Source organism: Ceratotherium simum, chromosome 2 (genome assembly GCF_057802395.1).
Source record: "Ceratotherium simum simum isolate JZ-2026a chromosome 2, ASM5780239v1, whole genome shotgun sequence".
NCBI lineage: Eukaryota > Metazoa > Chordata > Mammalia > Perissodactyla > Rhinocerotidae > Ceratotherium > Ceratotherium simum.
The window spans coordinates 39,369,040-39,427,412 of NC_141901.1; the positions used below are offsets into that span (position 1 = coordinate 39,369,040).

Genomic DNA, 58,373 nt, shown 5'->3' on the forward strand with positions numbered 1-58,373 from the left:
TTGCTGAGAGGTGGGATGGAGCTTCGGGGTCTGTGAGGTGGTGGACACAGGAGTGGGTCCTGCTCAGCCTCCAGGTTATGCCATGCTCTGGAAAGTGGCCGTGTGTGGACTGACAGGTGATTTCTTAGAGCTGTAGTAGTAGCTAGGGCTTAGCTGTCTTAGGGAATTGCCACTGAGTGTGTCCAAGGAGATCAGCTTTTCTTCCGCTGCTAGGGAGAGCTCTGGTAGCAGCTGCACGGGGGCCTCAGCTTCCACAGCCGTGCCCAGGATGCAGCCTTCAGGGACAGCCTTGTCATTCTTAGCTTCCACCTTCGACTTAAAGAAACTCTCCAGCAGCTTCAGATCACCTTTGCTGCCTCACCTCCCTATGCCTTGTCCTTCCAGAGAGACCCATATTCCTAACACATGTGACTCCATAATCAGTGCCGGGGCTTCCTGTAACACCGACCCCACAGCCAGAACCTCCTCTGCCTCAAGCCTGCTGCTCTCCCATGTCCACCACCTTGGGACAAGGGCTGGGGAGCGGTGGGGACAGGAAGAGCTTTCACTTGGAAGGCCTTGGCCAGACTGATGGGGGGTCCACCTCCTGGGTGTTACTCTTGGGAGAGGCAGCTGCCACCCTGGAGTCACTACTTTCTGCACTCACAGCTGCTACAGGACTTGGGCCCTCATCCGGCTTCTGCACACCAGAAAGTTTCCCTCAGCAGACAGAATCTCCCACCGCAGACAACACACTGAACTGGGACAGGGCTACCCGGACTCCTCTTCCTCAAGACATTAGTGATCCTAAGACACCTGGAATCTTGTGGATGCATAACGGAGGGAGTTGGAACTTGGAGAGGGTTAGTGTGGACTTCTGTCCCTTCCAGGTATTGATAGGTGAGCACTGTGTCCTGAGATCAGCTGAGTCACGTGTGTCACGACTAGTTTGGAGAGACCAGTCCCATGCAGCAAATCTTATCCATCTTCTCTCAGTCCACCTGCCATAGACCCACATCAGGGTGTCCACCCTTCCCTCCAGGGCATGCTCCACAGGGCAGCATGATGAAAACTCTAGTGAAACTGCCTCCTGGACTGGATGAGAGCAGAAAGGAATGGGATACAGGCAGGAGCAGATGGAAAGAGGAGCCTTGAGTTTGGGAGGAGGCTGACCTAGATGGCCCAATGTACAAACAGGCACTATGCTGATTCCACTGATGTAGGTCTTGAAGGTGACCCCTTTGGGCCACCTCGAGGGGAACTGAAGGAACTGGGATGCTTCCACCTGGAGAAGCCTTTCCTGATTCTACCAGCCAGAAGTGACCTCTCCCTCCTCTGAAGTTTTTTGTATCTTTTTTTCTACTAAAGCTTTCTGGTATTCAGCCTTGTAACAAGGTAGCTCATATTGGATCTCTCCCCACCAATGTGAATGTGACTCTCTAGGGCTTGGTCCCCATCTTACTCCTTCATGAGTCCCCAAGGGCCTTGTTCCTAGGAGGTAGTTGGCTGAGTGCATTAATTAATAAATAGGAAGAACCTATCTGGCAGGGTGTTGGCCTTGAAGCCACGGTATGAGCGATCCTCTGCCCCAGTGAGGGCGAGGAATGAATTTAACTTAAGCAAGAGGGAGACAGACCAGAGACAAGGAAGAACTTACTGATTGGGTAAGCTGGGTACACTGTCGGGCAGTGGCAAATCCAGGTAAATCCTGCACCTGCTTGAAAGCAGGGGATCATTTTTCCTTTCAAGGTGAGAGCAGATTGGCTTCTGCAGTACTTCCGGTGGTCCAGGTTTGGGCTGGCATAAAGAACAGAGTTAAGACAGAAGTCTTCTCAAGTTGTCTAAGGATGACCAGAGGCCCAAGGTTAGTGGCCATGGGGCAGCTCAGGGCTCAGGAGGAAATGAGGCAGTTCATCTGTCAAACTCCGCAGCACGGAGCAACTGAGCGAGCCTGGGATTGTTGAGGGCACTGCTCCCAAGAAGGAAAGAAACATGACTAGTACTTCCTGTGGACAGAGGCTGCGCTGAGTGCTTAGGACACTTTCTCTCATTTCACCCGTACAGCAGCGCTATGAGGTAAGCACTGTGAGCCCGTTTTGCAGGAGAGGAAACTATGGCTTAGCAAGTTCAGTGAATTAACCCAAGGTCAACATGACTATGTTTGAAATTTGAACAGAGGTCTATTTCAATTTTACTATACCGATTGTCTTCCTAGAATCATCCTGGTCTTCCTAGGATAGACTGGGTGAATTCAATTTAAAAAGGAAGAATTTCACAGTTGTTATCAATGAGAAGACATTCATGGTTTCTGTTTCCAATGCTCTAGGCATCTGCAGCACTGGGTTCAAGAGTTCTGGAGCACATGGTTCTGGAGCTCAGGATTCTGGAACTCACGTTCCTCTGAAGAGGATCCAAGGAGGTTCTGTGTTGTTTCATGTGATCAAGGAGCCAGGAGCCGAGCTAGAGGAGATCTCATGGGGCTTTGGCTCTGAATCAAACTACACTCTTATGCTGCAAGTCCATAGTGGGCCAGGAGAGGCTCCAACCTGGGCCAGCCTCCAGGACAAGTACAGGCAGAGAGTCCATGTGCCCAACATGACGTCCCTGAGGATTGAGAACTTGACTTGTGAGGACAGTGGGCAGTACCAGGATTGAGCTTAGCTTGAGGAATAGAATTTAACCAGGTTTTCCACCTCACTGTTGATGGTGACAGCTGTGGACAGATTTTTGGGACCCCCCTCTCCCTGGTCTAATGGGCTAATCTAGCAAGCAGACTGCATAGGCTTTAAGTCAGTACAATAAGAATCCATGCTGTACTGGGAAGCAGCCATGCAGGCCATCTTCACTCTGTGTCCAAATGACCTGCAACTGTTACTGAGCAATGGAATCACTCTGCTCGCTACGATCTGAGCCAATTAATCACAATGAGTTAGGGATAGAGAAAGGAAGTTTTAATTTGATTAGTTGGCATAATCAGGAAGATGGCAGATTAATGTCTCAAAAATAAATCTTCACAAATGACAGGGTCTTGTGGGCGTTACACAGGGAAAATGGGCAGTGAGGAGGGGGTCCAGCGATGCTGGTCTCCAGGTGTGTTGGGCTCCAGACATCACATTGTTCCCTTCTTCTGTCAGCTGTGATGGATACATTGTAGGCGAGTTTCCTGCCTGCGGTCAGCCTATTTCTGGAGAGAAACTCATAGAACAAAGTTTTAATTTATCAAGGTATATGGGACTACATGCATAATTGGAGGCCATAAATCAGGAGAGCATGTGATTTTTTTAGTGTACGTGCAGAGCAGCGAGTAGTCACACAGAGGAGGGGCTGGGGCCACGTAGTGTAACAAGACGGTCTCACTTATGCTCACTTATACAACCCCTCATCTCATGACTGAAGATGCCAGGGGGAGAAACCAGCAACAGGAAAAGATAAAGGGTACCTATCTCTTACATCCGCAGCTGCCTTTCTTGGAGATTGAGGAAACAAATAACGACCCCGGTCTTTGCTTTCCTCCACACATAGATAACATCAGCATCTCTGAACTTGTTTGATATAACCAAAGAATTCTTGCTTACGTTACTCTTAATGCATAATCTAGAGAAAAACCAGTTGTACCCTAATCCCTTTTTTGACATATATGAAATCTACTTGTAAGTTTTTTCCTCTTCCTTGCACGTACAGTGTTTTGTGAAAGAAATATATGCTGCACTTAAACTCACACCCCTCGGAGCAGTTCCTCAGAATACTCTGTTGGACTGTTTCCTGGGATTCGAATTCCTCACCTTGATTATTAAATAGACTCATTTAATAAACCTTTACCTGGACTCTTTATTTCAGTTGACACAGCTACCTGTCACACTACCTATCCACTCCACACCCCTCCCCACGCTGGCCTCCCCAGCTCACACATGACTAGGTTCCAGGGACGAGGGCACCTCAGCTGGCTTCTACAGTCGCTGCTGCCCTTCCTTTCCTTCCTCATTGCACTGTGATGAGCTTAGGCCAACAGAGTCTTTTCTCTCTGTGTCTGTTTCTCTCTCTGTCTCTGTCTCAGTCTCTATCTCTGTCTCTGTCTCTCTGTGTTTCTTTCTCTCTCTCTGACTCTCTGTCTCTGTCTGTCTCTCTGACTCTCTCTCTCTCTCACACACACACATGCACACACGCACACACACACACATCACATTATGGCTTGCTGCAATATCCTATTTTGCTATTTTTCCTGCCAGAAGCTACATATTTCCTGTTCTTCCTCTTTGCATTTCTTCTATATCAAATCCTAATCTCTCAAGGCACATGTTTGGCTCCAGCTTACTAGGTAAAAGCCATGTATTCAATGCATTCAGAAAACCCAAGGAGAAAAAGTCTATCAATAATTTTCAAAATATTGCCTCATTAATGTTTCAAAATAAAGAAAAATGAAAAACTACTTAAAGCTTTCAAATTACATCAACCTTTAACAATTGTATTTAGACTAGTCTCCAAGTAAGAACCTCATTACCAAAGAAATGTTTGTTCACTGAAGAAATAACATGGTGACCATTTCTTAAGCACCCACTGTGAACATTATATAAAATATGTTATATTTACTCTTTATATATTTTTTTAAAAACTCCACAATTCAAGTTATTTTTATAGTCAAGAATAAGTTCAAAGTCAGGCAGCTCACATAGAGCCAAGAACCAGACTCAGATCTTTCCAACTCTAAAATCAAGTGTTTTCCACTGCAAACTAAAAGTACCAAACATTTTTAAAAGGGAGGAAAAATCACCCATTAACATTGTCAAAAGCTCAGAAATAACTGAAGTAAAACCAGTGAATCACCAAAGTAATAGTTAGTAAAAGTTTATTGTGCACACACCAAAAAGACAGTTCCTGAACCAGGAGCACTTAAACCAAAACATGGAAGGAGGCTCAGCAGTATGTTGTTATAAAGCAGCTTCTACAGTGAGAAAGTAGTGACTGTTGATTCTTCAGAGAGATTGCTCATAATAATAGAATTTTCTTAAATGATAGAGAATTGGTCAGTGGTTAGCTCATATCAACTTTGGGAGAGAGTTGCAATTTTGCGTGTGATTCCCAGAAGCATAAACAAGAAATGACCAAAGTCAAGTTAGTCTTACTAAATAAGCTAAATTAAGCAACTGATTGTGTCACTCAGGGAATTTTCAAGGCTGGTCTCCATTTGTTTTTGACATTAGCAACGTTATCTAACACAGAGTAGAACAGAAATTGCGGCAGTGGCGGAAATGTTCTATATCTGTGCTGTCCATTTTGGTAGCCAGTAGCCACACGTGCACTTTAAATATGATTAATATGAATGAGGAACTGAATTTTTTGTTTTATTTAATTTTAATGAATTTAAAAGTAAATAGCCACTGATTCATTCCACTCACATCACTGAATATAACTGATATCTATAGAACCCCGTTCCTCTCTAAGGCCAACCCTGGAGCTCAGGATCTTTCTATATGGCGGAAAGGATACAGAAGCCACAAGAATAGGAGAAGAAGAATGGCCAAACCCATACATTTGCCTTTGAACCCCCAAGTAAACTGCAGCAGCTAGAAAACATACCCTGCAATCCACCCAAACTAACAGCCCCTCCTTTGGGGTGGGACGGGGGTGGGAAATGGAGCACAGAGCTTCACCTCTCTGCAGTTAGGTAGTCAAGCTGTTGTCATAAATGGGACAAACTTCTACACATTTTTTGCTTTTAACTTTTTTTCTAGCTTTCTTTGCTGATAAGAAATTGTAAGTTTTCTGTGCTCATATCTATTGAATCCTTATCTTTATTATTTTTGGCTTTAGAGACATGTTTAAAAAGCTATCGCCCATTCCACTATTATAAAAATATTAACTTATTTTCTTCTACCACTTTTATTATTTTATTTTTCCATATGAATTTTTACCTTAATGGTTCTTAACCAGAACTGCGCTGACAATACCCATTCAAGTGCCTCATCCCCGGAAATTCTTACTCAGCACATTGAGATGGAGCCTGAGCCGTGTGTTTGGAAATCACTCCCTAAGGGATTCTCTGATCAATTATAGATAAGAGCTCTCATCCAGCTGAAATATATGTTGGCATAAGTTTTAACTTATAAGGTTATAATTTTATTTTTTTCCAAAACATTTAGTCCTTTACCCCACCACCATTTACTGAATGATTCATCCATGTACCAATACCTTCCTAACTTATATCTCCAGTCCAGACATCTTTTGAGCTCTAGGTCTAGAGATGCTTGAGCTCTAAATGTTTAAACCCAACTGGTGACTTGACAGCTCCCTTTGCATTTCTCAAGGGCAATTCAATATGTTCAAGATTGAGTAGCTAAGCTTGGTCTTCCTCCAGTATTCCCCACTCTGGTGAATGATGCCACCATCCAACTGACACTTTCTTCTCCCTCTACTCCATAGCCAATATATCAGTAAGTAATCTCAATTTTACTTTCAAAATATCTCTTAAGTCATCCACTTTCCTCCATCTCTACTGCCACCATCCTAGCTCAATCTATTGACTCTCACCATCTTCTCATTAGCAGCAGCAGTCAACTAAGTTGGGTTTCCCACACAGTCTTGGGCCCCCTCTGATGTATCTTCTATACTGAAGCCAGGATGATCTTTTTAAAAAGCATATATTATCATGTCATCACTTCTTAGTGATACCATGTTGCATCCTTAACATGTACTGCAATGCTGTGCAGAGTCTCTCCTGCTCTCCACCCCACGCTCATTTCTCTCTGTCCTCTGCCATGCTCCTAGATTTCCATCAAAATGCCTGTTTTTCAGTTTCTCAAACATATCATGTTTCCTCACACGGCAGGGCCTTTGCACATGTTGTTTCCTCTCCGTGGAAAACTCTTCCTGCTCCCCTTTTACTAATTAATTTTATTCACCCTTTTAAATTTCAGACCATCCATATCACAGAGATCCTTCCCTAATCTGCATCCTTAAGTAAAAGTCCCATACTAGAAACTCTCAAAGAGTTTCTAAATGCTCTATTTCTTCAGAGCATTTATCTGTTTGTAATTATATATTTATTAGAGTTATTTTAACTTAAATGAAATGAGATTCTCAAGCTCTTTGTCTAAATAAGAACCTCAGTGGAGTTATGGGTTTCTTTCTCATCACGTTTGTGGGAAAAGAAAGAAGTAACAATGATCATCTTCTAGGTTACAAGGAAAATTCACAAGTGCCTATTTCTTTCAGAAAACAGAGAAGTCAATTTAAATATTATTAGAGGGTTAAAAAATTTAAGTAAGAAATCTAGCCAGAAGTACAGATTATTTTGTAGAGATTAAAGGTTATTTTCACAGGTCATAGCAACAACTACTGAAGCCCAGGTGTCTTATAAATCATTGTCTTGAAACCCTGGTTTCTTCTGTCTTGTTGCTATGGTCCAAAATGGTAACTTGAGCTCTGCCCATCACGTCATAATTTAATCAGCAGGAAGGAAGAAGAGACAGGGAAGGACAGACCTCTTTCTTTAAAGACACTTTCCAGAAATAGCTCACTAACTTCCACTAACACTTCAACTAATATCACTTCCTTCTATTCCTGAAATTCTATGAGTTTTAGTCATAAATAGAAATTGAATTGATTGAATGCTTTGTCTAGATCTATTGAGATTGTGATTCTTCTCCTATAACTTGATAATGTGGGGTTGTTCACAAACACATTGTTCCAATGTTAAACCATCCTTTCATTCCAAGAATAAGTCCAATTTGGTATGGAGCTGGGTTTTCTTTTCTAAACATTGCTAGATTTGGTCTGCTAGTATTTTCTGTAGGAATTTTATATTTATGCCCATAGTAAGATTGAGCTGTAATTTTCCTTTCTTTCACTTTTCTGTACTATTGGATTTTGTATGAAGTTTAAACATAATTCATTAAAATGAATTGCAGCATGTTCCTGCTTTTTCTGTTCTCCACAATAGTTTGTACAATATATACTTTATCTGTTGCTTGAACATTTGGTAGAAGTGAGCCTGACTGACTCTTCCACCTCCTTCAACTCTTTGTGAAAATGTCACCTTCTCAATGAGGCCCACCCTGGCTACCCTATTTAAAGAGTAGCATGCCAGTCTGCACCCCACCCCAGAACTCCTGAACCTCCTTACCTTGCTCTACTTTTTATTTTTTCCATAGCAGCTTGAACTTTTTAACACACTGTGTAATTATGTCTTTTTTTGTGTTAATGTTTGTGTATCTCCCACTCTCCTCAACTAGACTATAGGCTCCAGGAGAGCAAGTTCTATCTGTTTTATACAAAGATGTATCCCAAGACCCTAGAAGAACACCTAACCTGGGTGCATTCATCAGGACAGTTAATACCACCTGTTGTAACGAACAGCCCTAGAATCTCATGATTTTATACAACAAAAACTTATTTCTCAATCACATCCCTGTCTCCTACAAATTAGCATGTCTCCCTAGCAGCTTACTTTCCATCATGTGGCTCTACCATACTGGAGTCCTTTTTTTTTTTTTTTTTTTTGTGAGGCAGATCAGCCCTGAGCTAACATCCTATGCCAATCCTCCTCTTTTTTGCTAAGAAGGACTGGCCCTGGGCTAACATCCATGCCCATCTTCCTCTACTTTATATGATACGCCACCACAGCATGGCTTCACAAGCAGTGCGTCGGTGCACGCCCGGCGTCCAAACCTGCGAACCCTCGGGCTGCAGAAGCGGAGCACATGCACTTAACAGCTACACCACCGGACCGGCCCCCATACTGGAGACCTTTGCTTTAAGCCACTGGGACAGGGAAGGGCACATAGTTCTTAACTGTCTCAGCCCAGAATTAAGAAATCACATTCCATTGATCAAAACTCGATCACATGATCCAGCCTAACTGCAGGGCAGTCTAGGAAAAGACAAAGGAAATAATTTGATGAACATTACCTGTATCCTTTAGAGATTCAACTAATATCTGTTGAATGAATTAAATTAATTTACTTCTACAACTGTCAGCATCTTAGGTTTTGTTCTCCCTGGTGTAGACTTGTAACTTTTGTTGCAATTTTTTTTTTAACAATAGTACTTTGTTGTTTTATATTTCTTCTTGAGACTGTTTTAGTAGCTTATATTTTTCTAGGAAATTACCCATTTAACCTACATGTTCAGTATAATATTGTCACTTTTTTCTTCATCTCTGCTGCCTCTATAGCTGTGTTCTCTTTTATATACAAATTATATTGGTTGTGGGCCTTCTCTTTCTTTTTTTATGGTCATTCTTACCAGAGTATTGTCTACTATTTTTGTCTTTTCAATATATCAGCATTTGGCTTTTTTTTAAATTGAAATATAATTGACATATAGCATTGTGTAAGTTTAAGATATAAAACATGTTGATTTGATATATTTATATATTGCAATAAGATTACCACCATAGTGTTAGCCAGTATCTCTACCAAATCACTTAAGTATCATTTCTTTTTTGTTGTGGGAAAAAATAAGGTCTAGTCTCTTAGCAACTGTGAAGTTAATAATACAGTATTGTTGTCCATAATAAGTATGCTGTGCATAGATCTCCAGGAATTATTTACTGCTTGCAGTTTCTTCCCTAAACAACATCTCCCCAATTCCCCCACCCTGCCCCCAGCATTTGGCTTTGTTGATCATCTCTACTGTATCTTTAGTTCAATTGCATTATTTTTTGCTTTTGTCCTATATTTGATTCCTTTTACATGCTCTGAGTTTATTCTTCTTTCTCATTTTAAGAATTGGAAAATTTGCTTATTGATTTTTTTAGGTTTTGTTATATTCTAATATAATATTATAAATCTAAAAAATTTTTCGAAATATTATTTTAGTTGTAGCCCACAAATGTACATATATACACTATTTTTATTGTTATTAGGAAGTGTGTTTTATAATTTCCAAAAACGTGGGCTTATTTAGTGATTGTTTATTGATTTCTACATAATTTGTATTAAAGTTAGAAGAGGAAGATATTAATGTTTAATATTCCTTTAAATTTGAATTTAAATTTTAAAAATTCTTCAATATTCATTTAAATGTTCTTTGTGACCTAATATGTAGTCAGGTTTTGTAAACCACGATTCCACACACTGTGGGGAAGGAAATGATGTTCTTCACCAGGTAAACTGAGGGCACTGGCTTCCAAGACCCACGTTATGGGCGACATTGTGTTTCTGCAAAATTCATATATTCAAGTCCTAACCCCCAGTATCTCAGAATGTAACTATATTTGGACATAGGGCCTTTAAAGACGTGATTAAGTTAAAATGAGACCATTAGGGTGGGCCCCAAGCCAATTTGACTGGTGTCCTTATAAGAAAATTAAATTTGGAGAAAAAACAGACACCTTGAATTCATGTAAACAGAGGAAAGGCCATGTGAGGACACAGTGAGAGGCGGCCTTCTGAAAGCCAAAAGGCGAGGCCTCGGGAGAAACCAAACCTCCTGACCCTTTGATGTTGGCCTGCCAACCTCTAGACCAGTGAGAAATGAATTTCTCTCGGTTAGTCAGCAGACCTGTGGAATTTTGTTATGGCAGATTAACAAACTACTACAACCCATCTTAAGAACAAGACAGAGAGAACAGAGGGCCAGGCTGGATCCCAAAGACAAGGCTTGAAGAGGAGGATGCCCTCCCTCTTTGGAGGGCTGAGGAAGTAACCACAGGGACTGCCAGGGGTCTTCTCTCTGAAGGTGCCCTAAATAGGCTCACCAGCTGACAGTCCCCGTCAAGACACAGAAACAGGACAGCACAGGATGAAGAGAGAGAGCAGAGGCCTTGAAGTAGCCACAGGAGAGTCCTATCTGGGTGGATGCATGAATCCCAGAATGTCATAGCTGGGAGGGGCCTTAAAGGGGATCTGCCCAGGCCCCTCCTTTCACAGAGGATGAGGTTCCCTGGTGGGTGACCTTGTCCTGGGTCACACAGGGCAGAGGCAGACCTGGAGCCTGGGAATCCTCTCTTCCCACCCAGTGCTTCTCCCCTGCAAGGAGCTGCCCATCAGCTCTCCTACCCTTTCCCTGCCCTCCCCAGGGTTTCCTCCCTCCCAGCACTGTTGTCCGATCACCAGGATCTGAGCAGGTCCTGGAGTCTCATCCTTCAACTTCCCTCTTCTGGGAAAGGGGAAGCAAGTACTCAGAGGGATTAGAGGAGCAGGGACGTCTGGCTAGGGGAGGGTTAAACAGCAGCCCAGCCAGACTCCCCACTTTCTAGAGAGAAGGGAACCAGGGAGGGAGGAGGCTCAGCCCTCAGGCTGCGGGGGAGGATCCACCCCAGAACCTGGATGGTGAGCACCAGCTGTGAGGAAGATGGAAGATGATGCAGAGCAAGAGCTCTCTGCTATACAAAAGATCAAATTCTGAAGAAGAAGAAAATAAAGTCAGGGGAGAATGTGGTTGTAAGCAAAGTGAGTTAAACATATATTTAAATAATACAAAATTTAAAACTCTCATATATTTTGTCCATACATTAAAATTTTATCCATTTTTCTGACCCTTCCCCATCACCACACTGGGAAACCGACAGTAGTAGTTCCCTCTTAACTCATGGATCAAACCCAGCTCTATTTCTTTGCACTGTCTCCTCTGTCTCTGTCTGGAGCCCACAACGGCAGGGACACTTTCTTGTCCAGCCCCTGCCAGCAGACACAGGGACACATTCAGTAAATGCTGTTATTGCTGTGATGAGAGGGTCCCCACAAGAGAAGGACCACTCCTCACTGGCAGCTTCCTGCATCTCTGGAAATTGTAGTGTGAATTGAGCCCATTCAATTCCACCGTCCCTTCTGCCCTTCTCTTTCTGAAGAGATGTCCAGGAAAGGGTTAAGGATTTTAAGAAAGATAAGGACAAACACTTTAGTACCACCCACACCATCACTCCTTCACCCACTCCTCCCCAAAGTGTAGAGCAATTTAGAGGTGATATTCCTTCCAATGATCCCTCTTCCACTTCACTCAGGCTGCCCAAACTCAACTGAGAGGTGTCCATCTCATCCAGTAGTGAGGAGGTTGGGCCTAATGGCAGCCAATTCCACTCTTTCCCAGATCCTGTGTAACCTGGAGACAGTCACTTTCCTTCTCTGGACGCAGATTGCCTCATCTCTAAAGTGAGAAATTCTAACAGCTTTCTTTCTTTCTCTCTTTCCTTCTTTCTTCTTTCCTTCCTTCCTTTCCTTCTTTCCTTCTTTCCTTGAAATCTGCTTTGTGGCCTAGTTTGTAGCCAAGTTTTATCAATGTTCCATGTGTACTTGAAAATAATATGCATTCTCTAATAATTGAGTATCAAGTTTGGTATTTACTCATTCAATCAAATTATCAATTGTGTTGTTCAAATCTCTCTCCTTACTAATTCTTATCTGTATGCTTTATCAGTTATCAAGAAACTTGTATTAACATTGTCACCCAGGGAAGTCCCTAAAACATTTTCCATGTCTAATGCTTCATTTTAAGTTGCGCTTGCTTATAGAAACAAAGGCAGAACAATGTCAGGTGGCCAAACTGCAGAACCGGTCCGAACCAGAAAGGTCCAAAATGGCGTTGGGGCACTGTGCACAAAGGGAAATGTGTGCAAAAGGTGCTGTGTGCAAGAAGGGAAGATCTGTGCATGACGCAGAGTCCCCTGCCCCTTCACATCCCATGAAAACGCTGGTGCCCTCCCCTTCAGGGAACGGTGTTTTAAAGCACAAACTCTGCCTCTTCCATTCATTAATCAATGAATAAAGTTTCTGCTCTACTATTCTGAACCAGGTCTCATTCTATTGTCACAAGCAACCCAGGGCAAAAGGGCCCACATGTGCGTCACCAGTCCTTTGGGGCTCGGTAACAATATCTCCTACTGTGACAATTTGTCTTTTTCTCCATGCGATTCTGTCGATTTTGCATCATGTATAGTGAGGTTATGCTATTGAAAGCATTTTCATCTATTGCCAGTATATTTAGAATTGTTATATAACCCTCTGTCTCCATCATAATGTCTCTCATAAACACTGTATAGCTGGACTGAGTTTTCTACGCAATCTATGCGTGTCCGTGTCTAATTGCGAGGTGTTTCTCCATTTAAGGTACTGTGACTACTGATGTGTACGGCATCATTTCTATCAAATTATTGTATCCTTCTTTTTCTTTTGTTTTGTCTATGCTTCTCTTCTTATTTCATGTAATTAGGTGTAAATTTTTTGCTCCATTTTTTCCTCCACTTTTGTGGAAATTATACACTGTTTCTATTCAATTAAAGATTGGCTTAATTTTATTTATTTATTTATTTATTTATTTATTTATTTATTTATTTATTTATTTTGTGAAGAAGATCAGCCTTGAGCTAACATCCATGCTAATCCTCCTCTTTTTGCTGAGGAAGACCAGCTCTGAGCTAACGTCTATTGCCAATCCCCCTCCTTTTTTTTCTCCCCCAAAGCCCCAGTAGATAGTTGTATGTCATAGTTGCACATCCTTCTTGTTGCTGTATGTGGGACGCCAGCTCAGCATGGCTGGACAAGTGCTGCGTCAGTGCGCTCCCGGGATCCGAATCCGGGCCACCAGTAGCGGAGCGCGTGCCCTTAACCGCTAAGCCACGGGGCTGGCCCCAAGATTTGACTTAATTTTTAACATACATATACAATTCAAACTCTAAACCAATATCTCTACTCATTTCATTAAATGAAAACAAACTTGGAGCACTTTCCTTCTTCTCATCTCCCTCTTTTCTTAAATATTATTGTTATCCAATATTTTTATTATGCATTTTCTCTACCACATTTATAAATTCTTAGGATTTTTATGCAATCTGTGTTCAGATTTACTGCCTGTTTACCATTTGTCTGCTCACCATTCCTTTTTATTTTCAAACTGTCCTTCTAGATCATTTTTCTTATTCATGAAGTGGTCCTTTAGTGATTGGCTATTGGTGGCAAATGTTCTCAGTTTCTGTCTGCCTGGAGATGTCTTTATTTTGCCCTTTATCTCGAATGATAGTTCATTTGAGCATACAATTCAAAGTTGACAATTATTTTCTCAGAAAACCTTGAGGATATTATACATCATACATTACAGCTGTGCTGTCATTGCCCTGTCATTCCTCTGTAGACGATTGGTCTTTTCTACTTCTGGCTATCATAAAATTATCTCATTGTCTATGGTGTGTGCTAAAGCTCTAACACATTTTGTTTAGGTGGAAAATTGCCCCCATCACAGGCAAAGCCAGTGCCAAATGAGGATCTGAGAGAATCAGACTAAGCAATCAATTAAATGAGGAGAAAATGAACACAGAGGATGATATGATTGATGTTTCCAATGAAAACGATGTATATACGAAAGGACAGAGAGAACCTTAGGGAAACTGGGGCAGCCCATGTCAAGAGTAAGGTGCCTGGGGTTAACCAACACCCTGCTTCCACCACTGAGGCTGGAGCACCTGCTGCCCCTGTGAGTTGGAGGTGGCAGGATCCCACTGTGGCCCTTAGTGTAACAGTCAGTCAAGGAGGCCACTCCAGACAGGCACAGACTCCCAAGGTTGTAACTCCCCGGTCTGACTCAGACAGACACTTCCTTGCAGCAAATCTGCAGATAAGCTTGAAATACTATCTGATTATGGATATGTATTTACCATCAATACGTATTTAGGGTTACTAATGTCTTTTACTACTTGTTTGCTCAAAATCTCTACTTCTTCCCACTCATTTCTGCCTGTTCTTTCTCCAAAATGATTTGGTTTTGTACCATAGGCTTGATTCCATCTCTGATCTCCTTGAACCGTTAGTGCACACACGTGCCCTGGGCAGTGGAAGGCTCCCCTCAGGTCCGTTCAGTGTTCACCTTGCTGGGACCTAGGGCTTCACCCATTTTTAAGGTAGTTTCTGGACTCAGAGTTCTAACGCATAGTGAGAATTCACACCCACACCCTGCACACTGCAGGTGTGGATTCCAGTTTCTCACAGATTCCTCTCATGGTCCAGAGCAGGTGGCAGCCCCCGAGCTGACGTCCCAGGACAGAAGACAGGAACTCTTTCAGCCTGTATTCACCTGAGCCCCTTCTTGCAGCATCCCTACAGGCACAAAGCCGCACACAGACTTGTCCCCACTGAGGGACATATAACATGGGCCTCTGAGGTTTGTGTCTGGTCCTAATAAGCCATTGGGACATGAGAACTTCCAATCCCACTTCTCCCTTTAGCACCCTTTTAGTTCCCTCTGGTTTCTGTAACTGGAGTTTCCAGATCTGAGATACATTATTAAACATTTTTATTATATTTTTATCAAGTGTTATTGTGTGGTCAGAGTGTGAGGAGGGGCTCAGAGTCAGTTCAAGGGCCTTCTTGTCTGGAGATTTCCAAGTGTTTTTTCCATACCCGTGATCCCTGTTGCCCGCAAACCTCCACACTTGGGGCGGAGGCAGCTGTTGCTTTATGCAGAGGCTAGAAGCCCACTGAGAATGTGGAAGTCTGTGTCCATCTTTTCACTTCCAAAATAGGCAAGAGCCCTACTTTATTGACTGAAAAAAAGAGATTTATGTGATCCAAAACCAAAGATTGTAGATGCAGAGAATAGACTTCTTTCTACAAGTCACAAACTAAAAACGTACCAAGTGAGACATGAGAGTGATTTTATATATGTTTCTAGAATTAAGTAAGCATTAAAGAAATGCATTAAGGATGAGACTGGGGCCAGCCCCATGGCTTAGTGGTTAAGGGCGTGCGCTCCGCTACTGGTGGCCCGGGTTCGGATCCCGGGCGCGCACCAACGCACCGCTTCTCTGGCCACACTGAGGCCATGTCCCACATACAGCAACTAGAAGAATGTGCAACTATGACATACAACTATCTACTGGGGCTGTGGGGAAAAAAAAGGAGGAGGATTGGCAATAGATGTTAGCTCAGAGCCGGTCTTCCTCAGCAAAAAGAGGATTAGCACAGATGTTAGCTCAAGGCTGATCTTCCTCACGAAAAAAAAAAAAGTAAACCTTTGTTGTTTGAAAAAAAAACGATGAGACTCTGATTAACCATTGAGAAGGATGTGATATGCTATTCCCTAGGAGCTCAACAGCAGGGGGCTGCAGGGCAGGGTGGGAGCAAGCCAGGAAATAGGAACTCCAGATAGGATGAGCAGGAAAACAAAAAAGAGGGAGCCTGGGTCTCACTTATCACTCCCTGGGGGAGTGTCTCCTCCCAGGGAGCCCTGTTGAGTAGAAATCTGGGCATGGTGTGTTTCTACAGAAAAAGGGCCTCTAGAGGGGCTACAAGTTCCCTCAGCCTGGGCTCCTGGGCTCCCTGTTGGGGAGATTCAGAAGTTCTCATGAGCCCCTGGCGGGGAGACACAGTGCTGAGAGGGACCACGGGCCAGAAGGTGACCTGAGGTCAGAATAAGGAAAGTCCTAGTGCAGAGACCTCATCACGGGAGGCTGTGTGACAGGGACCAAGGACGTCAGCAGCATCACCTGCCCTGCCCAAGACAAGCAGGAAGAGCCACATCAGCAGCAGATGCAGCAGAAGCAGAGAATGAGCCCCGGAGACCAGAGCAGAGTTCCCTGGCAAAGGCTCACAAGGATTACAGAGAGCAACAAAAAGACGGAGATCCCTCACCACCTCCACAAGCACAGGGAGGGAGAGAGCAGCAGTCAAGGGGATGGAGGTGGGAGGCTCAGGAAAGGCCTTCCTTGACTGGTCCTGCTGTGGAAGTCAGGCAGTTGGTTTCTCTGGGCATGATAGTGTTTAGGCTGATTCTCTCTCTCACGGGGCATTTTCATAGGATCCCTGGATACCCTTCCTCTGGCATGCTGGGGATCTCTCACCTACCTTGTCATAGGTAATGCACAGGATGGCCACTTATGTGTTTCTCTTTGGCCTCTGGACTTGGCTGGTCCATTTCCACACAGACTCTCTCTGTTGTGGTTCTATTGTTTCTCCAGATGGACCTCTTTTCAAACTTCTTTTAAGCTCCTACCTCTAGTTGATGAAAGACATGTTCTTTTGACTCACCAATGTCGATGCAATTTCTTACTAATTAGCAGCCAGTACTTTACTAAAGGCTGTCTCAGCAGCATCTCTCCCCTTGGGCTTATCAGGTGTAAAGCAGCCACCTGTCCAGTGCATCCCCAAGCTGCAGGGGACACAGCTCCAGCTCTCTGAATGGTCTCATTGAAGCCCCTCTCACCGTGTTTGAGGTGAGGGTCAAGCACCCATCCAGCTGGGGCAGGGGGGACTCACAGCAGCACAGTTCTCTCCAAAGATATTATCTTCCCCCTTACCTCCAAATCCTAACATTTTTATGTCTGCAGTTTGGGTGAGGGAGGGTTAACAGTCTCAAACCAGTTTCCAGAACCTTCTTTGAAAGGTCTCCATATGGAAGATATTTGCCCAAGAAGTTTGATTATAGCTTCCACGTGCTCTGGGGGTTGTAAAGGATGTGATCATGTGTGTGGAGGGCAAGCAGGTGTGATTTCAGTTATGTGATGAGGGCTGGGGGTGTGAGTGGTCGAGAGAGTTCATAGCACTGGCTACTTTCCCTTCTCTAAAATGAGATTCTATATCACTTTCTTGTTATATGACTTTGAACAAACTGTTACATCTCTGTAAGCCTCAGTTGCTTTAGCTGTGAAATGCCCTGCATTCTCAGCAGGGGACTCTGAAATGAAATGAGGTAATGGAAGAATGATGTGCTCCACAAATGCAACTATAATTATTTTGTCCCTTCATGCCCCAGAATCAGTGCTCATTCCCCACATCCTGTTGAGTCACCATCCATCACACTGGGCTGGTGCAATGTCACCCTGGAGTGCAAGGCCGTGGGAGCCACAGAGGACCTGAACATGACCTGGGAGAGCAAGGGCCTCCTCAGGGAGCTGGGGCAGAAAGGGACACCAGGACCAGCCCCCAACACCTGGACCCTGGCTGTGAGACTCCACCTTAAGCCAGCCCAACATCAGCCTCACTTGTATGGTCAGCAACAATGTGGACCAGAAAACTGCCACCAACGACATTAGGGAGGTTTGTTGAGATCAAGAAATTGCCCAGCACGGTGAATGTGTCCAGCTCCTGAGACACTCGTATCCCAGAGATAGGGGGTTGGTGCTCACCATCCCCAGGAAATGTGATATCCAACATCTCCAGCCCTTGGGACAATACCAGAGGAGATGAATCAGAGACAGTAAAGTTTGGCATGTGACCCAGGAAACTATGAGGGATGGTGGAATCAGGGCTTTTAGGAAGAGCAAAGAACAGCTATGCCAGGCACTGATGTTTCTCTCTGCTCTGTTCTGAATCCCACTTGAAGGACCATCCAGGGGACAAGGAATCATATTTGTAATAAGTGACCTCAAGATGGGAACTTGAAGATAAAGATAGACAGGTTTTGACTCAACATTAAAGGACAGTCATCCAAAAATTGAATAGAGGCTCTGAGACACAGTGAGGTCCCTGTCACTGGTGGAATGTAACTGATACCAGCTCAACACAAGGTTGATATGAGGGAGGCCATTGTAGAAAAGAAACCCTATGGTAACTTTGAACGACCTCTGACAAACTAACCCAGCTGGATATGCACCCTTCAGGAGATCTAACTGCTCTGTAGATTTTACGACCCTTGCTTGTGCATGTACCTCCCAGCTGCGATAAGATGATAACTTTGTTCTTTTGAGTTCCTTAGGAATGTGATGACCCCCAAACAGAGAGTCTATGTTGATAGCCATCATCAATGAAAACTGAAAGATCTGGTGTGGCCACTCCCAGTCTGTAACACCAGAGGGTCAACATCCCTAACCCCCTCCACTATAACCCACCAGCCTATATAACTGCTGTAAGATTGTGTGCCCCCTTAAGATGGTTCTTTTAGACACTAGGCAGCCATCTTCCCTCTTGCTAGCAACCTGTAATAAACTGCCTTTTCTTTCCTATCACCTTGCCTCTTCACTATTTTTTCCTTTTTTTTTTTTCTTTTTGGTGAGAAAGATCAGCCCTGAGCTAACATCCATGCCAATCCTCCTCTTTTTGCTGAGGAAGACCAGCCCTGAGCTAACATCTATTGCCAATCTTCCTCCTTTTTTTCTCTTTTTCTCCCCAAAGCCCCAGTAGATAGTTGTATGTTGTAGTTGCACATCCTGCTAGTTGCTGTATGTGGGATGCCGCCTTAACATGGCCATACAAGTGGTGCGTCAGTGCGCGCCTGGTACCTGAACCCGGGCCGCCAGTAGCAGAGCGCGCGCACTTAACCACTAAGCTACGGGGCCGGCTGCATTGCCTCTTCACTATTGACACATCTTGTGGTGGGCAGACTACTCCCACCTTGGGTGGTAACATAACCACAGGCAAAGTTACTTGGTGGGTTGTTGTACAGTGCAGGATGGAATAGGACTCCACAGTAAGTTCACTTCCAACATGGACATTCTTAGATTCTAGGAAACTCTCTGTGGCAAAATCACATAGGATTATTCCAAACCCCAAAGTCCCAGTTTCCCCAGAACCATCAGGTGGGGAGAGTGCCTTCACTGAGCCAGCCCACTGCAGGGAGCGGGGCCAGTCCAGGATCCATCACCCAGAAGCCTCTCACTCTCTGCACCATTCCTGAGCCAACAGAGACTAGAACTCAATTCTTATCCCCAGTACTGTGACGATCCTGGCAAAAGGCCTTTGCTCCTCAAGTTCCTTGGGAAGCTGGGAGTTCAGCTCACAAGAAGGGTTTCCAGCAGAAGAAGGGAAGTTAGAGGAGCCCAAGCAGCCTAGACAACTGGCTTGGGACCTTATTTTTTTCTTGTGCTTTGAGAAGTTTCTAAATCATAAAAGGATGCTTTCTATGTTCTTCCAAGTTTTAAACATATTCATTAGCATAAAAACTTGTTACTTTTTAAGGTTTGAAGGAATCCACCTATAATGGGTTGTGGATCTTATGCCCTTAAGGATAAAATACTTATATAAGTTTTAGAATATATTCTGTGTTGATTTTTTGAGGTTTATACACACATGTAAATCAATTTTAGCAATTCATATTTTCTATAAATTCTCCATTTGATGAAGATTTTTAAATTGAATAGATGTTAATTATGTACTACATTCTCCTAGAGTTTTTTCTACATGTGGTTGTTGTTTTGCTGTTTTAAATAGGAGAAGAACTTACTGAAAGGCTAGGTGATAAATTAGGTGAAGATTTAAGCCCTGAGAGCTATGGAATCCCATTATTCAGGTCATAGCTTTTCTTTTTGGATCTGTTTGCAACAGTTTGGTGGTTCAGCTGGTGGAATGTGGCGTATTGAGGGGTGTCCTCTCCCTCCACTCCCTCTATTATGACTCAGAAATGAGAGAAATATGTGTGAGTATTTCTTTGCTTTTTGATTTTTAGAAATTAAATAAGACATCACATACCTAGATCACAGGAGAAGTATAGAGATCCAGCTCAAATGACAAGGCAAGACTCAATCTCATAAATGAACTTGACCAAAGGAAAACATGTCAATCTGAAGGATAGTTAATAAGAAATGGAGCATAAAGAGAGGTGAGTGACAGAGACAAGTGAAGTTCTGTCAGGCTGGCAGGAGAATCCCGTGCACCAGGCAGATACATGGACATGAAGAGCTCAGACAAGAAAGCCATTGGCATCCACACCAGCAGCACCTACTCACCTGCCCTGACTCAGGCTCCCTGAGCAGCCCAGTGACGCCTTATTTCCCGTGTGGCCTGTCTCTGGGAGAGGACACACTGGTCAGGCTCACGGGACTATCCGGCCCAGTTAGCAAGTGTGCTTCTTACTGTAAATTAATAAATCAGCATTCTGGTTTTGTCTTTCAGTATCTTTTGACATTTGTTAGCAAGATTTTGCATTCCTGAGGCAAATCACACAGGACAATGGATGAAATAGAGATTCTGGGCTCAGGCTCAGAATCTGCGTGTCGAACTCTGAATCTTGGTGAGCACATGAAAGTAATTCCAACCCGTGGGATCTCATCATTCACTCATTCTTTCACCCAACCAACATTTCCTACACTGTGTGCTGAGCGCATACCAAGAACCGTCTTGGAAGACAAACTCTCAGTCTTCCTTGCCATGTACATTCCCATTTGAATTTTATGAAGACTCCATGTAGACCAAAGGTTTCAGTTCTCAATGCTGATCATGCATCAGAATCACCTAGTGGGTTTTTAAAAATATCAATGATACTCAGTTTGGGGATAGGGTCCAAGCTTCTCTTCTTAAAAGCTTTCCAGTTGATCTGATGAACAGCCAGAGTTGTGAGCTGGGTCATAGGGAGTGTCCATTTGAATCAATTAGACCAAAATTTTCACTTTGCATGTACTGTGTAGACAGAGCCAGAGATATTTGGGATTATGTCAATAAAGATTCTGAAGGCCTCAATTCAACACAGTAGAAAGTGAAAATGAGCAGGAATACTTTAACGAGTTTCCAAGATGATAAGCTTCCTGTTGACACATATGTGGCTTTATCTATCTGAAACACAGCTCTGCTCATGTCACTGCCCTGCTCAAAAATTTTAATAGATAATCTTTTCTCTGATAAGCATTGTAGAGAATCTGATGATACAGAAAAAAAGATTCCAGAAGATAACCACTGTTAACTTCTTGACATATCAGCTTTTAGACTTCCTTTATGCCAACATAAACATATGTTTACATATATTTGTAATACTGCATAATGCTATGCATACTGTCCCATAACTCATTTAATATTTAAGGGACAATTTCCCACTTAAATATATAAAGATGTAATTTATCCTTCTTATTACATCTATAGTATTCCATCATGCGGATGAACTATACTTTATTTAACCAGTATATAGTTGTCAAGGCTGTGGGTTTTAGAATCTGACTCCAAAATTTCATCCCAGCTCTGCCACTTATTAGTTCTGTGACCTGGAGCAAGTTCATTACCTTATCAGTGTTGCAGTTTCCTGGGAATAATAATGGTACTTGCATAATAGGATTTGCAGTTTACACTCTGAGGCCTCAATTTCCACTTGTCTTTAATCTACAGTCCAGATTAAATGCACCCTAACTCACAACATTTTGAAGTACTATGAAGAAAAGTAGAGCACAGAAGAGGGAGGATGGCACCTGGAGGAGTATGCAGCTGTAAGTAGGGAGGTCAGGATAGACCTTATTGAGAAGATAACGTTTGTACAAAGACCTGAATGATGTCAGGAAATGAGACGTGCAGATACCTGGAGGAAGAGAATTCTAGGCAGAGCAAAGGCCCTGAGGCAGGAGCATGCATGGTGTATTGAAGGAAAGGCAAAAAGCCCAGTGTCCTAGAGTGAACTGAGGGAGGAGGGGAGCACGAGAGATAAGGGCAGATGGTACAGGGTCTTGCAGATAAAGTGGACCCATGGGGGAGTCTGAGCTAAGGAGTAATGTGATGCAACTTAGGTTTTGAAAAGATCACTCTGAATGACATTTTGAAAATAAACATTAAGAGATTAAGACAAAAGTAGGGAGACTGAGGTTACTGTGATAATCCAGGTGAGAAATGATGGTCCTATTGGACCAGGGAGGTGGTGAGAGGTTATGAATATATATATATATGAAAATAAATATATGAACATATATTGAATGAAAAAACATCACTATTTGCTGACCGAGTGTGGAGTATGACAAAAAGAATGAAGTCAAGGATGAAACCAAGGTTTTGTGGCCAGAACAAATGGAAGGATTGAGATGACATTTTTTGGGCTGGGAAACTATATGGGCAGTATGTTTGGGGAGTCTGAATTTAGATATGTCCAGCTGGAGATGCTTGTTATATATGCAAGTGGAGATGTCAAGTAAACAGCCAGAAATTTATAATGTGGAATCCAGGGGATGGATCACATCTATAAATCCCTTTTGCCATGTAAGGTCATATAGTCACAGGTTCTGGGGATTAGTGCACTGCCATAACAACAGAAGAGAATGAGTGTAGTCTCAGAGAAGTGGTCTGGGTATGAACCCTGGGATATTCCAATACTTAGATGTTGGAGATATGGGAAAGAAACTAAGGAGCAACCACTGAGTAGGAGGGAAAGAATGGTGAGTGGGGAATGCAAGGTGAAGACAGTGTTTCACCTGGTATAGGAAGTATAGGTCTGTTGCAGCTGAGAGGTCACGGGAGAGGAGAACTGAGAATTGACCACTGAATTTGGCAAGATGGAGTTTCCTGATGACCCAGATAAGAGCAGATTCAGTGGAGTGGTGGGGGCAATGCACGACAAGAGAAAATTCGAGAAAGAGATTTCTTCAAATAAGTTATACAAATGTTCAATGGGCACCTGAAAAGACATTCAACATCATCAATCATTAAAGAAATATAATTCGTAACCACAATGAGATACAACTTCATGCACACTAGAATGGATAAAATCAAAAAATAATAAGCAGGCTGGCCCCATGGCTGAGTGGTTAAACATCACCATGCTCCGCTTCAGCAGCATGGGTTCGCAGGTTCAGACACCGGGTGCTGACTTACACCACTCATCAGCCATGCTGTGGTGGCGTCCCACATGCAATGTACAGGAGGAAGGGCGTAGATGTTAGCTCAGGGCTAATCTTCCTCAAGAAAAAAAGAGGGAGATTGGCAACAGATGTTAACTTAGGGCAAATCTTCCTCACAAAAATATAAAGAGTTGGAGAGGATGTGGAGAAATCTCATACAATGCTGGCGGAAATGTGAAAATGGTGCAGCTGCAGGTGAAAGATAGGAATAAACGAAGGAGAGGAGGATGGAATACAAGAAGCATTATGAAGGATAAACCAACGGAAGATGGTAAGTGGTTGGATGTCTGGGATGAGGGAGAAGCAGGCAAAATGAGTGAAATTATGATCTCTTGTGGACCCAAATCATGCCTACCTCACTTCAGCTCAGGAGAACTTGTGCGAGGTCTTTAACATCTCTGGATTTTATTTTTCCATCTGTACAATGGGGTTTCTGTCCCATAGAATTGTTAAAGCTCTAAATGAGAAACGTATATTATGAGCTTCCAAGTTGGGGCACCTGAGTTAGAAGACCAGGATCCAGGAGAAGAACAAATAGAGGATATTCCCATTGGAATATTCTGGGATTCCAAGTTCTTCAATGACCATGTGGTAAAGTGTAAGATGTGAATGCTAGAATCATCCAGTGTTGGATTTAGCTCTGCTACCAACCAGTTTGAGACCTTGGTTAGTTGTCGTGCAAAATGGGGTTAATAATACGTACCCTAGAGTGTTCTTGAAATAATTAGAAGAAATAATATTTGCAAAATGCCTAGGACAAAAATGCCAGCCCTGGTGGCCTAGTGGTTAAGATTCAGCGCTCTCACCGTCCCAGCTTGGGTTTGTTTTCCAGTCAGGGAACCACACCATCCATCTGTCAGTTGTCATACTGTGGCGGCTGCGTGTTGTTGTGATGCTGAAAGCTATGTCACTGGTATTTCAAATTCCAACAGGGTTGCCCATGTTGGGCAAGTTTCCACAGGTCTTCCAGACTAGGCATAAGGACGTGGCCACCCACTCCTGAAAACAAATGGCCGTGAAAGTCCTATAAATAACAGTGGAGCATTACCTGATACAGCGCCACAAGATGAGATGATGGTACAAAAACACCAAGCAGGGATCCGGTCTGCCATACACAAGGTCTCTAAGGGTCAGAGTCGGCTTAGTGGCACTAATAACAAAGGACAAAACCAGGTTCATTACAGGCTTGGAAAGCCCAGTTCCCCCTTTTTTTTTTTAACTCCTTGCTTTAGGTGGGATGGGAAGGGTCAATGGGTGGTCACTGCTCCCAGGCTCAGGGGCATTGACACCCAACCATGACCGGTCGCCTGCGATGCCAGTGAGAAGATGTCATCTTTTTCTCTCTCAGCTTTCTACTCAGCCTGAGGGAAAAGAGGTCAGAAACATCCCTATTATGGATCTCCGTACTTCTCCCTTATCCATCTACCGTCCAGCAGGCCCCTAGCATTGCTTCCTAATGCTTAAGCCTTTACTCAGAACTTTGCTTTCTGAGCTCAGGGATGAAGCTGCTGAGCTGCGCTCAGCTGGGAAGAGAACCAAGAAACCAGGAATATAGGCCAGGAGACAAGGTACCACAGGTCATAGTACCAGGGAGACCACCTCTGACCCAAGAGCTGGGATACAAGGCAGCAGGCAGAGGCTTTAAGGAGGTGAGGAGCCTCGTAGAGGGAGAAGCTCCCACACACCACAGTGCAGGCTGCATCAGGTCCTCAGGCAATGTGGGGCTGGAGGTGGGGTGGGGAAGTTCCCACCTCATATCTCTGGGTCAGGGAGAGTCATGAGAGGTCATCGGCAGGGTCATGGGAGATCATCATGTCCATCCTTGATTCCCCGTGGACCCACCACCGGAAAGACCTTCAGCAGCCTCTGTGCTCTTGGTCTCAGTCTGCTGAGCCCCTGTGGGAGGAAGGGTGGCCAAGAATCTTCACAGAGAGAGGTGCTTGTCTTCTTGGTCCTGGCCTCCTACAGCCTCAACACCCTCCTGAGGGAACCCCAGGTTAGTCCTGTATGGAAGACTCATAACTAATCCAGGGCAGACTGTGGCAGTGGCCTTAGTTATGTACAAGACATTGGAAAAAATCAGATGTTGGAGAGACCATTTCCAAACCTTTGGGAACCAGATGGGATCCATGTAACACGTGACTTGGAAGGAGGCTTTAGACAGGATGGTAGTATTTCAACAGGCAGGGATGGCAGCAAGGAACAGAGAGAGGGAACTGTCATTCTAGACAGACGGATGTGAGTGAACAAAGAAGAGGTAACCTACGGCCTGAGGCCAGCATGGTTGTGGGGTGCTGATGGTCACCAGAAAAGCCCGGTGAGGGCTGATTCAGACCTTCTCTCACAAGCTTTACCCCTCACACCCCACAGCAGCCTCACCAAGGTGGGTGGGAGGACACTGCACATCCACTCTAACCACCCAGTTAGATAACCGCCCCTATCCAAGACAGGGGAAGAGCTGAAGCTGTTTTTTTAAGAATGCAACTCCTAACTTTGAGTCTCTGGGGTCATTCTCTGAGAAACAGAAGACTTCAAAGGGCCTTAAATAATACAGATTCCTCTTCCCACTCCACAGGAAGGTGGGTATGGGACCCATGGGCTGACGCTGAGGCTGAGGTCCAGGTTAGCACAGGTGGCCAAGAACAAGGGCTCTGGCCAGTATATAATGTGCACTAGAGACTCTCCCCAACACACACACACACACACACACACACACACACACATAATACCCAACACCTCCCAAAGGAGCCTTACACAAGGTGCAAAGGAAGCCTCTGGCCAGTCCCTTTGTGGGCTCCCAACCACCCATGCTGCCTCCATTAATCCCAAACTCAGCATCCTGCACCAAGGGCCTCACTCTTGCCTTTGTGGCATGGTCAACACCTCTACACGGTCCCCACCCTGGGCTCGTGTTCTCAGAAAAACACACACCAGCAACACAGCAGAGGCTGTGGGGGTTAACACATGCACAGTCAGGAGGGTCCCCTTTCAGAATCTTCAGGAGTAGAGGGGTCAGGAGCTGAGTGAACAACAGAGGAAGAGCACTCATCCTGCAGGAAGGTCGTGAGAGGGATGGCAGCTTGGGGAAGTGTCAGAGGAAGTGACAGGGCCACATGTGCCCGGGGAGTTGAGGACACGAAGGTCAGAGTAATGCAGACCAGGGACAGCTGGAGCTGGACCAGAGCTGGAAGAGGCGGGTGTCTGCAGGCATCAAGCTCAGAGAGAAGGTGTCCTAGGAATGTCCATTCTCCTGCTTTCTGCAATTAAATCATCTTCATGGCCAGGCCTGGCCTCTGGACCGCACTGTAGACAGTAGTGAGAGGCTCCTTTTGTTCTAGATGTCGTTCACTCATACCCTAGGAATGCAAGACAGAGGGTTCCTAGAACAGCTGAGGGATAGAGAGGCCCCAGAGGGACCCAGATGGAACCAATGCTGCTGACAGGAACTGCACGTGAATTCCCCCTAAGTGCCCTGCACTATACTGGCCCCAGTTGTAAAGTTTCTTAGTAAATACCAGTGACTATCCGGAGAGACTAGAAAGGGCCAGAGACAGCAGGGCTAGAAATGCCCAGACCCAGGCACAGAGGGACCTGGGAGAGCCCAGTTGGACACTGATCCCAGCTCTCACCTTGTCCCTGCGCCCTCGAGACTCCTGCTGGCTCAGCTCAGCAAACCGGATGTCACCATCCTGGTTCCTGTGTTCCTCTTGCAATTCTGCACCTGAGTCATACACAGAGTGGACCTTGAATCTGGGCCTGGGAAACCTGTACCCTCTCCCACTGCTGTGAACCCCAAGGACATGTCTACACACCATCCCTTCCACAAGGACATTCACTGAGCAGCAAATTGCAGGAGAAAGGGAGCCAAGGGCCCAGTGGGGGAGGGGAGGTAATTGAGCCAGAAAGGAAAGTGCAACCTGCCTCCTCCAATCTCCATCTTCTTCTTCTTCTCATGTGTCTTCCAAAGGTACAGTCCAACCCCGAGGATCAACAGCACGGCCACGAGGGCCCCTAGTATGGCTTCCAGGGTGCCTGCCGAGCCGTGTTCACCTGAAACTGTTTCCCTCACACGGAGAGAGTGAAGAAGGTTAAGGTAAGAGAGAACTTGAGATACCCAGTGCCAGGAGAGATAGAGAGAGCAGGGGGAGAAGTCTGAAGATTCCTGGTTCAGAAGCTGAAGAGGAAGGACCATGGAGGGTCATTCATTTCCCCAGTGCCCGAGCTCCTGCTTGATGACAGGATATTGAGATGAACAAGACTTGGTCCACACCCTGGGAGCTCATCACTCAGCAGGGAAGACTGAGAAAACAACAAAGTGTGCCAGCCAGAAAGATTTCTGTGCAATAGAGGTTTACACCTTGTACACGGGTTTTCAGGGAGGGCCTCCCATAGGAGGTGATGGGTAACCTGAGTCTTGAAGAAGAAATAGGACTTTACCAGATATTCAGGGTGGGCAGGGCATTCCAGGAGGGAGGAGTACCAAGTTGAAGAAATGGCTGTGTCCAAAAGCCAGTGCCTAGGAGTTGCCAACACTCCACTGCAGCAGGCAGGAGAGGGAAAGGGCAGGAAGGAGGGGGGCAAGGAAGGTCAAAGGGTGGCTGGAGCTGTCTTTAGAGGGTCTCGTGCATCACACTGAGTGTTGAACTCTGTCTGAGGCTCCAGTACGGGGGGTAAGGGGAGGGTAACAGGGGGTTTTATGTGATGCTGACACAGCAGGTCCCTCCAGCAGCTCATGGAGGATAGATTAGGGGGCGAGGCTGCACACGGGGGTACCAGGTCACTCATTCAATCATCGAAACACTGTGAACAAACTGTTCCAGATGCTGTGCTTGGCACACGGATTCAAAGGAGAACAAGACATGGCCCCTGCCCTCAAGGTGTTCCAGGCTAGGGAAGAGACAAGTACAGAAACAGAGCGTTGCCACTTAGTGAGCTGCCAGGGACCCTCCTTAAAGGTGATGCCTGAGGGCAGGACGGCTACAGCCCCTGCAGGGCCCTGTGCAAAATGAGAATGAGGAGTCCTTTGCTCAAAAATTGTTAGTTATGTCAAGATGGCCACTGCAGAGGTTTACATCCAGCATGGGGCCCTGTGTGACCACATGAGTCACATGTTACTGAAGTCAGCTGTCCCTGAAGGAAGCCCTTCAATAAGAATAAGGCAAGAAATGAAGGCAAAAGGTGGGAGGAATAATGGGAGAGGAAACAGCATATCCAGAGGCTCAAATTTGGCAATAACAGAACATATTCGGGAACTCCAAGCAAGCAGTGTGATGTAAAGTGTGTCACTGAGGCCAAAACCATGGGCAGAGGAGGGTCTTAGCCCTGAATTCTACAAGGAGTCACTGGAGATCAAATCCTACAGGTGACAAGGACAAATGACACAATCCAACTTCTTTTCCAAAAGACCACTCTGGACTCACTGTGGGTGATGAGTGGGGCGGGGAGCGGGACTTGACAGCTGCTGCCTACCAGCAGGGGCACGAGGTGAGAGGCTGAGATGTGAGAGACATTTAAAAGCAGAGACAAGCTGGATGTGCCTCCCAGACTGCTGTGTGGGGTGACCAGGTGGAGGTGGTGCTGATGAACACAGTGGGGAGAAAAGCCCAGAGTCCTCAGACCCCAGCGCTCCCTGAGCTCCGAAAGCGCCCCTCCCCTCTGGCAGGTTACACTCACCATGGGCACAGACCTCCCCAAGGGCTGAAGTGACAGTTTTCTGGTCCTCGGCGTTGCTGACCACACAGGTGAGGCTGGCATTGGGCTGGTTCAAAGGCAGGCTCACAGTCAGGGTCCAGGAGTTGGGCGCTGGTCCCAGTGTCTCTCTCCATTCCAGCTCCCTGGGAAGGCCCTTGCTCTCCCAGGTCACATTCAGGTCCTCTGTGACCTGCACAGCCCTGCACTCCAGGGTGACATTGCACCAGCCTGCTGTGATGGACAGTGACCGGACCAGGATCTGGGGATGGGGCACGGGCTCTGGGGTGGGAGGGACAAGAGAATGGAGCCTCACGTGAGTGCAGAACATTACAGTCTGCGCATTCTCATCCATTATCTCCCTGAAGCTCTGGCTACCTCCCTCTATGGAAAGTGCGACATTTTATAGACGAAATAGAATTATCCCAACGTTAAATATATAGCAAGAGACAAGAAGGATGGGGGGCACAGAATTAAGCCTTACCTGATGTCACTAAACTGAGCAAGTCTTAAAAATCTCCCACAAGAAAATAGAGGCTGCACTCCACCTACCCAAGGCCCAATATGTTTAGAAATTGGGTCTTTCCTAGAGGGAGAAGAAGCCAGGAATGAAGGACTTATCCTGGTCCACCACCGTCACCCTGCTTCTCCTGCCGAGATGATGCCTGGGACTACACAGCCAATGGTGAAGAGGGACATCCAGCCAGCTCTGGGAGTCCAGAGAAAGAACCCATGTGCCCAAAAGTGGAGACACTTGTGGGAAATGCAGAGGTAGCGGGAATGACAACCCTGAGTGTGGTTAGAACATGCCACTGGACTTGTGGTAAAGAGAGGAAGAGAACTGACAGATTTACAAGCCAGTCATAGAAATCCCATGGGGACCTAAAGCTGTCAAAGCCACTCTCTCGGTAGCAGGGTGTTTCTCTATGCAGAGGAACTGTAGGGAAGGAAAGGGTTGCTAAATGAGGTTCTGAAGATGGGTGGCAGGGTAAACTTTCTCCTATATCTATGGAGGCTCTTCAGTCTGGATTTTGTGTGTGATGCTTCCCTCAGGCCAGGGCTGAGTAAGAGCAGAGGAGACAGGGATGACGAACTATACGTGATTTCTCAATTAGAGCAGGCAGAATAGTGCCCCCCGCCAAGGATGTCTGCATCCTAATCCTCAGAACCTGTGAATATGTTAGATTAATGGCAAAGGGGAATTGAGGTAATAGATAGAATTAAGATTGCTAAACAGCTGACATTAAAATAGCAAGATTATTCTGGATTATCTGGAGGGGACCAATGTAATCACAAGGGTCCATAAAAGTGGAAGAAGGAAGGAGAGGAGTTCAGAGGGCTGCACTGTGAGGAGGACTCGTGCCACCATTGCTGGCTGTGAAGACAGAGCAAGGTGGCCGAGTGCTAGGGTTGCAGGCAGCCACTAGAAGGTGGAAGAGGCAAGAAAATATTTCTCCCCCTGGCTCCTCAAGAAAGGAACCCGGCCCTGCCAACACCTTGATTTTAGCCCAGTGAGACCTGTGTCTGACTTCTGCCCTACAGCACAGTAAGATCATAAATTTGTGTTGAGTTAAGCTGGTAATTTGTAGTACAGTGGTCCCTCCTCATCCACAGTTTCACTTTCTGTGGTTTCAGTTACACATGGTCAACAATGGTCTGAAAATATTAAATGGAAAATTCCAGAAATAAATAAGTCATGTTTTAAATCGCATACTGTTCTGAGTAGTGTGTTGAATCTCGCATCATCCCACTCCATCCCACCTGGGACATGAATCATCCCTTTGTCCAGTGTATCCACACTGTATACACTACCCACCCATTACTCACTTAGTAGCCAGTTGGATTATCAGATCTACCGTGGTGTGATCACAGTGCTTGTGTTCAGGTAACCGTTATTTTATTATTTTACTTAATAAGGACCCCAAAGAGTAGGAGTAGTGATGCTGGGATATGCCAAAGAGAAGCTGTAAAGTGCTTTCTTTAAGTGAAAAGGTGAAGGTTCTTGACTTAATTAGGAAAGAAAACAATTGTATGCTGAGATTGCTAAAATCTACGGTAAATTTTATTAGAGTATATTGTTATTTTTTGTTCTATTTTATTATTAGTTATAGTTTTCCTCTTACTGTACCTAACTTACAAATTAAAATTTACCACAGGTATGTATGCATAGGAAAAACATAGCATATGTAGGGTTTGATACTATCCTCGGTTTCAGGGGTCTTGGAACGTATCCTTGTGGATAAGGGGGGCCTACTGTAATTTGTTATAGCAGCAATAGAAAACTAATACACAAATTAAGTCAATTTAATGCTCTAAAGAAGAAGTGTTATGGCAAAAATTCCATTTCCCCCAAATTCCATTTTCCTCTCCCAAAAAACTGAAGTGATTTTATCCCTCGTGTGAATCTCAGCTCTGCTCTTCATTTGTGGTAAAGCCATTTATCCTAATTTCAAGAGAGAAAATAGAGCCTGAAGGCTGGCATCTGGAATGAATCCTGAAAATGGGGCCCAAGTGACACTCCTGGGTACAAAAGAAGGACGTAGCCATGGGATTGAGGTGAGGGGTGTCACGTACCATTGACAGTGAGGTGGAAAATCTGGGTAGATTCCACTCCACCAGTGAAGCTGGCTCGAGCCCGGTAGTACCCACTATCCTCAGGGGTCAAGTTCTCAATCCTCAGGGACATCATGTTGGGCACATGGACCCTCTGCTTGTACTTGTCCTGGAGGTTGACCCAGGTTGGAGTCCCTTCTGACCCGTTATGGACTCGCAGCAAGACTCTGTATTTTAAGCCAGGGCCAAAGGACCATGAGATTTCCTCCAGCTCCACTCCTGGCTCCTTGATCACATGAAACAACACCGAACCTCCTCGGATCCTTTTCAGAGGAACGTGGACTCCAGAATCCTGACCTCCAGAACCGTGTATGCCAGAACTCTTGACCCCAGTGCTGCACATGCCTAGGGCATTGGAAACAGGAACCATGAGTGTTTTGTGGTCAAGAGAGAACCACAGAACCCACGTTTTTAATGAAATCCATCCAATATACTCCCTTGACTCTTGAAAAGCAGCCTAGTACAATGAATTTGAAGCAATTCTGGAATCCAGTACTGGTTCTGCTGGAGTATATCCTTGACTGGGTTACTTAAACATGCTAACCTGCAGTTTCCTTACCTGTGTCCAATGATAGTATGAATTAAATGAGATCAAGGATCAAAAGCACCAGCACATTTTCTAATACATACTAAGTGCATATATGTAGGAGGCAGCTTCCAAAGTAGGTCAAAAGATCCCTCCCTCCTCATGTTTACACCCTTTGTAACCCCCTCACCTGGAGTGTGGTCTGTACCTAATGACTTGGTCTGAGGAATAGGATAGAGCAAAGGTGATGGGATGTCACTTAGTGATGGGAGGTTATACAAGACTGTAACCCGTCTTGCTTGTACTCTCTCTCTCCCTCCATCTGATGAAGCCAGCTGCCATGTTGTCAGCTGCCCTGTGGAGAGGCCACATGGCGAGGAACTGAGGGCAGCCTCTGGCCAACAGCCAGGGAGGAACTGAGGCCCTCCGTTGAACAATCACAGGAACTGCATCCTATCAGCAATCACAAGAGTGAGCTTGGAAGCAGATTCTTCCCCACTGAGTCTTGAGCTGACTGCAGCCCCAGCCAAGACCTTGATTCCAGTCTGAGAGACTCTGAGTCAGAGGACCCAGCTACACCACCCCTGGATCCTGACCCTTAGAAGCTGTGAGTGATACTGTACACCGTGTTGTTTTAAGGCACCAAGTTGTCAAGTAACAGGTTACACAGCAATAGATAACTAATACAGTAATGAAGGCTGCTTTCCCTTCCCTCTCCTTCTAGGCAGTGTAGCAGTCAGGATGGGCTAGGCTGTACCATGGTAACAAATAATTACAATACCTCAGGGGCTGAGAACAAGGGGAGTTCATATCCCACACCACACGTCCCATGAGAGAGGGAGGGAGGGGGCCTACCACACTTGGCGGAGGCTCCACTACCTTGTAGCTGCACCACATGAAACCCACAGTGTCCTCACAGCCTCTCAGTCCCACTTCAAAGTGTGTTTTTATTGAAATGGACTGAGGTATCAGACTGGGTGATCTAGTGTAATGGAGTGCGCTAAAGCTTGGACTTTAGAGGCAGCAAGACTTAAGTTGAGGCGAGGTCCTCCATTTTCTGGCTGTGTGGACTTGAGCTATTATTCAACCTCTCAGCCTTCAGCCTTCTCTTCTGTGAAATGGAAATAATAACAGTGTTTACCTCATAGAATTATAGTGGAAGATAAAAGATGATAAAAAGTTCCAGCACAGTGTTTAATAATTGTTCCAGAAATGTGTTCCATTTCATTATGATGATGATTATTTCTGAGTAAACATACCTGGGATCAGAACCAGACATTCCCAGGTCCCAGGGTGGTGCCCTTTCCCCTCCACCAGCTGTCCCTCTCAGAGGTCTCCTCTTGGGCACAGGGATGGGCTCAGACACCCATGGGTGCAATCCCATTGGTGGCTACAGGGAGTCAAAGTCCAGCGAGGGCCTTCTTGTTTACCAAAGCTCAGAAATTGGAAGGAAATTTATTGCTGTGTCCCCAGCAGCTGGCTTCCATAGCCACTGTCAACTCCTTTGTTAGTAACTACCTGAGGACATCTGTGCTGCCGGGGAGAGTGGTAAAGTTGGAGGAAGGATAGGTTACATGTTATCCCAAGCATGGGTTTAAAAAATTTATATTATCAACACTATTTGGTGTAGGCATTTTCCCCTTTCCTTAGTGGGTTGCTTTGTAATTGTAAAAGTATTGTGTGTTCCTAAAAAACTATTATATGGATTATGGGGTTGATTCAAGTAAAAGTTTGAAGAGTGCCTCCTCCCAGAGGTAAGCACTGTTATTGACTTGGATCCATCCAGACCTTTCTCTATGTAGCCACAAATGCCATAGACTCTGTAAACACAGGGCATCTGTTCTTAAATTCATTCCAGCGTTCCTAATGGCCTGTATGGACGTGGTCTCTGACTCTTCCTTTGAATCAGTTCTGACAGCCTACTGGTTTCCTCATAATGAGTGTAATAAAAGTATTCGGTAACACTTCAGTCAATCATGGCATTCAGAGTTAATCTCATTTGAAATATGCAATTTGGGGTGCAACAATGGACATTAACCATAAGTGCTCTGTTTAACCAGGGGCTCAAAGAAACAGCCCTGTTCCAATGGGGAAACATGAAGATGGACTTACTGAGAGACAGCATTTCAGTCTCCAGTGTGGCCCCTTTCTAAGGGATTTTTACCAGTAATTCTGACCAAACAGTGTTTGTCTATTTCCCCCCAGTGTGGGTAAGAGGGGATCAGCACCAGGGGAATAGAGAGAAAGAAGCTGGTATTGTCTGCTAAACAGACAGAAACTGAAAAGCTCTGTCTGAATTTCACAGCTGCTTCTGAACACACAGCTGTAGCATGCTTTCCTGAGGAGTGTTTGCAGACCAAGTTCCCACACCGTGGTGAGGGGGTGATGTCCTTCCAGGTGGTCTGGAGACGCCTCTCAGGAGCAGAGACAGAGAAAACAGAGGGCCAGGCTGGATCCCAAAGAGAAAGCTTGAAGAGGAGGATGCCCTCAATCCTTGGAGGGCTGAGGAAGTGACCACAGTGACTGCCAGGGGTCTTCTTTTTGAAGGTGCCCTAAACAGGCTCACCAGCTGGCAGTTCCTGTCAGGCCACAGGTAAGGACAGGATAGGATAAATAGACAGAGCAGAGGCACTGAAGTAGCCACAGGAGAGTCCTGTCTGGGTGGAGGCACCAAATCCCAGAATGTCATAGCTGGGAGGGGCCTTAGAGGGGATCTGCCCAGGCCCCTTCTTACACAGAGGAGGAGGTTCCCTGGTGGGTGATTTTGTCCTGGGTCACACAGGGCAGATCCAGTCCTGGACCCTGGGTCTCCTCTCTTCCTGTCCAGTGCTTCTCCTCTGCAGGGAGCTTCCCAGCAGCTCTCCCACCCTTTTCCTGCCCTCCCCAGGGCTCCTCCCTCCCAGCACTGCTGTCTGAGCTCCAGGATCTGAGCAGGTCCTGGAGTCTCATCCTCCAACTTCCCTGTCCTGGGAAAGGGGAAGCAAGTACCTAGAGGGGTTAGCAGAACAAGGACTTCTGGCTAAGGGAGGGTTAAATAGCAGCCCAGCCAGACTCCCTAATTTCTAGAAAGGAGGGAACTAGGCAGAGAGGTGGCTCAGCCCTCAGGCTGCAGGTAAGGATCTGCCCCAGAAGCTGGATGGTGAGCACCACCTGTGAGGAAGATGGAAGAAGACTTAGAAAGAGAAGGAAGGCAGCAAGAGCTCTCTGATCTACAAAAGATCTAATCCTGAAGAAGAAAATAAAGCCTGGGGAGGACATGGTAGTAAACAAGATAGAGTTAAAATTCATTTAAATGACATAACATTAAACACTCAAAAATCATCAAAAAATGTCCATTTTTCTGACTCTTCCTCCTTTTATTCTTCCTCCCTCCCTCCCTCTCTCTCTCTCTCTCTCTCTCTCTCTTTCTTATATAATCTTACAACCTCAGGGCCTATGGAGAAAACTCTATATAATTTCAAATATTTCTCCATTTCTCCATAAAATTGAAGAAGTGGAGAAAGCCTACATTTACTGTGGACACAAAGTTACCTAGTTAGAGGGGTCTAATGCAAAACTCATTGTTAATTCAAGACATCCTGTGTACAAATGCTCTCTAATCCACTATTTCATGTAATTCCCTGCAACTTCACATAGTGGCTGGGATATTAGAACAAAAAAAATCAACGAGAGCTTTCACAGCTTACACCTGAATTCATAATTGGCTAGTTGTTATTAATCTCCCATTAGTTCTTTATTTAATTTCTTTATACATAATCATAAACTCTCTGATAAAGTCATAGATGAGATATTCGGCCTTCATTAGGAAAGTTTTTGTTTCAGTTCCCTTTTTGCTTAACACTTCCCCCATTTCTACTTCCCCTCTTCTCTGTCCTCCCCAAGTTCACCTTCTCTTGGAACTCATGTTAGCAATCAGTTGTTTCCTTCCACATTTTCTCCATTTATAAACATATGGGTACACAGACACCCTTAAACTTTGAAGGTTCCTGTTCATTTACAAAATAAGAATTTCATTGTATTCAGTCTCCTGCATCTTGCTCATGGAAATCCATGCATGTGACCTCATGGAAACTGGAAATCCCCCCAGACAACTAGTACAGTTTTTATCCCCCATATTATCGTGTGGTGCAGACACTCCTCAACTGGTTCAATCATTCCCAAATTGATGGGTACCTCCTTTGTTTCCAGGGTTTTTCTCTGAAACAGTGCTTTCAGTCTGGGGTCTGCAGGACCTGAGCAGCATCTGGCAGTGGAGGGAGATGCAACCCACAGGCATGAAAAAGGGGCCCCCCTAGAGGATTCACATTACTCAGAGATAAATACGTCTCAATTTTTTAAGATGAAAACTAACACTATAGTGGAAGGTAAAATTCACGACTAATTTTAAGTTAAATGTGAGACTTCCAGGGACTCTGAGCTTGCAGCTGAGTCCCAACCCTCAGCGGGGAGTGTTCCTTCACTCTTCTTTTTCAGTGGAGAAGCCCGAGAAGCCCAGACTAGAGTTGATTCCTCCAGCTCAGACACGGGGTGCCAGGTCAGCCCCTCCTCCACACGACAGCGGCAGACGCTGTCAGGTCCCCTCAGAGTTCCAGGCCAGGGGTGCCCCGTTCCCACCCCTCCGTCCCCAGGAGCAGCTTCTTTGTCTGTCTCCACCCTACTCCCCAGGCAGCTCCAGGCTGACACTGCTGTTGCAGCAGAAGTGGCCTGACCTCCCTGTTAATTGTCCCTTAATGCAGCCCACCGTCAAGAGCTCAGGGTTCCCAGCCTCCCCACAACTAAAGGGCTATTTGCTTTTTCTATTCACCCCTGGACTCTAAACCACATGCAGTGCATTTGCTAAACTATAAGAGTTGTTTTGTCTCTTTGTTCACCAAAGACATCAGACAGGGAAGGAGACCCTGCCTCCCTGCTCCACCCAACTGCCCTCCCTCCCAGGAGCCCGGGCCACTCACTGAGGAGGAGGCTGGTGAATCCCAGGAGCCAGGAAGCCCAGCAGAGCTGGGGGTCTGCTGAGCAGGGTCCCATTGCAGGCTGCCTGCCAGCCTGTTCAGCAGCAGAGGAAACATCTAGGAGGCAGAGACAAAAGCAGAGGAAAAGCTTCACTCAGACAAGCCCTTTATGCTCTTCCGCAACCCAAGGGCGGAGCTAAATATTTGTTCTGGGATCACAGCCCCGTAGTTAGAGTAAGCCATTCAGATCTTCAATATCAGCCTTAGCACCTACAGGAGGACCTCAATAATAATTGCAGAATAAATTATAAACAGCCTCAGTCTATGATGTGCCGGGCAGTGTGCTGGAGAGGCTCCCTCCCTGTGGCAAAATCAGCTCAGTGATCTCATCCTTTCCACCCCTACACCCACTAGAAACCCTTACCTGCTTCTCTGATTAACAGCCTGCCCCAGGCAGCCCTGCCCACTAATGCCAGCCTATGGTCAGCTCAGAAGTCACTCTAGTACAGCCAGGCTGGGCTAAGCCCCTCCTGTCCTCTGTCCCTACACCATTTAATGAGTCAAATTCCCATTCAGATTTTCCACAAACTTGAACTGTCGGTTCCCTAAGTAGGAATCTGTGAGCACAACAACAAAGCTCTTTGTGGGAAATGTCAAATCCCTACACCCGCAATGCAAATATTGGTGTTTACCTATTGCTTGCACCTGTATGGCTTTCTCAGCTGCCACTAGTGATAGTAATGCTCCCTACACACAAGGCAAAGCCAAACCCCCACAGAATGATAAGCCCTTAGCTGCATCACAGACAAACATTTCCCTCTATACCTCTGCCAGCCCTGTTCCTGACATCACAGAGCGGAAGGGGTGGAGACCTACACACTCCTCCTGGCCACAGCCTCAGCTGCCTCAGACTCACGACCACCTACAGAGGGTCAAGCCCTGGACTCTTCTCCCCAGACTGGATACTCTGCAACATCAGAGAACTCTAGCATCCCATAACCTAGGAGAGCAGCACCATCTTCCTAACTCCAGGCCCGTGCCTCCTTCTCCTCCCCATTGAGGCTTCCCCCTCAGCTGCCCAGGTAGAGCAACCCAAGGATGCATCTGCAGCACTGGCCTCATGACCAGGCACACAAGATAGTCAGAGCACTGTGTACTAAACCCACTTTATGGATGTGAAACCTGAGTCCTATGGGTTTGTACAACCTGTGAAAGGTCGCACAGCAAATCTAGGGTCAGGGTCTGCGCTCTTAACAATGAACACAGTAAAAAATCCCCAACATCACAGCTGCTATACAGTCCCACTGTGTGGCCTCAATCAAGTCACCTGAGTCCAGTCTGTGTGTCCCCTAAACTGCTCTGCAGCATCCCAGACAACAGAATATTCAACACTGGCTTGATTCCCCCCCAACGCCACCTAGTAATGGGGGAATTACTTCAAAAGACAGTCTGTGAGTCCTATACTCGGAACCTTCTTGTATGGAGTCAAAATCCAGGCAGCTCATCCACTGGTCACTCTCAGGGTGATGGGGAGCAAGTCTCATATGTCCCCCTCCCCTATGTCCCTACACCTCTTGTGAGAGCACTCCGTGTGAGAACTTTTGGGTTATAAAAATCATTTGCTTAAGGGGAATGGGGAGGAGGAGCCTAGAGAGAGGGAACCAGCAATGTGAGTGCAGGCCAGGGACACTGCAGAGAGTCAGACAGTAGACTTTATATGCTGGTAAAATGCCAGGGACTTTTTAAAGATCTAGATGTCTAACCTCATTTCTATATCCCAGCCATCTTATGCCAAGGAGTAACACACACACAAGCCTCAGAACCTTTGGTATGAGGGTGCTATACACAACTACCTGATGACAGGCATGTTTTGGAAATTAAAGGAAGGCACACCTGGATCCACAGCAGCATAATGTGTTGGTTAGGAAGTGGCAGATTGGAGAAAAATGTAGAGTTCAGTGAGCTGGGGCATACGGGAAGAACATGAATCTGAGAGGTGACCAAGAGAATGTAAGTTCCTAGGAATTCACAGAAATCGTAGAGAATTCTCTGGACCTCTAAGGGACTTGGTGGTAGTCATGTCCATTTTATGTGAATTCCAAAGGGCAGGACACCCTAGTTGAGAGAGGGTTATGTGAAGAACACATTTACTGAGTATCTACTCTTAGCCAGAGGCTTTACATGTGTTACATCAGCTAATCCACAATATACGTTTAATTAAATCTTCAAAACATCATATTATCTAAGTGTTATGTGCGCTAAAGAAGGAGCATCCTGAAAGTCCAAAGAGATTAAATAACTTGTCCAAGGTCGTATATTAAGTAAATGGCAAAGTGCTCACGAGCTGACAATATCATCCCAGCCATGGATATGCCCAAGAGGAAAAGGAGAGTGTAGATTCCGAGAAATTCAAGTAACAACTGAGGAAGACCCTGGAAAGAAAGAGATTGGCTGCTTTATGATGTGAGGGGAAACAGTATCCCCAGGAGGATGGCCAGGTGTTTAGGTAAAGGAAAGTTTGGAGGAGTGGGTCTGAAATATGCTCTTTTCGCTGATCACCTTGTCTAGGTGAGAGAGAGGAGCCACCAGCCGAGCCATGAATGGTTTGCAGCAGGGCAGCAGGGCAGCCCCACAGCTGGACTGGAGAGAGGAGGAGACAGCAGCAGGTGCAGACTTGTCATCACTATCCATCTTTTCTTCCTTCTTCTTCCTCTATAATCCAACTAACTATTTGCTGGTAAAAAATATATTATAATTGATACTATTATTAAAAATAAATAGAGGGACCGGCCCTGTGGAGCAAGCGGTTAAGTGCGTGTGCTCCGCTGACCTGGCCTGTGGTTCGCCGGTTCGGATCCCGGGCGTGCACAGACGCACTGCTTGTCAAGCCATGCTGTGGTGGCATCCCATATAAAGTGGAGGAAGATGGGCATGGATGTTAGCCACGCCCACCTTCCTTTTTGCCGGTCTTCCTCAGCAAAAATGAGGAGGATTGGCAGATGTTATCTCAGGGCCAAACTTCCTCACAAATAAATAAATAAATAGAGTTAAAACTTTAGAAAGTAATAACAGGATAATGTTTGGTTTCAATAGCTCATTCAGAGAGAAGTGTATAAATGCTGAACAACTTTAGCCATAATTAGAAAACAATTAATAATTTACAATATATGTTAAAATGTGAAGGGTAGAAAATGTCAGAGTAAGGACCTTCAAAAATTCTCTCTTCGTAAACGCAGTGAGAAAACTGGACTACTTTTTGAGAGCTTTTTCACAATACTGGAAATTAACTAATGGTTTGCAGTATGGCGTAAGGTCCATAAGAACAGGGAGTTTTGTGGTGTTTTAACGTTCTCTAGTCACTTCTCTGCTCTCCAGTAGCACTGTGTGCTTGAAAACTAAATGCCTGTATTCTTGGTGAACACCAGCAGCCTTGCAGCCACCAGAGAGAACCCTTTCAAAGCCCCCTTCCCAGTAAATTGTTATGACTTGACACGCCTGGTGGTACCCTTAAATATCCCACTTGCCACAGAGTCTGTATTTGACTTAACTTGGAGCTCTCCTGTAGTGAACAGCCCTCTACCCAGCAGAATTTGACAAAAGCAATTACAGGCAACTATCTGACTTCAGGGCTGCCTGAGGTAGTGGGTAGCAGTTGATGCAAATAGACTAATTAAAATCTTGTAAGGGAAACCTGGGGAATGAGATATCCATAGAAGCTTTGCAAAGCTTTGACATATTCTCGATATTTAGATGTCTAAGCACATGCATATGGCTGTGGACATGATCAGAAGGGGCCTGAGAAGGCCTTCATTTCCATCTATAGTTAACATTGGGGCTCTGTGCCAGCAGGAATTGAAGTCTAAAGGCACAGTTGTCAAATGCCTGGATGAGGATTGAAGACAAGACCAACGTGCACACAGAGACCTTCCCTCAGCAAAGGGAGACTTACTGGTCCCAGGCATTTAAGGAAATCTCTGCACAACATTAGCTAACTACTAGGCTAAATGAGCAGAAACATTAGTAGCCATACACAACAAAGAATGCAAATGAGCAGAATTAGTTCAGAAATGGCACTAAACAAACAAGAAAAACTATAACAAACAGCAACAAAAACAAGCCCTGGAAAGAGAAAGAATCTGATCTTCAGAGTTGCCACTTTATACTATTTTAAATGACCTGTTTTTAGCAAAACAAAAAATTATAAGAAATGCAAAGAAACAAGAATATATGATACATTCACAAGGGGAGAAAACAATATCCCTGGAGAAACACAATCATTGGACTTACTTGACAAAGAATTTAAGTCAGCTGTTTTAAATATGTTCAAAGAACTAAAGGAAATCATGTATGAAAAACAAAACAAAAGTATAAGATCCAATGCATCAAATAGAGAATATCAACAAAGATATAGAAATTGTAACAAAGGACCAGAGAGAAATTCTGAAGTTGAAGAATACAATAACTGCAGGGAAAAATTCACTGGAAGAGCTCCACAGCAGATATGAGCAGACAGAAAAGTGAACAATGAACTTGACGATATATAAATTTAGATTATGCAATCTGAGGACTACAAAGAAAAAATAAAGAAGAACAATAAAAAGACATTCAGAGACCTATTGGACATGATCAAGCATAACACCAAATACTAATGGATTTCTAGAAATAGAGGAGAAAGAGAAAGGAGCAGAAAAAATAAAGTAATATTGGCAGTATGAGCAAGATGTGCTTTGTACAGTAACTTAAATACAATGATGTACACCTGAAATTTATATAACATTATAAAGCACTGTTACCAAAATAAAAAAAACAAAACAAAAAACTATGCAAATGTTTGCTATAAGAAAATAAAAAAAGAATAATTGGGAGTAAATTTCCCAAATTTTATTTTTTAAAAACCATCTAAATTACAGTCAAGAAGCTCAACGAAGTCCAAGTAGGTTAAACCCAAAGAGATCCACATCTAGACCTATCAGAGACAGATTATCGAAAGATAAAGATAGATTCGGTTCAAGATAATGATGTAAGAGGATCCTGAAGTCACATCCTCATATGGACACACCAAATCTACGTCTACATATGAAACAATTTCCTCCAAAAAATAAAAATAAAAAACTTGCTGAATGGCTCCTACATATTGGAGGAAGGAGAAAAATCTACATAGAAGCGGGGAAGAGGCTGAGTCACAATCTCGTATAAACCCCAACCCTGCATGGCAACCCATGGTCAGGAGGGAACTCACAACCGGGAGCTTTTCTCTGAGAAGTGAAGGGTTTGAACCCCACATCTGGAACCCTAACTTTAAGACTTTCTCCTGACAAACAAGCCCTAAAATATCTAACTTTAAAGCCAACAAGCCTTGCATCCATGAGACCCACAATGCTGTGGGGAACTGAGAAACAGTTCTCAAAGGGCTTGTTCATGAGGACTCATATCCCCCCTGGGCCCAGCAGCTGATTGAAAAATGCCCAGGCTTTCTATGAAAGAGGCTTATTAGCTTATCTAAAAGCATTGGCTTGAGAGACAGGCATCTAATTAAACATACATCTAAAGGCCAACTGTAATCTTCTCCAGAGAGTTTGGAGGGCAAGTGTTATCTTTGCACTCCCCTCTATCGTGATCCAGAGCTCTGGTATCTCCCAGATGGGAGCTTATATATACATCTGTTCCCAGTTTATACATCTGGCACCTAGTTTTTGTAGCTGCCCAGGGTGCACCCCTTGATTTCCTGGCTCTGGTAGTGAGCAGGGCTTGCATTTGTGGGTCTTATTGGAGTATAACAAAGGAAGAGTTAGTTCTAGGTCTACTACCAACCCCAGGGCACAGCACAGAGATAGTGGACTGAAAGTCACCCCAGTCTTTCTGTGAAAGACACCTATTTACCATTCTTGGAATTTCAGCTGCAGGGACATGTTTCAGGTTTGGCACACATCTAGAGGCCTACTAAGATGCTCTCCAGGAATGGATCCTGGATGGTGCCATCTTTGCACTTTCCCTCTGCCTCACTCCAGGTCTCTGGCATCCCCTAGAGGGGATCTTATGCACTTGTCTGGCACCACAATTTTTGCACCTGCCACCCAGGGGATGCCTCTTGATCACCTGGCTCTGGTGGACTGTGAGCCTTGCACTTACGGGTCACGTAGGACTAGTAAAAAATGGAAAAACAGTTCTTAAACTGCTATGCACCCCAGGACACCACATACAGACAGTAGATTGAAATACACTCCCAGTGTTTTTGTGAAAGAGGCTTAATAGCTTACCTTCATAGCTGTGGCCTGATGGGCAGTCTTCTAATTAAAAACATATCTGGGGGCTGACTAGACTACGATCCTCTCCAGAGACCAGGGAGGCTGGTGGGTACCATCTTCATGCTCTCCCTCTGCCCCACCCCAGGTAGTCAGTGTCTCCAAGATACAAGCTTGTGTACACGTCTGGCACATTGGCTTTTGTGTCTGCTGCCCAGAGGATACATTCATTGATAGCCTGACTCTGGTGGCCAGTGGGGCTTGTGTCCACAGGTTCAATAGGACAGTAGTGAAGAAAGAAACAGTTCTTAACAGGGTATCACCCCAAGGCTCAGTGCAGAGGGAGCAGACAAAAATGCCCTTCTCCCAGTCTTCTACTGAAAGAGGCATATTTTCATACTTAAAAGCTGTTGCCTGAAAGTTGGGCTTCCAATCAGTGTGAATCTAGGTGCTGACTGAGATCCTTCCCTTTGGGACACTGACAGGACTTGGCACACACTCAGCTACTGGGAGCCACTAAAAATATAATAGGCTACTTGGACATCAGAAAGGTTTGAGAGACAGTCAAGAGCAAGGGCAGGGTTGAATGATAAAGCTCATCTCATCATGAGTTGGATTTGACACCAACAGCAGAGGCAACAAATGCAAAAATAAAAAGTGGGACTACATCAAACTAAAAGGCTTCTGCACAACAAAGGAAACTATCAACAAAGTGGAAAGGCAACCTACATAATGGGATAAAATTTTGCAAGTCAATGATCTGATCAGGGGTTAATATCCAAAATATATAAAGAACTCATATAACCCAATAGCAAAAAAAAAAACAAAAAACCACAAACAATCCAATTAAAATATGGGTAATGGAACTAAATAGAGATTTTTCCAAAAAAAAGATATAAAAATTGCCAACAGGTACATGAAAAGGTGTTCAACATTAGGGAAATGCAAATCAAAACCACCATGAGATATCATCTCACGCCTGTTAAAATAGCTATTATCAAAAAGCCAAGAAATAACAAGTGTTGGTGAGGATGTGGAGAAAAAGGAACCCATGTGCACTGTTGGTGGGGAAGTAAATTGGTACAGTCACGATGGAAAATAGTATGGAGGCTTCATAATGAAATAAGAATAATACTACCATATGATACAGCAGTCCTACTTTTGGATATTTATCCAAGGAAAAAGAAACACGAGTTCAAAAAGATATATGAACTTCCATGTTCACTGTAGCACTATTTACAATAACCAAGACACGGAAGCAACCTAAGTGTCTAACAGTAATGAAGGGATAAAGAAGATGTGGTGTATATATGCAGTGGAATATTATTCAGTCATAAAAAAGAGGGGAATCTTGCCATATGTAACAACATAGATGGACCTTGAGGTAAATAAGTAAAATAAGTCGGTTAGAGAAAGACGAATATTGTATGATCTCACTTATATGTGGAATGTAAAAAAGAAAAAAGAACTCATCAATACAAAGAACAGATTGGTAATTGCCAGAGGTAGGGGCTTGGGAGGTTGGTGAAATGGGAGAGGGTGGTCAAAAGGTACAAACCAGGTATAAAATAAATAAGTCTGGGGGTAAGCCCAGTGGCATAATGGTTAAGTTCACACACTCTGCTTTGGCAGCCTGGGGTTCACAGGTTTGGATCCTGGGCGCCCACCTATGCATTGTTTATCAAACCATGCTCTGGCACGTGCCCCACATATAAAGTAGAGAAAGATGGGCATGGATGTTAGCCCAGGGCCAATCTTCTTCAGTAAAAAGAGGAGGATTGGCAACAGGTGTTAGCTCGGGGCTAATCTTCCTCACCAAAAATACAAAACAGAAGAAAATAATAAATAAATAAGTCTGGGAATGTAATGTACAGCATGGTAAATACAGTTAATATTACTGTATTGTATATTTGAAAGTTGCTAAGAGAGAAGATCTTAAAAGTTCTCATGACAAAAAAAAATTTGTAACTATATGTGGTGATGGATGCTAACTAGATTTATTGTGTGATGATTTCACAATATACACAAATATAGTATCATTATGTTGTACACCTGAAACTAATGTTGTATGTCAATTATATCTCAATTTTTAAAATGACAAAGATAAACAAAGATTCTTGAAAGCAGAAATAGAGAAGTTACTCATCATATACAAGGGATCCACGATGAGGTTAACAGCTTATTTGAGAAACCATGGAGGCCAGAAGGCACTGGGATGACATACCTGAAGTTTTGAGAGAAAAAAACTTTCAAATTTGAATTTACTGTCTAACAAAATTGTCCTTCAAAAATGAGGGAGACATTAACACTTAACCAGGTAAACAAAAACTGAGAATTTGTCACTAGCAGACCTGCCCCATAACAAAAACAAAGGGAGTCATTCAGGCTGAAATGAAAGGACACTAGTCAGTAAATAGAACACATATGAACAAATAAATAGCACCAGTAAAGGTCATTAAATAGATAAACAAAAAAGAAAATATGAATGGGTTTTTTGTTGTTGTTGTTCTTTGTTATAATCTTTTCTCTTAACTGACATAAGAGAAATTTGCATAATGCAAAAATTATAAATCTGTGTTAATGGGCACACAAGGTAAAAGATGGAATTTGTATAAGAATAACAGCACAAAGCAGGATGACACATAGCTATATAGGATAAAAGTTTTGTTTACTATTTAAATTAAGTTGCTATTAATCTAGTTCAGGTTGTAGAAATTAGGAAATTAATTATATCCACACAAATAAAAAAAATATTATGAGGAAATACTATGAACAATTGAATGAAAAAATTACACAAATTAGATTATGGACAAATTTTTAGAAAGATACAACTATCAAATTGACTTAAGAATAAATTGAAAATCTAGATAAACCTATGACAAATAAAGAGAATGAATTAATAATCAAAACACTCGCTCAGAGCAAGTCAGTATGTTTTCACCTTGAATTGTACCAGACATTTGAAGGAGAGCTGCTGTCAATCCTTCACAAATTCTTCCAAGAAATGTAATAGGAAATGGTACTTAGGCACTTAGCAATGCATTCTATGAAGCCAGAATTACCCTGATATCAAAACAAGACAATGACAACACAAGAAAACTGCAGACAAGTATCCTTGTGACTATACGTGCAAAAATCCTTCACAAATTACTAGCAGACTGAAACCAACAGCATATAAAAAAGGATTATACAACATGACAAAATGGGCTTCATCTCAGAAATACAAGATTGTTTCAACAAGAAAATTAAACACGGTAATATGAGATATTAGTAGATGAAAGAGAAAAAAACCACGTGATCACCTCAGTAGAGGAAAAAGAGTATTTGAAAAAATTCAACACCCTCTCATGACAAAAGCCACTCAACAAGTAGGAATTGAGGAGAACATCCTCAACCTGGTAGAAGGTATTTATGAAATATCCACAGCTAACATCTTATTTAATGGTGAAAAATTGAAAGTTTTCTCCACAAGCTTAAAAAAAAAAGAGTTTCTGATCAAGGGAATCCATCAGAAACTATTAGACCTAATAAACAAGGTCAGTAAGTTTTTAGGACACAAGATAAACATGCAAATATTAATTATTTGTATACAGTAGCAACAAACCATCCAAAAATAAAGAAAACAATTCCATTACAAAAGAATCAAAAAGAAAAAAAAAACAGTGATAAATTTATCAGAATAAGTGGAAGACTAGTGTACTGAAAACAGCAAAACATTGCTGAAAGAAATTAAAGATCACCTAAATAAATGGAAAGACATACAATGTTCATGGATTAGTGATTAATATTGCTAAATTGGCAATACTCTCCAAAATGAACTACATATTCAATGCAATCCCCATCAAAGTTTCATCTGGATATTTTTGGCAGAAATACAGAAGCCAATCCTAAAATTCACATGGAAATAAAGGAGACCTAGTAGACAAAAAACAATCTTGAAAAAGAGGAATAAATTTGGAAGACTCACACTTCATGGTTTCAAAATTGACTACAAAGCTAAAGTAATTAAGACAATGTAGTACAGACAGGAAGATAGATCATTGGAATAAAACTTGAAAGAACAGAAATAAACCCACACATCATCGGTCAATTTATTTTCAACAGGGGTGTCAAGACAAGTCAATGGGGGAAAGAATAGTGTTTCCAACAAATGGTGCTGGGAAGACTGGAAATCCACGTGCAAAAGAATGAAGTTGCACCCTTACCTCACACCATCTACAAAATTAACTCAAAGTTAATCAAAGACGTAAGTATGGGAGCTAAATGTATAAAACTTTTTAAAGAAACATAAGTGAAATGTTCATGACATTGGATTAGGCAATAGTTTCTTAAATATGACAACTAAAATACATTAGAGACATTGGAACCTTCACTCAGTCGCTGATGGGAATGTAAAATGGTGCAGCCAGTTTGGAAAACAGTTTACCAGTCCCACAAAATGTTCGTCATATGGCTACTTGTATGACCCAGCATTCCACTTATAGGTATACTCCCAAGAAAATTTAAAACATGTTCACACAAAAACTTGGCATTGTTTATGATAGTCAAAAAGTGCAAATCAGTGAAATGTTCATCAACTGATAAATGGATAATCAAAATGTGGTATATTCATACAACCAAATATTTAATCTTAATTATTTTACATTTTCTGCTTGTGTTGAATTTGGTTTGCTCTTCTTTTTCTAGTTTCTTAAGTTAGAAGTTTAGGTTATTGATTTAAATCTTTCTTCTCTTTTAATATAGGCATTTATAGCTATAAATTTTCCTTTAAGTACTGCTTTTAATATATCCCATAAGTTGGGGTATGTTGCGTTTTCAGTTTTTCCATCCCAAAGTAGATTCTAATTCCTTTTGTGATGTGTTCTTTTTCTTTGTTGTTGAAGAGCGTGTTATTTAATCTCCACGTGTTTGTGAGTTTGCCAAATTTCCTGTTGTTGACTTCTGATTTCATTTCATTGAGGTTGGAGAACATACTTTGTATAATTTCCATCCTTTTAAGTTTAATGAAGCTTGTTTTATGGCCAAATATATTGTGATTTCCAGAGAATGTTCTGTGTATACTTGAGAAGAATGTGTAAACCACTAAATAGTGAGCAGTTCAATAGATGGAGTGTGGAGTGTTCAATAGGAGTCTGTTAGGTCTAATTGTTTTTGTTTTTGTTTTATTGAGCTAATGTTAGATTATAACATTATATAGCTTTGTGGTGTACATCGTTATAATTAGACTTCTGTATACACTACATTTTGTTCACCACCAAGAGTCTAGTTTCCATCTGTCACTGTACAAATGTGTCCCTTTACCCTTCTCACCCTCCCTGCATCCCCTGCCCTCTGGTAACCACCAATCTGTTCTCTGTATCTATGTGTTTGTTTGTTTGTTGTTGTCTTGTATCTCCCACATATGAGTAAAATCATATGCTATTTGTCTTTTTCTGCCTGACTTATTGCACTTAGCATAATACCCTCAAGGTCCATCCTTGTTTTCACAAATGGCAAGATTTCATCTTTTTTGTGGCTCAGTTGTATTCAATTCTATATCACATCTTCTTTATCCGTTCATTCATCTATGGGCACTTAGGTTGTTTCTGTGTCTTCGCTCTTGTAAGTGATGCTTCAACGAACATAGATGTGCATTTTTTTTTTAATTAGTGTTTTTGTATTCTTTGGATAAATACCAAGGAATGGCATAGCTGGATCATATGGTAGTTCAATTCTTAATTTTTTGAGAAATCTCCATACTGTTTTCCATAGAGGCTGCACCAATTTATGTTCCCAGCAGCAGTGTATGAGGGTTATCTTTTCTTTACATCCTCTCCAACACATTATTTCTTGTCTTTAATAATAGCCTTTCTGACAGGCGTGAAGTGATAACTCATTGTGGTTTTGATTTGCATTTCCCTAATAATTAGTGATGTTGAATATCTTTTCATGTGCCTGTTGGCCATCTGTATGTCTTCTTTGGAAAAATGTCTATTCAGATCCTCTGCCCATTTTGAATTGTGTTGTTTGTATTGTTGTTGAGTTGTATGAGTTCTTTATATATTTCGGATATTAACCCCTTATCAGATGTATGATTTTCATATACCCTCTCCCCATTGCTAGATTGTTTTTTCGTTTTGTTGATAATTTCCTGTGCTGTGTAGAAGCTTTTCAGTTTGATGTGGTCCCATTTATTTTTGCTTCTGTTTCCCTAGCCTGAGGAGACACATTCGAAGACATACTGCTAAGACCAATGTCAAAGAGTGTACTGACTATGTTTTCTTCTACAAGTCTTATGGTTTCAGGTCTTACATTCAAGTGTTTAATTCGCTTTGAGTTATTTTTTATGTATGGTGTAAGATGGTGCTGTAGTTTCATTCTTTTGCATGTGGCTGTCCACTAATTGTTTTATATATTTTATTGTCTTCTATTTCCTTGATGATGCTCTCGCTAGATTTTCTATCCATTACTAAAATTGAGATATTGAATTCTCCATATATTATTGTTGAATTGTGCATTTCTACCTTCTATTCTGTCATTTTTTGCAACCTGTATTTTGGGGCCCTTTTTGAAGGTTCATATAGGTTTATAATTTTTATATGTTCTTTATGGATACACTGTATTCTCATTATAAAATATACTTCTTTGTTCTAGTAACAATATTTGTCCTAAAGTCTATTTTGTCTGAAATTGGGGTATCCACTCTAGCTCTTTTAGTTATTGTTTACATGGCATATCTTTTCTCATCTTTTTGTTTTCAGTCTATTTGTATCTTTGAATCTAAAGTATGTCCCGTGTTGGCAGCATAGAGATGGATCATGTTTTTTATTTTATTTATTCTGTCAACCTTTGCCTTTTAACTAGAACTATTGATCTATTTACACTGAATGTAAAAATTAACATAAAGTTTAGCTCTGCTATTTGTAACATTTACATCTCCCATTTTTCTAACTATGTGTCATATATTTTTTGTTTCTCTATTTTGCCATTGCTATCTTCTTCATCTTAAACAGTTATTTTATACTGTACCATTTTATTTTCTTGTCATTTCTTTTACTATATATTTTTCCATTATTTTCTAACTAGTTGTCTGGGAGATTACAATTTACATATTAACTTATAAATATCTAGTTTGTATTAATACCAACATAATATAAATATTAATACTATTATAACATATATAATATTTATACAGGAGAATTCAAACAATAGGCTGAATTTAAGATCAACATATCAAAATTAATATGTGGTAATACATCAGTTATAACCAAACAGAAATATAATTAAGGAAAAATGTTATAAATCACAAGACTAAAATGATGGATGTGATTAAATGTGGTAAATGGTTTGCCTTGACTGAAAACTGTCTCTCCCCTTGCAGATCATTATCTCTCCCTGAACTCCCCTGAACCTCTCAAGAAGAGGATGATCACTTTATCACACCACATACCTTAGGATAGAGAGGTGGTCAAGCCTTCCCTGCTTCTCCCTGTTGTAGCCAGGTCACAATTCCTCCACCACATGTTCATTCCCCAGTGCTTTGAGGATATATCTGGCTATATTACACACTAACAGCTGCATCACAGTCATCTATCAACCATCCTTCTAATCACCTCTCATCAAAAACAGATCAGATATTTTCTTCAGCCAAATTCCTGCAATCAATACCCATGTCTGTATCAATTAGGATGCTTGGTGGTGTGGGAGATCAAGATTTGGCCTCCCTGAAATATATCTCTTTACCTTGATTGTTTTCTCTGAGGGACATTTGACCTCCCCCACTATCTGCCTAAAGAATTTGACATGGTGGCTCCTTCCTGGAACAGATCTTCTATCATGATGGCTGTAAAGATAATGTAGGATAGAGGTTACAATAGGAAAGGCACCAAGCCTCTTTCATCAAAAACTCTGCCTCTCCCTGACCACATTATCTATAGATGACCCTGAAAAGAATTGTCTTCCTGCCCTCTGAAGTCCCAGGCCACTACCCACCCCCAACACGCTCCTCGCCTTTAGCTGTAATACTTAAGCAAGCAGCTTAGACAGAGGGACGAGTTGCTCATTTCTGAGGTTCTCCCATGTATACATGTTATTAAACTTGGTATTATTTTCTCCTGCTAACCTGTCTTGTTAATTATTTGGCCAGCCATAAGAACCTTAAGGAAAAGGGCAGAGGGATATTCTCCCTCTTCCCCCAACAGCTGCAAGCAATAGAATGCCTCAGCTGTGATACAGCAGTCAAGAAGCCACCACAAGCATTGTTGGATGAAGAGCCGTGTCTAACCTGCCAGATACACACTAGTAAAAAATCAATAGCCACCTATGAATATTGTGATGCAGAAAATCCAGTGACTTCATGACTGGTCTTAATACAGAAACAGCAGAATTACAAAGGGGTGGCTTCTGTCTCACTGTCACCTTCCAAGCCCACCTCTGAAAATAATGCTCACATCACATCCAGAGCCCTAGCTGGAAGAGAGCCTGGGAAATGTGGGTTAGCTCTCCTGCTCCTGCAATACAGGAATCCCACTGAGTGCCTGCATACCATATCCACCACAATTTCTTCACTACTCTGCTAAAATTCCACGGGTCAACTTATGAAAACAATAGCCAGTCTCCTAAATGCACTTTTCCCACTGTCACTCAGTGTCACTTATTTCTTAAATTATAAACCTTGTATTGATCTAACTGTCCTCCACCTCTGCACAACATTCTCACTGCCTGACAAAATCACTAACCTTCCCAACAACACCATTATATACTCACAGTATCTAGACTCAAACAATCTTTAACACAACTCAGTAATCACTGATGTGCATGACACCTGTTTAAATATAAACAATATAAATTTATAATAGCTTATATATTTATATTTATATAAATGTTTTAAATTTATAAAATCTAGCACGTATTGAGTTCTTGCTATGTGACATACACTGTTGTAATCATTCTGAATGCTTTAACTCATTTAATACTCATAAATACTGAGTGAGATAGGTATCATTACCCCCACTTTCCAGATGAGAAAACTGAGACGTGGAAACACTAAGTCATTTGTTCAAGTCCATATAGCTGGGAAGTATCAGAACCAGGATTCAAATAAGTGCATTTTGTTTCCAAAGCCCACCTTTTTTCATCATTGTGCCGACTGCTCTCACATTCAAAAGTATCCATTAGCTATGGACCAAATTGTGTCTGCCTCAAATTCATTTAGCTCTAACCGCTGATGTGATGGTATTTGGAAATGGGGCCCTTGCGAGGATTTTAGGTTTAGATGAGGTCCGTGAGGATTAAGCCTTCATGGTGAGATTACTGCCATGAGACATCTCTCTCTCTCTCTCACTCTGCCATGTGAGGACACTGGGAAAAGTGAGGATTTTTAAGCCAGGACGTGGTTGCAAGTGAGAGCATGATCTCTCACCAGAACCCAACCATGCTGGCACTCTTATCTGTGACTTCCATCATCCATAACCTTGAGAAAATTAATTTCTGTTGGTTAAGCCACCGTCTATATTATCTTGTTACGGCAGCTGAGCAGAATAAGACATCCTACCTTATCACTCTTGTCAAATGACAGGGCCTCCTATTTCTCAGGGAAAAGTAGACAGCAGAAAGGGATGATCTCAACTTCCTACCACCAAACTTTTAACTGACCTGCATTTATTTACGTCCGTCCTAGCTTTCTCTCCTGTCCTCGTGGAAGACATTGAGCTCCTACTGTCTAAAGTGAACTGCACTTCAAGTCCCTTCTCCTCCCACCTTTTTGGGAACTTGGCTTTATAATGTTTTTCTTATTTCTTTGGTACGTTCTGCAGAAAAGTCTCTGCACAATCCTTTCCTGCAGCCCTTAAATGTTCTCAGAACTCTCTCTTCTTAACCTCACACCCTCAACTATTGTCCTATTTCTCCCTCTTCCACATCACAGTCACACTTCTACACTTTCTCCAAGACACTCCATCCTCACCTTCCTCTCTTAGCACTCAGAACATCAGCAGGTGACCTCTCCAGCAGTTGACATATTTGACCTCTCTCTCCCTCTTAAAACACTCTCTTCCTTTGGTTTCCTTGATGTCACACTCTCCTGGATCTCCCATTTCGTATCTACCATCCTCCTCAGGCTTTTTTCCTGGGTCCTCTTCCCCTATCCATTCTTTCCTCAAATGTTGGTGCTTCTGAGGGTTTTGTCATAGCCCCCTTTTCATCTCATTTTTCATTCTGTCACTAGGAGGCCTACTCTGTGGGCTCCAATTCTCATTCACACGCTGCTGATGTCCAAGACTATATCCCCACCCCACACCATCTGCAGACCCTGCATTCAACTGAACAGATATCTCCACTGGGAGCTCACAGTCAATGTGTCCAATGCCTCATTTATTATCTACATTTCCAACCTATTTCTGTGTTCCCACTCTTCAGTCAATGGTACACTTCAGAAACCTGGATTTTCCTTGGCTCCTTTCTGTCCCTCCACCCCCTAGGATGGTTCAACAAGTACCTACAACATGTAAGGTCTCATGCTAAGACCCTACATGAAATGATATTATTTTATTGTCACAACCTTAAGAGAGAAAAAAGAAATGGTGAAACGCTAGCTGTGTCTAGCATTTATTGGCAAGGAAATTGAATCAGAATTCACTAACTAGAGCAGGTAGTAATATTATTGTTAACTACTCTTCAAACAATCTGTGGGAGAAGCGCACAACTTGAATTAAAAAATGTTTCACATTTTCATTTTAGACCAAATGGTAAGGTGAATGGATCAGGGACTGGAGGTGAGTACAAAAGATAACACCGACAGAGCCTAACAGGGATCCATGCCACCAGTGCCATGCCTGACCCTCTAATCTATTTTGTACAACTTGACTAGATTAATCTTCACCTCTGCACACTCCTTCAAAAACCTCAATACATTCCCCACAACCTGGAATCCAAACTTTTTAACCTGGTGTTCATGTCTTTCCTTGGTACGTAGAAGTACAACATTTTTCCTCTTGGGTTTCTTTCCTGTAGTCCTGCTAAATTCAATCATTAGTTCTAGAGGTTTCTCTATGTAAACAATCATGTTGTCTACAAATAATGACAGGTTTCCCCCGCATTCTTCCAAAGTTTTATACCTTTTATTTCTTTTTCTTGCCATAATGCACTGGCTAAGACTTCCAGTACAATGTTGAATAGAACTGCTGAAATTGGACATCTTTTCTTATTTCCAATACCAGGGAAAAACCAGTTTCTCCCTATTAAGATTGACTTAACTGTAGGTTTTGGGAATACACCCCTTTTCAGATTTATCATTTTCATTGGTTTCTGCTCTTATCTTTATTATTTCCTGCCTACTACTTGTTCCAGGTGTTTTTAATTTTCAAGTTTCAGAAGATGACAGCTTAAATTATTTATAATATAGTTCTTCTTTTCTAATAAGCCATTAATACTATAATTTTTCTATGAGTACTGCTTTAGCTTCATCCCACACATTTTGGTACGTTGTATTTCCATTTTCACTTAGTTAAATTATTTCCTAATTTCCTTGGAGACTTTCTCTTTGACCCACAGAATATTTACAAGAGTCTTGTATAATTTCTAAGTGTCTGGAGATGTTCTGTTGTCTTCCTATTATTAATCTCTTGTTTAATCCCATTATGGTCAGACAACATACTTTATATTTTTCAAATCTTTTAAATGTGTCAAGGTTTGTTTTATGACCCAGGACAGAAGCTATCTTGCTGAATTTTCCATGTGCTTTGGGAAAAATGCATAGCCTGCTGTTGTTCATTGCAATGTTCTAAAATGTCAATTGAGTCAAGTTGGTTGATGGTGTTGTTAGGTTCTTCTATATTCTTCTTTGTGTGTGTGTGAGGAAGATTAGCCCTGAGCTAACATCTGTTGTCAATCCTCCTCTTTTTACTGAGGAAGATCAGCCCGGGGTTAACACCTGTGTGCATCTTCTCCTCCCTTTTTTATATGTGGGACACCTGCCTCAGCATGGCTTGATAAGCAGTGCACAGGTCTGCACCTGGGATCCAAGCCTGCCGACCCCAGGCTGCCTAAGCTGAGTGTGTGAATGTAACCACTAAGCCACCAGGCTGTCTCTATATGCTTGATGATTTTCTACCTACTACTTCCACCTCTGGGAGAGGAGTATAACAGTCTCTGACTATAATAGTAGATTTGTTTCTTTCTCCTTTCAGTTCTGTCAGTTTTTGCTTCATGTGTTTTGAAGCTCTGTTGTTAGATGCATACACACTTAGGAATGTTATCTCTTCTTTGTGAATTGACTCCTTCATCACTATGTAATACTGTGATATTGTGATTTATAATACAAATATATAATTAGTCTTCTTTCCATTTCTGGCACAGAGCTCCTAAAACCCTTAGAATATCCTGTGATGAGACAGATAAAGGTGCCTTTTGTTATGCTAATGAGGTGACTTTTGGAATGAACCTAAGGATGGGGGCTGGTTGCCAGCAGAGCTAGCCATGTGATTAGAGGGTTAGAACATTCAGTTCTACCTGCCAACCTCTAGGGAGGGGAGAGGAGGTGGAGATTGACTTCAAAACCCAATGGTCAATGATTTAATCAATCATGCCTATGTAATGAAGCCTCCACAAAAACCTAAAAGGACAGAGTTGAGAGAGCTTCCAGGTTGGTGAACCCCTGAAGATTTGGGTAGAGTGATGCACTCACATAGCACATGGAAGCTCCACACCCTTTCCCCATACGTCGCCCTATGCATCTCTTCCATCTGGCTGTTCTTGAGTTATATCTTTTTATAATAAACTGGTAATCTGGCAAAATTTATCTGTGAGTTCTGTGAGCCAATCTAGAAATTGATAGAACCCAAGGGGCTCAAGGGAATCTCTGATTTATAGCCAGTCAGTCAGCAGTGTAGGTAAAAACCTGGGCTTACGACTGGTGTCTCTAATGGAGGCAGGACAGTCTGGTAGGACTGAACTCTTAAAGGGTAGAATCTGACACTATCTCCATTTGTCAGAATTGAGTTGAATTGTAGAATACACAGGTAATGTCCAAGATGTGGTTGTTGGTATGAGGAAACAGCCCCAACAGACACACATTGAAATTGGTACCACAACGGTATTACATAGCCATCGTTTCTGGTAATTTTTGTGTTCTGAAGTCTACTTTTTCTACTAAAGAGCCATGCCAGTTTTCTTTGTGTTAGTGTTTGCATGTTATGTCTGTTTCTCTTCTCTTACTTTTAACCTATGTGTATCATTATTTTTAAGGACAAATCAGATGGAGAATGGTGATTCCTGAGTGATCAGGGCCCTTTAGTACTGTGTCTTATTGCCTGCTCCACCAGCTGAGGTGTCCCCTCAGCCATCCTCTGTCTCAGAAGAACAGCCATCTTCCTGTTCCTCCCCACCAGGGTCTTTGTTAAAGGCCCCACACATATTGCATTGCCCCATTATCCATGCAGACCCTTTGGTTTTCCTGACTGCTGATGTTTCTGAGATCCCCTCTCTCAACCCTCTTTTCTTCCTACCTTCTCTCCATTCTCACTTACTGTCACACTGAGTATCATGTTTTTCTTGCTATCACAGGGACCATACAGCCTGAAATGGTTCCCAGGGCCCCACCTACTCCTATCTCCCTACCCCAATGGGGCTGCATCCAGTGTATGACGATGATAATGGTTTCTTTTCTGCTAAAGTTCCAGAACTGGACCCAGGAGGGATGGGGGTAAGACACCACGAGGAAAGAACTGGAGGGTTCCCCTCACCACTCCAGCCCCTGCTGAGGTGTTAAGGACAAGAACAATGACAACAATTATAGTGGTGTCTCTCGTCAGAGTCAATTTCCCTTTCATGAATTAAAAAAAAAAAGTGCTATAAACAAATGAGTCAAGGGGACAACAGTAAAAGGAGAGAAAGACTGTCAAATATGGACAAGCCTCCACCAACAGCCATGGCCCACATGTGGCAGGATGGTCATTGACAGCACAGGCCAAGAGCAGGTGAGGGAGGACATGGGACACTAGAGGTGCAAACTCCCTGAAGAGACAGTCCCCATTTTAAATGCTCACTTTCTTTTATTCTAGGTATAAAATGTCGAACATATTAAGTTCCACAAAAGCTGGCTCTGCTCCTTCCTCTTATCCCCTCAGACACATTGTTTTATCAATTATTCCCTCCCTAGTCTTATGTCGACTTCCCCCTCTCTCCTGAGTCTGTTCTCTAATCCTAAAAATATGACGGAACTTCTTCCACTAAAGAAAATCAAAAACTTACTAGATCTTATGACCTCTCTGCTGATCCATCTCTTTCTTGCTCATCACGGGCAAGCTTCTTGGAATAAAAATCTACATTTTTTATTTCCTCTTCTTCAGTTCTTACCCACGTCTCTCCCTGTCTTTCTCTGGGCTCACTGCTGTAATGAAGCAGGAAAGTCTCAGTCACCAGAATTCCCCAGGAGGATGCTGATGAGGGCTGGAATCCTGACAAGGTTGTTCTCTCAGAGAATGAATTAAAATAAGGGACAATGGCTTATACACCCCATAGGACATTACAAGGCAGGAGAGTGGTTGTGTGTGAGGACCTCAGGCTTTAGAGGGAGGCAGTGGTGAAGGTGATGGCAAAGAGGGGAAAGTCTGTGTGTTGCCAATGAGATTTGATACCTCCCTGGGATAGACCAAAATCTACAGTTATGTCAACAAACAAACATCTTCTTGACTCAACTGGGTTTTTTTCGTGGAAACCGGGGTAGAGCAGAACCAAAAGAGCAGGTGTGAAAGCCAGCATGAAAGGGTTAATGTGGGAGCGAAAGGAAGAGGGGGGACTATGAGATGGTAAAGTTGTATATTTCAGAAGGCACAGGGGGACTTGTGTCAAACCTTGAAAAGGGTCAAACCAAGTTCAATCAGTTCTTTGAACATAAGATTGGCAGATACCATGAACTGGCTCATCTAACACCCATTAAGTCCCTGATGAAGGACGCC

General features: G+C 43.2%; 1 protein-coding gene and 1 pseudogene across 1 annotated transcript; one reads left to right on the plus strand and one right to left on the minus strand.

The window, feature by feature from the left end:
- The first annotated feature begins 2,280 nt into the window (after window positions 1-2,280).
- Window positions 2,281-18,086, plus strand: LOC147917914 (uncharacterized; annotated as a pseudogene).
- Window positions 18,087-21,408: 3,322 nt separating this feature from the next.
- On the minus strand, window positions 21,409-37,369 carry LOC106802757 (SLAM family member 8-like). The gene is made up of 6 exons (XM_014791724.2): window positions 37,202-37,369; window positions 31,685-32,068; window positions 29,096-29,392; window positions 27,344-27,478; window positions 27,052-27,143; window positions 21,409-26,778 (listed from the first exon to the last, which is right to left on the minus strand). The coding sequence occupies exons 1-6, from the start codon at window positions 37,272-37,274 to the stop codon at window positions 26,686-26,688; spliced, it is 1,074 nt and encodes a 357-aa protein (XP_014647210.2). The 5' UTR covers window positions 37,275-37,369; the 3' UTR covers window positions 21,409-26,685.
- Between the last annotated feature and the right edge of the window lie 21,004 nt (window positions 37,370-58,373).

What these genes read in the sequence shown, in the direction of transcription:
- LOC106802757 (XM_014791724.2), bottom strand. Translation starts at nt 37,274, where the DNA reads ATGGGACCCTGCTCAGCAGACCCCCAGCTCTGCTGGGCTTCCTGGCTC. An exon ending in TTTCCACCTCACTGTCAATG is followed by an intron (nt 29,393 to 31,684) that starts GTACGTGACACC and finishes CTCCCACCCCAG; the next exon opens with AGCCCGTGCCCCATCCCCAG. An exon ending in CTCGAGGGCGCAGGGACAAG is followed by an intron (nt 26,779 to 27,051) that starts GTGAGAGCTGGG and finishes TTGCATTCCTAG; the next exon opens with GGTATGAGTGAACGACATCT.